The sequence below is a fragment of the Eucalyptus grandis genome, chromosome 6 (assembly GCF_016545825.1).
Source record: "Eucalyptus grandis isolate ANBG69807.140 chromosome 6, ASM1654582v1, whole genome shotgun sequence".
In the NCBI taxonomy this organism is placed as follows: Eukaryota; Viridiplantae; Streptophyta; class Magnoliopsida; order Myrtales; family Myrtaceae; genus Eucalyptus; species Eucalyptus grandis.
In genome coordinates, this window is record NC_052617.1 from 51,370,436 (window position 1) to 51,441,267 (window position 70,832).

The window sequence follows — 70,832 nt, forward strand, 5'->3', positions numbered from 1 at the left end:
CGCATCACGAAAGCGACCTCCATAATCCATTCGATCTCTATCTTGGAATAGTGTCTTCATTTAGATATTAGTCAAATGCTTAATGTGAATTTCATAAAAGCTCTAATCTAAACAATCCTTGGGGCCCATCACTGCGTTAGATGCAACGTTAGGTGCGCCTTTCCATTTCACGAGCATTTTAGCATCTATTTACGATGTTATATGACATTCAAGCACGGATAATTAAAAGAAGATATCTGTTTTTTTTTTCATTTTGAAACATACAAAAGATTTTTCATACTTTACCAAAATTCAATACCATGGTAAATGTACACATGAACTTTAAATATTTTTTTTCCACATGACCTTATCCAAATCACTTTAGGCCGATGCTCACTAATGTTTATGGTGGTTCCATATCAGACATTGTCAGTACAATCCCATAGCCTTTTTCATCTTCGCGACACTCATGAGCATGGAGGCTTGAAGTTCATGTCAATATAAGGAAATATTTATTAAGTCAATCATGAATTTAACGACCCTCGCATTTCGTAATTTTATATCACATAAAATTAACACGTATATCCTTAATTATTACTTATTTTCGTCATCAATTATGTTTTTGAGTACTTTTGTGGTATTCATTTGGGTTTTTTCTTTTCCATTTTTTTTCCGAAACGTGTTTTAAGTTGTAAGGCCAACGTAGGGCACGCATGATAACAATTTTGTTTTTCTATTTTTTTATATATTTTTTTTGTTCTTGAAAACAAGTTTAGAAGAAAATCCGTTTGGTAACATAATTTCATTTTTATTTATTTATAATCTAGAAATATGTTTAAAATAAAAATCGAAAGTTAAAATTTTTATATTTTCTATTTTTGGAACAAAAGTGATAAATGAAAACTATTATCATAATTCAATCTTGTCACAGCCCACTACCCACCCTCCTACCACTGGACGCTGATCGTCGAACGCTGGTTGTTGGCTGATGGACATTGAATGCTTGTCATCGAACGCTAAATGCCCATCGTTGAATGCTGTGCATCGGTCGTCGATTACCAATCGTTCGCCGCCAATCACCCACTGCCAGCCTTCTCGTCTGCTAGCCACCCCCTACCGCCACTTATGAGGAAGAAATTTTATATCGTTATCAATTAAATTTTTATTCTGGAGTAAAATTTTGTATCATCACCAAATATATACTTTTATTAAGAAATTCATCTGAAGAATAGAAATGGAACAATTAATTATCAGCCAGAAATTGATTTCTAAAATAGAATTATTATCATCATCTATTGAATTTTTCTTCGGGGGAAAGTGCTGCTTTTCCATCTTATTTCCCGCGAGAGGGGGGGGGGGGCCACAAGTTATTCACGAGTGGGGCCCGTCTTTTAACTTCTCGGGGCCAAGATCATATCTGGAAGAGAGACGAGAGAAGAGAGAGAGAGGTGGGCCCACGAGTCGTACACAAGTGGGCTCCACGTGTCACGTACGATGAGGAATGAAAGGGGGAGAAATTGGAAACACGTGGATTGACGTCCTCGATGTGAAATAACAAAAATAGCCATGGGGCACTAAGAAAGAGGAAATATATATATAATACATGTAGTAGTCATCTGCATCAGCCACCTCGATGCAGAAAAAATCATTTCACACAGAAGGTACACTTGTCACCCATCTAACAATACATGACGAATGAGTAAAACATTTTCTTCTTCTTCTATTTTTTTTTTTTTTTTTTTTTTTTACATTAGTAGTCAATCCAATAAGAAATTTTATTTATTTTTTAAGGCATGATGAATCTGATGCGCAAATCTGACGTTTGATGGGCGTCGCAAGAGTTCATGCGCCATGGATTTGGATCTTTCCCAGAATTAGACGCTAAATGAAATTTGCTAAGGTCGAGGAAAAAATTATTGACAAATCAATCAATATTGTCGACGATATAAATAATAGTATAAAAATAAAATTATCCAACCAATCTTAAAAATTATTATATGAATTACAAATTTAGTTCTAAACTTTCAAATATTTACCTACTTAGTTATAAACTTTTGTGTGAAATTTCAATTTAATCATTTTAGTTAATTTTTATCGAAAATTAGTGACATGACTATTCAATAATTGCTGACCATTCTATGTGGCACACTATCAAGTTCGAGATTTTTAGCGAATATCGACCGTGATGACTACTTTTAAATTGCGAGTAAATAAATGTTTAAAATCAAATTGACAAAATTCGAAAACTTTAAATTGAATTAATGTCCATATGATAAATTCATGATTGATTGGACAATTTCGGTGGAGTAGATTATTGTTATGATAAACAAAAAACGAAGTCCACGCGTGGATGAGCACTCGCCTCTTTTGTTTAAAATAGTCATGTTCAAAGTCAACCGCAAGCAATTAGTCAACCAGAAATTTTTAATCCTACTTTAGCATACGTCAAGAGGCACGCTTCATTTTAAATCAGTGATTGCTTCCAGGATATCGGAAGGATTCACCACGAATTCTGGGCACTTAAACAGGCTGATTAATAGTTACCTCCAAGTAAACCAATCTTCTTCGATCTCGAAACTTGATCGTTCATCCAAGCGGAGGCGCAAGGCTTTACAAAATGTTTGGGCGAACGATATTGTCGGCGTTCGGCAGGCTCTATAGCGCTACTTGGAGATCTCAAATGGCATGTCTTTCCCTTCTCCACAACACATTACAAGTGTTACTCGAGATTTTTCTATTTCCGCTTACAGGACAGAAAGTAGCGTTACTCCCGTAAGAAACCCCATAAGAAACCGACGCCGAGGCTTGATAACACTACTTGGAGATACCCAGATGGAGGTCTTGCCCTTCTCAATGATTCAGATGAGCTCTCCTTTTTCACTCACCGGGATAGATCGGTTCCATTACTCCCATAAGACACTGAATTAGTCTTCTATTTTTCACAAAAGTGAGGAAACGACCTTCAGGAACAGCTAAAATAACCATGGGATAAATCATAATCTACACATCTAACCGATGATATCATGTAAAGTAGATTGGTGGGAAAATTTGCTTCTGTTCTCTCACTTATTATTATAATGCCTTGCCGGCATTTTGAAGGAGAATGGGCAGCCAGTAACAGTACCAGAGACCATAAAAAAATTTCCTGATAGATAAAGCATGGGTTTGTGATGTCTGCAACATAAAAAGAGCACGACAGCATAAAGCATTCCTAGATTCACAATGGCCATGCAAGCCAAACATTAAAAAAGAGACTTTTTAGGCTATAAAATCATCTCTCTGCATGATCAGAGCCTGAAGGGCCAGCTGAAGAAGCTGAGACTCCACTTGCTGAACCATTCTCAGCCGGTGGCGGCATGCCCCATCTACTGTGAGAGTCCAGGGGCTCAAAGACATGAACACCGCCATCTGACAGTCCCAATGCAAACTGATTTGGCTCATGTGGATGCGCAGCAATCACCAGTGGATGCACGTTCGAGTTGCTGCATAGAGCACACGATAATTGAACTCACAAGGTATATTATTATTTAGTTACGTAACGGCTACTTACAGCAAGCTGAAAGAATGGTGAGCAGATAATTCTATACAGAACGTCTCATTTTAGATTGTTTAATGTTTCAGTCATAATGCTGAGCATTTAAAATTTAACATATCAGAAAATTGTGAAATCAGATTAGAAAGACATGCGAAGAGACGTGTTATTAGGCACGTTGTACTTCATTTGTCTGAGACACACCTGACAGTAGCAGGAAGATAAGCAGACGGATTAATGCGACACTGCATCCTGAGGTTTGCAGCGTTGAAAACACAGATACTGGCGTCAAAGAAACTCGCATAAACAAGCTGGCTATCGCAAGAGAACGTAGCATGAGATATCGGGGCCGAAGATTCATATGGAACCCACTGTAACATAGAAGAATCATCAGAAAAGATAAGATCAACACGTATATAGAAAAGGTTTGCTTGCAGAAAGAGGTACCTGTTTCATGCATTCTAGTTTTGTTGCTTCATATACAGCAAGCTGAGTACCATGAACAGCAAGGAAGTGCATTTGGTCCTGATGAAATTGCACTCGTGTATCTGACTGTGCTCCTGGTGTCCTTCCAGGCGGAATCTGCAAGTATGTGCTCTTTTGCTTTTCCCAGACATCAGAACTCCATACACAAATCTGGAATTAACAGGATCATTGTATAAGAGCGCTATTTCTTTGATAATTACCCTGTGGTACTGTGGTGAAACTCTACGAATCTCCTTTTACTAGTACATGTAATCTTATCTTAGCAAACTGCAGCAGTTCACAACAAAGTCAACCGCTCAGCACATCCGTCAAAAATAAACAGTAATGGTTTTGAACCACATACATTTACTACCAGATACCAGATATGAGGTACTGATCATCAATTTAGAAACCGGAAAGCAGATGAGTACAGTCAAATATACAAAAGCATATCACTATAAATTTCTGTAAGGTGGGCTTCCTCATCATCATGTATATACACAGACAACACTGTGGTGTCCTATCCTCAAAAACGCACATTTAGGTGCAAAGTCATGATGACCGCATGTCTTTACTAACCTGAGCATCTGCACCCGATGAAACTAACACGTTCAGCGTATTAGAGAATGCAAGGCCAGTTATCCTTTTAGAATGGCCCTTGAGCTTACTCTTAACCTGCAACAAATTTGTGCAGAGCATGAAAGGACAGTGACATCCTCATCAACAATGCACAACACTTTCACAATGGGCATACCTCATCCACACGGACATTATATATCTGGACAGTGGAATCGTCCATGCCTATGGCAAGGATATTGTTATCCTGAGGGTGGAAAGCAAGAAAGGTCGCTGCAGGCGGCGGCGGCATGAATGTTGTCATTGTCTGCATTTGACAAAAAAAGGGGATGATAAAACAGCACAACCAACCACACGTTAATGTTAATGAAGGTTGCAGTAGAAAGAGGCTAAGCTATCCATGAGAATGCAAGTACGTTGTATGATTTCATATGTTACCTTGAATGTCATCATATTGAACAAGGAAATTTTTCCTCCTGATGCCGACATGACATAAGAGTCATTCTTGGACAGAGCAAAGCAGGGAACCGCCTCCTCCGGATTATTTTTGTTTACATCATTGGTCATAACAATGCCACTTGATGGTTGCCATTGTTGAGGTGCCACACTGGCAGTGGCCTACACAGGAAGAAGAGTTCAGTGAGGAATGGCATTATGAGAGAAAACAAGTTGGCTCATCTTTCTAAAGGTGAAATATTTTATTGTCGATCCCTGGAATTTGGAACCAAATAGTATAATTGTTTATGCTAAGAGATCACCACATTACCTTGCCAGTTGAATTGCGGTCGTTGCGCTGCCATTTCCAGAGAAGATGAACTGCGTTTGATGCTAAGGCCAAAATAGCACTCCCTGAGTTTGTATATATTAAGCGTGATATCTGCAATGATCCCAAAGAATAAGGATCAGTGCCTCAATGGCAATAAAGCTGGAAAACCACAATGCGAAAAAATGGAGTCTTCATTCAGCAGGAAAGGGTTAGCATATTAATTGCAAGCAAGTTATAAAGGCAACTCGATGCTCATTTCTGTTGCCAAGTGACAGCAACAAACAACAGAAACCTCCGGAAATGAGAAGAATCAAGATTCAGATGGTCCATTTAAACCAGGTACACCAATGAAACATGCTACTAGATGGTATATTCTGCATGTGAGAACATCCACAAAGTATCTTATCAAAAGATATGAAAACCGACTTCTCACAGCAGTAGTAACTCCTCTAAGTCTAGTAATACATGAAAAGGGGCTGACTTCACGGTTAGGGCATCCATACCAGTGGCCTATACACAAAACTAGACAGAAAAAAACTTGAATTTTCATAACATCATGGATACTTCAGCATATCATTATAGAAAATGAGTTATCAACTGTGGGCAAGTACATAAATCATACAAAGGGCAATTCAGCAACAACACGTGCAGAAGCTGATAAGTTGAAAAGTCAAGAAATGCAAAAGAAAATCAAACAGAGAGAAGACAGCATAATTTGCTAAGAAACTAGTGAACAAAGGCCATACCTTGTTCGCTCTTTGGTTTTCAGGCAGCCTCAAGGATCGACACAGAGATGGTTCGCTTATTTCAGTGAGCTTCCAAAGTTTAGATTTTTCATTGCTTTCTTCAGTTATTCTGGGTTTCACATCCCCTAGAATTCGGGCATCCCCATTCTAACAACATTAAACAAACATGATCATCATAACTGAAGGAAAGAAATTAACAACACACATCAAATTGCACCAGCAGTGTAGCAAGTTTGGTTATTTTTTCACATTATGAAAAAGCATAATGATGACCAACCATTCCGGAAGTCACAACTGCAGGGGCACCTCTATCTGCAAGTCCAGCACTGATTGGAGCAGTAGCAGCAGTAGCTGTAATGGGATTTACTTTTGGCTGCAAGGAAATACTGCACAGCTCAAGATTCAATTTATAAGAAGGTACTGCCTAGGAAGAAATCAATGAAAAACAAATACCTTCACCAGAGTTTCTGGTGTTCTTGATACATCATATGAAAAATTTTCGAAAGTGCGCAACAACCTCATGCCATCAGAATTCGCCAATATTTTGATTCCATTTTCATTGATAGAAACAGCCAAGAGAGATCCATCCTTGTTGAAGCGGACACGTGGACTTGCCTAGATACAGGTAGGCTACAGAATTAGCAAAACAATCAATATTAACAAGGAGAAATTAATAATGAATTGATGTTGATACTGACCGTCAAGCCTCCATCAGCATCAAGAGTTGTTAAGAGATTAACATTGTCCATATCCCAAACTTTAATGGAGAAATCATCGCCAGCGGCTAAATAACGATTTCTAGTTGTGTCAAACTGGATAACACCAAAAGAACGTTTCCTGAATCCTTGATATGTCCTCTTCACTGCCCCTTCACTTTCATTCCACTCGACAATAAATGATTCTCCATCTTTACTTGTCCCGCAGGAAAAGAGCCTAAGACCAGAACCACAAAGCAGGCACACTGTCAGGATAAAGCAAAGAAAGAAAACTGAAGCACTATAGCACCGAAGTGAAATGGCAAAGTGCTCACCTTGTACCATCCGCACTATAAGCCATTGTTGTGCACCATCTCCCAGGGGCATCATAATCAACTCTAGACCCCATATTGTCATACAACCATGCTTTTATCTTTCCATCCAGTGCAGTCGAAAATATAAACTGATATAAAAAAGTAACAAAAAATAAGGAAGATGGAAAAGCAGAATTCGATACATGAGATAACTGAACCAATACGCAACACTAGCAATACGGATGCAGTGCAGGAAGCATATAACCTGAATGTTCTCCTTAGAGTGAGGGCACACAGAATAAACAGGAGCCTCATGACCTTCAAACGTGTGCCGCTTTACGCCAGTAACTGCATCCCACACCTGCGTATTCAATTGAAGAAATAAGAAATAAATTAAAAGAACAAGAAGCTTCCCCTGCTTTGAAAACTTCATGTAAGATGATGGAAACCTTGATTGTTTTGTCATCACCGCAGGTTATGACACAAAGTTGCTTATTGGGTTGAGCAAATGCAAGATCATTCACTCCACCAACATGAGCATCAATCTGTACAGAACAATGAAGATTATTTCTAAGGATAGAAAACTAGCGAAAATACAGCAAACTGGCTAAGACAGTAATATCAAGTGTAGACAGATCAAGGACTATGTACCTCTAGATGCTGCCGCACTTCATTGTTTCCATTGAAAGAAAATAACTGCACAACGTGCAAAGAGTACGCAACTCCTGTTGAGGAAAGAGAAAAAGCGCATGATCAGATGCTCCATTTACCAGTAAAAACACTCATCTGTCTTCTTCCATTGGTCTATAGTTCAAACTTACCAAAGAGGGAACCATCTGGGCTCCACATAATGCGATTTACAGATACACCAGGATCTTTAACTAGAGCTGCCTGTACTCAGCATGAATTCGATTTTCACTTCTCAAATTATTCAATTGTTAATAAAGTACTTATGCAAACATCAGTTCAAAGCAACTTGCCTGAAGGGTCGTCGTACAGCAGCTAAGATCCCAAACTTTGAAGTTCTTTGAAAGAAGTCGCTCTCTAGAGACAACATCCCAAAGGCTAATATCACCCACATTGGTGCCAACTGAAATATTAGATCAAGAGAGTATAATGAGCAGTCAGTTGCCATCAATGGCAAAGCAAAGGGGTGCCAACCAAGAGCTAAGCACAATATATTAGGAGTTAAACTCTTCGGATAAATGAGTGAAGTATACCTAGAAGCAAAGTCTGCTGCACAGGATGAAAATCCATGCTCATTGGAGATGAACCTGGATTTAAAATCCGTCCTACTGCCTTTGGCAAGTCGTCAGAAGTAAAAGCCGGTGCATGACCATGGCCAGGAAAAGTTACGGGGAGGACATTAACCGGCAGATTCACCTGCACAAGATACAGAAAATGGTGATTCTCATGTGATTAATCAGGAGGCAGTTAACAACTTAATAGCATTAGTAACTCCACTGCTATAATTAAACTTTCATATGGTCATGTCAAGAAGGAAAGCTTCATAAAGGATTACATGAAAGACAATTAAAAATCTAAAGCATACCTCATCAACAATTCCCAAGGGCCTCGTTCTTTTTGAAACAGGATCAGAAGCATCCCCTGAAGGGTAATCCACAGAAGGGTTAGTTGGGGGAGTCCGAGGATGCTTCAGAGTAGCTATACATGGCAACAGAAGGCCTCCATTGTTAAAGTACATTATTGCACTTGTTTGATGTCTCAAAAATATTCTTACTAAGGGCGAAAATCGCAGTGACTACCCAATGCAATATCTGACCTGGAATTGATGGACCACCAAGACCAATCACTCCTCCTCCGGGCACAACTGGATGTGTCACAGTGGAAGGTGGATTGGACATCCAACCAGCAAGAGGCGTTGGAACAGCGGCAGGAGCGGGTTGAAAAGGCTGCACTCATATGCACCATAATAAGGTTCTAATTATGGATGTGAGAAGTAAGTCTAATGCCACCATAAGATAGTTGGATGACTTACCCCATGTGCTCCCAGAGGAGGAAAACCTCCAACTTTTGGCAAGGGTCCTAGCAACGGGCTGTTCGCTGGAGATGGGGCCCGTGCACCATTTGGCTGCCCGCAAGAATGATCCACAAATAGAGTTTTTATATCTGGATTTGATCTTGGATTTTTACAAAGTTGGTGCTGCCAATTCAGACTGAAATTATAGGAGGAAATCAGTTACCTATTTTCCATGCATAATTATATTCAACCAGAAGGGCAAAAGTGTGGCTCATGAATATATCGCTTATATAGCAAATAGAAATTTATCCTGACAAAGTGGCTGGACGATAATCTACAGCTCTAATGAAGTTTAGTGTAGCAGTATCAGAAATCAATATCAAATTCCACTTGTGCGACTTCACCTTACCACTGGTACAAGTACCACACAAGCATAGATTTAGGTAGTAAATGAGACCGCCTTAAAAATTTCCTGAATCTTGGCAACAATTAAAAAAAAAATAAAGGAGAGAAAACAGCTGTAGGAATGAAAACATTTTCACTAGAATTCTAATCAACGGCCCATAAAAGCTCTAAGGCTGATATGTAGGTCAAGCACAGCGGAACAAAGAATCACCTTTGGTTTATGAGAGTGCGTAGTCTTGAGTTCTTGAGGCTAGGAAATTGCAACTTATCACGGAACAAGGGGTTTGCCTCAATAAGCTTCTTAAGCTCCACCAACATAATTGCTCTCGCAGATTTTGTATCTCCATACTTAGATAATTGCTCATTTTCCCTGCAAGAAGAGGCATTCAGTTTGAGCACATTTTCAGTGACTATGATACAGCGCAAAACTAAATATTCTCATACCTGAAGTTCTCTAGTGTCAGTAGCTGCGTTATTTCCCTAAAAAGTTCCTCATTAAAGGTGGAGAACACTTTAAGATCCTTTATCAAAATATCCACAGCTTTGGACCGATCATGCCTGTCATCCAAACAATAAAAATTTAAGCACTCGACCATAAGAATGGCATAGAAACGAAGATTATGAGTAATCATAGAAGCTGACTTGTCCAATGCCTCGAGATACTTCTGCTTCCTTATCTCGAAGAAGATTTTCATCGAGTACCGGTTGTCATCCACCTTTGTGAACCCAGAGAGGTACCTCTCGACCTCGTCCCAATTCCCATTATGGACCTCATCCTCAAAATGCCTCACATTAAAGTAAAACCCAGATTCCTGCTCAAGCCTATTTGCATGGGCAGGGAGAGAAAAAAAGCATCATTGCATAATCATTGTACTATGATACAACGCTGCTACTGAGATAATTTAAAAAGGGAGCAATTTGATCACAATTAAACCCACTTGTGAACGGTCTCTTTGAACTTTTCCTCATCGAGAAACTGTAAGATCAAGAACACCAGCTCTCTGCTGAGGGAAGACATCTTGACCGCCTCTCTGCTCCACTGATCTAAATGCACGATTTCCACCTAAAAAATTCCAAGATCTTGAGATACTATTCAGCATGATCAGCAAAAGAAAAGGAAAAAAAAAAGCACTCGAACCCAGAAATAATCGGGCTCTAAATTCTTCAAACAAACCCAACCCACGATCCAACACCAACTCAGGACCCACACCAACTCAGGACTCGGTGTCCACACACACCCCCATCTCCATCTTTCATTTATGACGACACGGACAAGGACCGAGCCGGGAGGGGGGGGTCAAATCACGTGAAATGGGGCGAAAACCAGAGTTTCAAAGATTTCAGTTTCCCCAGGATCGGATGGAGAAGACAACCGGGCTTTAAGCTTTAAAGCGTACGGGAATCAAAGATGCAGAAGAGAGAGAGAAGGTGGGTAAAAATTAATTAACCGAATAAAGAAGAACCCAACAAAAAAAAAACCCCCAAAACACGACTTCGAAAAAAGCCGAAGCCTTGATGAAATTCCTCCGAAATCGAGCGAAATTATTCCGAAAGCAACGAACGAGATGGAAAGTTCGGAGGAGACTCGCCTTGCGACTGAAGACCGGAGCAGAGATCGGTTCTTGAGAAGCGCCGGCCCAGTGAATTCCAGAGCGAGGAAGCTCCCTCTCTCTCTCTCTCTCAAGAAACGATGCCTGCAAATTCCCTCACGCCCCTCTCTTCTCCATCTCTCTCTCTCTCTCTCTCTCTCTCTTTCTCTCTCTAGCGACTCATGTATGGCGACATTTTCACTTGCCGATGGAGGACCAATTTGTTTAATAGGGAAGACGACAGATACAGTCGGTGATAAGTGCAATGGAATATCAGATAATTTCTCATCTGACAGCGCTGCTTATCGTGATAAGCACGTGTGCTTATTATCTAGCGTGGTGGGATTCGCATGAGTTGAGGCTTAGCCGGCTTCGTTTTGTCGAGTTCATCGGCGCGGAATCTCAAGCTAACTCTCGTCGGGCGAGGATCCTCTGCTTCCAGGTCTACGGTAAGATGTCACTTCGACTTTCCACTCTTTATACCCCGCTCGAGCGGATCGTTTTTTGAAATAAAATATTTATGCAATTACTCATATCATACAATCACCAATTCGGGACTGAGCAGATCATTAAAAGACCCACGGAGAAAACAGACGGGAAAACCGCCATGGGGTAAGAGATTCCATGCTATCCTCATATTTTCTCTTTATTAGGAAAACAAAAATAGACAAGAAATTAAATTAGGGGTTTCGTGATGAATGTAGACACCACATAAGAATTTCAATTTTGGTTAGTATCGAGTAGACAGATATAGTAGCTTCTCATGCTTAAAATGAGTAAATGTGGGTTAAATGCTCACGGTTGAATTGACACGCTTTACGGCACTATTCTCAATCACAAGTTGATCCAGTTTCCCTAGTTGAGGACAACGCTGTCCTAATTGCTGATGTTGCGTTGGCTTGAGTTAATCCCCATCTCGCAACCTCATCCAGCCCATCCTGCCTCATCGGGGAATTCATTATGACATCTGGAATGTTATTATTAGGGCTTCTAGGATTTACGAGTGCCCGTTCCACTTCATGATGTGAAGCGTTGAGGTTTATTGTTGAATGGATTGTACAATTGAGATAGAAAAGGGGAATATTGAAGTAACTTTCTTTATTATATCAGCAGAATTGCATTAACGAATTGTATTTAGATCGTAAGGTCGGGAAGAACTCTCTAGAGATTCATCATTTTCACCGATTCCTTTTCAGCTTAGCAAATATGTTGAGTTTATACAATAATTTTGTTCAATTACGCTTGAGATACGCCCGAGTAAACTAAGAAAGCAAGGTAAGATCGCCTTTAAATTTTATTGTTTATTAGAATATTGCTATTATAGTCTCCTGGACAGTAAAAGAGCCCAAATGTGAAATAGGTTGGTTATTATCACCAAACCATATTTTCCTTCATTACTACTTTGAGAAAATTTGCCAATCACACTAGGATTGGTGGTTATAAATAGTGGTATCACACAGCTTTAGTTTGAGTCTCTACATGGGTGATGTCCATAATTTATAATTTCTCGATTAAGCAAATGAAAGAATATACACTACGATTATCACGTGAGAATAGAAAAGAAGTGGTGATTTCAACATAAGATTCTCGAATTCAAGTAATTCGTATCGTGCTTCCCTCGATATATTAGAAGTATTATCAAAGCGGAGATGTATTGTTTATGCTTTTCTTTCTCTTCCTTTTTATAGAGGTTGCTTTCATTTGCAAGCAAAAGAAAACCTATCCATTTGGGATTTGGGCAAGTGTTGCTTCGGTCAGTTTATTTTATGACTAGTTTGGAAGCCTCTTGTCTCGATAATGTAAATAAATGATTATCATAAATGACGCTATTCAAGTGCTCATGAAAGAATAGGACTCTCAACACCAATAGAAAAACTATCTCGTATGACTTCGAAATTTCCATCGCACGTCATCTACACTGATAAAAGTTTTCGAGAACTTTCTTTTTAATAGTACAATTTTGATCGTATTATATAGATTGATTTTTCAATAGATTAATTTATTAAATCTTGTCTACCTTTTTCGTCCCAATTTGCACATCGAAAAATTTGCATCTTCACCACGCATCAGCCAACAACAATTCTTTTCCTTCGAGGGTCATTGCATATTTAATGTCACACGCGACTGATGAGTTAGCACTTAAGAAATGTCTATGTATATATTGATTACATCCACGACACCTATTTGTTTAGCCACGCATCAATCTTTCATTTTTGGTGTAACCTAATAAAATGATTAGATCACAATTTTTAGGATTTACGAGTACCTGTTCCGATTCATGATTTGGAGCATTGCGATTTATTGTTGAATGAATCACGTGATTGAGACGGAAATGGGAAATAACCAAGTAGCCATCTTCATTACATCAGCAAGAATTGCATGGACTAATTGTATTTGGATCGTCAGGTCGGGAAGGACTCTTAAAAGATTCATCATTTTTGTTGGTTCCTTTTCAGTTTAGCAAATACGCTGAGTTTATACAATAATTTCATTCAATTAAACTCTTGATGCACCCAAGTAAATTGAGAAAGCAAGATAAGATTGCTTTTCAATTCAATTGTCTATTACAACATTGTCATTGTGGTCTCCTCAACAATAACAAAGCCCCATTATGAAATAGGCTAGTTATTATCACCGAACCATATTTTGCTTTGTTATTGATTTGAAAAAATTTGCTAATTACACCATGATTGGTGGTTACAAACGTTAGTATCACTCGGTTTAAGTTTTAGTTAAGTTTACATATGAGTAATGTTCATGACGTTTAACTTCTCGATTAAGCATATAGAAGAAAATATAATAGACTATCACGTGAGAAGAGGAAAAGAGTCATGATTTCAATATAAGATTCTCAAATTCAAGTGGTTTGTATTGTACTTCTTGTAATGTTATAGGAGAAGTATTGTTAAAGTGGAAATGTATTGCTCATGCTTTTCTTTCTTTTATTTGTTATACAGGTTGCTTTCATTTGCAAGCAAAAGAAAACCTATCCACTTGGGAATTGGGCAAGTGTTGCTTCCCTTAGTTTATTTTATGGCCAGTTTCAAAACCTCTCCTCTCAATAATTTATCTCAATTGTTATGTAAATGAAAGATTATCATAAATGACACATAAGATTATTTGAGTGCTCATAAAATAATAAAACACTCAACACCATAGGAAAACTAGCTTCATGGCATATGACCTTGAAATTTCCATTGCATGTCGTCTATGCAAATAAAAGTTTTTGAGAACTTTCTTTCCAATAGAACAATTTCAATAATATTATATAGATTGATTTTTTGACAAATTAATTTAATAAACCCTTATCAAATGACTCGATTTGCACATCAAAAATTTTTGTGTCTTCACTACGCATCGACTAATAACAATACTTCTCGTCCAACGCAGGATCACTGCATATCAAATATAACGCACAATTGATGAGTTAGCACTTAGGAAACATCTATGTATGTATTGATTACATGCACAACACCTATTTATTTAGCCTAGTATCGATCTTTCATTTTTGGTTTTATCTAATAAAATGATTGGATAGTGAGCTTTTTTTTTTTCCTAAAACGGGGATTACCAATTTAAAATGAGATCCTGTCATTCTCAAAGATAAATCGCCCGCGATGGCACCCGCCCGCGATGGCTTCTACACGAAGGAGTCACCCATTCTGTCTATAATCGCCTTTACAATAAAAACGACAAATTTTTTTCTATCTTCTTTTTAATTGTTTTTTTTTTCCGGCATATTCCGGATTTACAATAAGGTGGAACGTCGCTTTCATGAGCGCACTTACTTCCAGATATTTTTTTCTTTCTCTTTTTTTTGCCCTAAAATCTTGTAGTGGGTGGACCAGCGGGCTACGAGATACTGACATTGAACGAGAATTTGAATTATTTTGGCCACAAAAAGAGAACGAGAAATCGAATTGGGAAAGCTGCCGTCGTCCCGACACCGGAGATGGAAGTTAAAGTTAATCACGATCGAGATATTCGTCTCGAGAGATTTACGTTAAATTCTTCGAGAAATCACGAAATTGTCAATCATCTATTGAGGGCATCTTCTTTTCGTGTCTGTACTTTTCTTCCTCTCTTTCCCTCGGGTTATTCGCCGGAAAATTTTAATTTTTTTGGGTCGAAAAAAAGAAAAGTGCATGCATACACAGTCTCAAGAGGAATCCGACATTTTTTTAAGGGTCTGTACTTTTTTTGTATATCGTGGGTTCACTCATTTTATTTTCTCTTTTATTTAGATCTATCAAAGCATTCAAAAAAAAATTAACGTCTAGATTATCATTGGCATTTTGGTTTTTTAATCTTCTTTTGAAACTTTAAACTAAAGAAAAATTGAACACATCTAACATGTGTCGTTTTTCTAAAGCATATCCTATGTTGAGTTAAACAACATATGTATTGTGATCTTAGGGTTTAAAGCTTTTGCAAACACTCCACAAGCAATATCATAAATGTATCAAGTCAATGTGGGAGAGTGCGTCTTTAAGATCGCTCGACGAGATGGATCAATTGAGATGCATGAAAGTCGATTCGAATGCTACTAGGGCCGTTATTTTTTAATAAAAAAAACAGCATCATACATGGGGAAAATGTTGATGATCGTATTAAATAAGCAACATTGTCATTGGCACGGTCAAAATATTAGATATAGATGCAAGCGCATAAATCATCAATTGAAAAATCATTCACCGAATCAATTGGAATCGTCACAGGTCATCGGCACAACACCTATACCGCCTCAACTTTTTGGGTGAGCAAACATTTAACCCGAACGAGACGAGCTGAAATGCGTGACCAATGGGGTTTTAATATGAGATTAGTTGTTTTTCACAAATGATGTGTTTCGAGATCACTCGTAATCTGGCACTTATTGCAGCGAGAATATGAGATGAGATGGATGGCGACTAAGTACCTAATTTCAACTTTGGAAGATAATGAGGGGCTGGATGCGACCAAACCAAACCAAGCTCAATGTCAAGCAAGCACGCTTCATGAAAGCGACCCCCGTAATTTTTTGCAATCTTTATCTTGAAATAGCATCTTCATTTCGATTTAGTCAAACACTGAATGTGAATTTAATAAAAGCTCTAATTTAATCAACACTCTGGGCCCATTACCGCGTTAGATGGGATGTTAGGTCAACTTTTCCATTTCACGAGCATTTTAGCATCTATTTACAACGTCACATGACATTCATGTACAAATAATTAAAAAAATATATTTGTGCTTTTTTCATTTTTAAATATACAAAATATTTTGTTCTCTTTATAAAAATTCGATACTATAATAAGTATGCAGATTAGAATTTTAAATCTCGGTTGATTTCTGGTATTTTTCAAACAAAATGACAATTTCTTTCCACACACCCGTAACCAAATAACTTTAGGCCGATGCTCGCTGATTTTTTTCGTGGTTTTATATCAGACATTGTCAGCCCACAGCCATAATCATCATCGCCACATTCGTGAACTCCTCTAAGACTTGAAGTTAATGTCAATGTAAGGAAAGATTTATTAAGTCAATTATGAATTTAATGAAAATTGCATTTCCTAATTTCATGTCACATAAATTTAATACGTATCCCCTCGATTATTATTTATTTTTGTCATCGATTATGTTTTCGAGTGCTTTTGTGGTATTCATTTGGGTTTTTTATTTTTTATTTTTTTCCACTTTTATTTCGGAACGTGTTGTAAGTTCCAAGGCCATCTTAGATTTTCATCAATTTTTCTTCAGAGGAAAGTACTGCTTTTCCATCTTATTTTCCGAGAGGTGGGGGGGCCCACAAGTTGCGCACGAGTGTGGGCCCCGTCTTTCAACTTCTCGGGGCTAAGATCATATACTTGCTTGGAAGAGAGGTGGGCCCACGAATCGTACACAAGTGGGCTCCACGTCTCACGTACGACGAGGAATGAAAGGGGAGAGAAAATTGGACACACGTAGATTGAAATTACAGTAATAGCCACGGGGGCGCTAAGTAAGAGGAAATACAAGAGAGTTTTATGTACATGTAACAAAGTTAATAAAGTTTTATGCCCCACGCAGCAGTCATTTGCATCAGCGTCCTCGATGTAAAAAAAAAAAAAAAAAAATCATTTCACACGTAAGATGCACTTGTCGCCCGTCCAATGGTACATGACCAATGAGTAAAACATTTGTCTTTTTCTTCTTCTTCGTCTTCTTCTTTTTCTCTACATCGGTTGTGGATCCAATAAGGAATTTTATTTATCTTCTAAGGCATGATATATATGATGCAAAATCTGACATTTGACGCACGTCACAAGAGTTCATGTGTCGTGGATTTGGATTTTTCCTAAAATTGGATAGTAAATGGACATTGTTAAGGGCGAGGAAAAAGTTATTGATATATTAATTATTATCGTCGTTAATGTAAATAATAATATAAGAATAAAATTGTCCAATCAATTCTAAAGCTTTATTCGAATACAAGCACAGTAGAAAAAATATGTTTCGAGATATCTTATAAGCGATTTCAAATAAAAAGAGATGAAATTTGGTAAAAGGAGTGGCAAAATAATGTCACATGGCAATTAGTGAAAGAAAAATTGTCATGTGCCGAGTACATAAGCAATTAGGGTTATGTAAAAGGATCAAGGACTGCCTATTGCAAACCAACCCGGAGTTGGTAGTTCCCATAAGAATTGGTTTAGTTCTCGATTCAAATTTATTGGAACCATTAAACATTAGCTTGGTTTTTAGTTTATATGTGAAACTACCTGTTCGTCCATTTGAACCAAACCCTTTTTTTTTTTTTTTTTCAAATTTTTAAGCTTTCATATAAAAATCCAAGTTTCCTATTAGTCTCTCCTTGTCTTGCCTCACTCATCTCGTAGCCTTCGTATAAATTTCTCAAAATTATTGAGATAACTCCTACCTCAATATAGACTACGTCCATCATCTCCACCTTATTCTTATTCGTCGAAAATATTAATGAAGGAGCAGGGGCAAACATCGGCTACAACAAATGATATTTTCTATAATTTTTGCGGGTAACATCGGCCCATGTCGAACATGATTTTTTGTAAAAGGTTGATGTTGGAAAGTGACTCATTGCAGGCTGCATTCCGTACTAGATATTGAGAAGGTGACTTTGATGAACGAAAGAACCCAACCTTTCGAATAGACTACTCCCAACGTCGGCCTTGCTAGAAAGCTATAAAAATCAAAACACACACAAATAGGTCGCGGCCGAGAAAGGTGAATAACATAGCTTTGGACAGATGGATGGCGTGAATTTGTTGAGGGACATTTCGACCTATTCCATAGATCCACTCCAGATCTGGTTCGGACGGTTTCCGGTTCTCTATCTTGTCCAAAGCGCACTCCCCTTTTAGTTTCGGCTTTTTAACAAAAGTATAAAATAGATAATAATACGATAATTGATGATTCTCGGCCCGGTTTTGGTGGCGCGCCGAGCTGAGGGATCGGCTTGAAAGGAGGACGATATTTTTTCCATGACAATTTTTCCTTAAGATGTCGCTATCTGGCTGTCCCCCACATGGCGCTACAAAGCAGCACCGCGATTATATCGTGCAACGTCGTACCACAGGCCCCCCGACGCCCCCAAACAGTCAAAATCTCTCATCCATCGTCGTCTCGTCTCGTAGCGTCTCGAAAGACTCCAAGCCACGCGTTCTTTTCCTTTTTTTTTCATTTGCCTTTGTTCTTCTCGATTTTCTTTTACCTTCTCATCGCGATACGAAAAGGAAATTCTTCGAGATTTTATTTGGCCCTCTCTTTCCTTTATCTCTCGGGATTTATCGTCTCGGTACGAGAATATAGGTAAACGTGGGGAAGTGGGCACCGATGAAAGGGCCCGCATTTATTGAGTTGCTTTTTCCATGGATTACCGCAGACGCAAGTTCTTTAAATGTCGAAAGTAATTATGGAAATTTGTTCACTTCATTATAAATGACCCTCGTTCACGTTACTATGGACGTGTTTGGTTCAACATTTTCAAAAAGTCTTTTAACTTTCAAAGCTAGGATTGATTAGTTTTAGATTCATAACTACCGTAGTAGCACTATTCCTTAATTTTTTTGAGCTGAAATTGGTCGGGGCTTTTTGTTTATCGATGAGTTTTAGACCCAAATTCTACCCTATTCGGATTAATTCCAATTTTCTGAACTGGAATCGATAGGAGCTTTTTTGTTTATTTTATTTTATGTCAAATATAAATTTTTTTATTTAAATAAATACTATTCATTTAAAAAGAATTATATAAAGCCTTATATAGAATTAGTTGTGAATTGGTTCAAAATTAGTTCGATTCCGAGTTGTAAGCTTTCAAAGAGAAAGGGACTAGTCAAGGTATAGAATCCACAACCAAACTGATGACACGACTGTTCACCCCTAATTTTCCTGGTTGTCTCAATCGCCCTGTTCCTCATCAACAACAAGCGTCATTCGATTGATTTGACGAAAAAGAAAGTGGCAAAACTCCGAAGGGTCAAAAGAATCGATTGACGAATTTAGGAGCACCGTCCCGGGACGCCCATGGTACGACCGTCCCGTGATGCCCATGGGACGACCATAAAACTTTTTCTTTTTTCCAATGGCGATGAGAGTCAAGTGCGACAACGTCCAATAATGGCATAGAAACGGACGTGGAAATTGGGCTCAAACTTCCGTTCGTGGATCGTGGACGTTTCCAGTACGACGTCCACGACCGAGACGAATAAAATAAACAAATGACATCGCTTTCGGTCGAGAAGAAGAAAATTAGAGGAAAAAAAGAAAAAAGAAAAGCCTCCATCGCCATAGCCCCTCGTGGACCACAACGTGGACATCATTGTCTCGCACGCAGACAGAACGCTCGTACGCTTGTTCGCGGATAGCGATTTTAACGTTATTCCTTTCCCACTGCGAAAAAAGCGAGACCAATAAGAGAAGAATATTTTTGATTTTTTTGGGTCCTCGGCCTTGGTAAAAGCGAGAGCATTGGCGGTTCGATTTGGCGATGCTCGAACGGACTGTGTCGATATGGAAAAATCCGGATCAAAACTCAAATCTACTAATTGAGTTAACAAGCCAAACTGAATAGATGATTCCGATTCTTGTTGATTTGATTTATTTTTTAAAACGGTTAACGCTGAAGCGATAGGCTCGATGCTCAAGAAATATATGATTTGCCATGTAGAAATATGGGAAGAGGAGATCACTGATTAAATCATATTAAGTGTTTATTTTATAAGAAAAAATGCTTTAATTTTGTAACGATAGAGGAATCGGTCTTGATAAATCTTGAGATTGCGAATACCATTCTAATTAGAAATTATGGAAACGAGGCACGAGCTAAAACCCCAAAACACGATATAATTGAATACAAGAGCAGAAAAACAAAGCATCAAGCCCTTAAACTATCCTCCTCCAAAATTTCAAGATCCACCGACAATAATTGACTTGATGCACGAAAACTTGTAATTCCATGGGGTTTCAAAACCAAAATGATAAGTTCACTTGACTTGTCTTGATTGATATGATTGTGCTGACCCTACTATAGAGAGATATGATGTCAATATTTATAGTAGATTCAGCCTACATAATTTTGAATTTATAAAAGTTTCTCTCAAATGCAAGAGACGAAACACTTCATTTTCACGTCTTCCTCGATCCCCGATCAAGAATGAACATATTTCTTGATTAATAATTGGGTGAGATTGGGAAAACTAAATGTAACAATCGAGAGCTTCATAAGCGACTATTGCTAATGAAGCCTTTAAGATCTCCTCATGGCCGAGTTTTAGTTCTTTCATTCTGTTCTCGAAGGACGCTAGAATCAATCCAGGTAGAGGGCATTTTCCATAACAAGAGATACTCAATTTCGTTGCCGAGCTATTTTTGATTTCCCACCATTTCTGATTACGAATAATTTCATAGAGTAATCACCAAAAAAAATCAATGGAAGTTCTGGGAATTGCCCATTTTTTCCTTTCACAAAGCCCAATACATAACCCTTTCGAGCAGAAGCCTTGAGCCCACTGCAGACGAGCAAGCTTTAACATTTCTAATTGGGCAGAAGAAAAAATAATGATCATGTCCAAGCCCGGTAGGAATAATTCAAGAAAAATGATCATAAATGGTCTATAAACTTTGACTCAATATACAACTTAATCTATAAATTTTTAATTTATTTAATATAGTCATGGGATGTCAACCTAATATGCAATATGAATCACAATTTTTTTTGTTCAATATAATCTTTAAACTTTTATTATATATTCAATTTAGTTCTTGAACTATATCTTTCCATTAATTTAGGTTCAAGGATAATATTGAATATTTTTATATAGTTTATGAACTAAATTATATAGTATAAAAAATTTAAGGACCACACCAAACAATTTCAAAATTTGGGAATTATATTTTATATTGAACTAAAATTTAAGGATCATATCAAACAAATTAAAAATTCAGGGATTTAATTGTACGTCGAATCAAAGTTTATAGACGATTTATGCCGTTTCCCTTAGTCAAGGAGAGATGGAAAAAGAGGAAAAGGAAATTGGTCAACAGTATTAGGCATTGAGTAAAATGTTTTTGGCCTCCCGGAATCTTTTCCTTTTATCCGAATAAATCAAATTCCACGTGGGAAAAAGAAATGGGCCAATAGGAAAACCTTTGTCTCCCCGAACGGGCTTCCGAACACCTTCCCCTTCCCCCTCCTCTCTCTCTCTCTCTCTCTCTCTCTACCTGCAGGTCGTAGCTGAAAATCGAGGAAGAAAGACGGATGAAACGTTGACCCCGAGATCCAGCGATCTTCCATGGCGCTGTAATCGCTGCTGCGCGGCGAGGAATCCATCGGCGAAAGCCGCCCCCCCCTTTCTCTCTTCCTTCGACGACGCCCAGGTTCTCGTAATTTCCTCCATTCGCATCCCTCGCTAGATCCGCGGATCAAAGGTCCGAACTTTATTCCGCATCCGGGCGCGAGTTGGAACATGGGTAGTCCTTACAAAGCTGTTTCGAAGAGCGCGTACGTGGAATTGCAATCCCACAATGATGGGGCGGCCCCCAAATCCGACCCCAAGTTCCTCCCCCTCGATATGGACGGCTACTCAGGTTCCAAGAACGTGAATGGCGTCGACGGTGTTTACGATTATGATGATGCCGATGTGGATGTTGATGATTACCCGCTCATCGGAAATGGGCCCAAGACCGGATCCGGTGTGTCGGGTGCGGTGTTTAACCTCACCACGACGATAATTGGCGCCGGGATTATGGCCCTTCCGGCGACCATGAAGGTTCTTGGATTGGTTCTAGGGTTTGTTTTGATCATACTGATGGGTATACTGTCAGAAATTAGCGTGGAGTTGTTGGTGAGGTTTTCGGTTTTCTGCAAGGCCTCTTCATATGGAGAGGTTGTTGAACGTGCATTGGGGAAACCGGCTAGGATTATGTCAGAAATTTGTATCATAGTGAATAATGCCGGTGTTATGGTGGTTTACTTAATTATCATGGGTGATGTTCTGTCTGGCTCGGTTCGTCATGTAGGGGTTTTTGATCAGTGGCTGGGAAATGGGTTTTGGGATCATAGGAAATTGGTGATTTTTATAATCCTAGTTTTGTTTCTTGCTCCTCTTTGTGTTTTGGATAAGATTGATTCGTTGAGCACGACGTCTGCAGCTTCAGTGGCACTGGCAGTGGTGTTCGTGATTGTTTGTTTTACTGTCGCAATGATTAAGCTTGTTGAAGGGAAGATCGAGGCCCCGAGGATGAGCCCTGATTTTGGCTCTAAGAAGGCAATATTGGATTTGCTTGTGGTGATACCAATCATGTCTAATGCTTATGTATGCCATTTCAATGTTCAACCTATATATAATGAGCTTGAAAACCGGTCTCCGGACAAGATGTATCGGGTAGGGAGGATTACCACAGTTATCTGTGTCATGGTCTATGCTTCGACTGCTGTATCCGGGTATCTGCTCTTTGGAAAAGACACTGAAGCTGATGTGCTGACCAATTTCGATAAGGACCTAGGGATCCGGTTCAGCTCCGCTCTGAATTATATTGTTCGGGCTGGTTACATTCTCCATCTGGTCCTTGTTTTCCCGGTGATCCATTTCTCGCTACGCCAAACGGTAGATGCATTGCTTTTTGAGAAATCAGCTCCACTTTCAGAGAGTAGGAAGAGGTGTTTGGCATTAACTGCTGTACTCCTCGTGCTTATATACATAGGTTCAACAATGATTCCTAACATCTGGACCGCATTCAAGTTCACAGGGGCGACTACAGCTGTGTCATTAGGATTTATATTCCCACCATTGATTGCATTAAGATTGTGTAAGAAAGGTGTGGCTTTAAGTCCAGTGGAGAAATCGCTATCGTGGGTCATGTTAGTACTTGCAGTAATGGTCAGCATTGTCGGAGTTATCGGGAATGTGTATGGCCTTGAGAGCAAATCGGAATGACCTTATCACTTCGGTTTTATTGCAAGTTCACATGTGGACAAGTTCTGTGTGACTTGGTCATCTCTTTGCCTGTCCGATTTAAAGACTCAAATGGATTCACACAGTAGATATATTTTTTGACAATAGTGCAATTATTGGTTATCTCTTTTGGTTGTTCCATAACGAGGAATGTCAGTGGAACTCATGGATGACCAGAATCGTGAAGGCTGCTCCAAGGTCCTTTGTAATTGGATCTGCTGCAATAAATTGTATTCTCAGAGCAGGATTTAGAGATTTACACGTTTGTGGATGAATGTTTGGGGATACGGCGTATATTATGTGAAAAAGAGTGCCACATGTTTTGGTTGAAACTCACGTAATTCTTTCAATGATTCTCAGTTGAACATTTCTTTTATAGGATTTTATAGTTTGTATAATAGGGGGAGGCATCCGCCACAGTGATTAAGTGATGCCCCACTTTATGTTTCTTCACTTTTGTTGGAAGCTTTTTCTTAGTTCAGTATACATTTATTCCCTTACTGGGCATGTTATTGATCTGCTTGCTAGGGATGGACATATTCATAATTTCTTGACAGCTCCTCCGTTAATATATTCCAGTTGAAAACTTAAAGAGTAGTTTCTGATTTTTAGTGCTTGAGGATCCTTCAGTCAGAATCAATTGCTTCTTGCCATCAAATAAACTTTTGTCTTCTAGGTAAGTATTGCCAATTGGTGTTTTCATATTTGTAATAATGTAAGTGCGGAATACGTGACTGAGGGAATGATGTTCCTTCTCAAGTAGCAACCAACTAAGTAACGATAAACTCAAACATTTAGCACTGGCTTCATTTCACTGTTTTTGTGCCTGCATCTCCCAGCAAAGGTGGTTTAATTTCGTCTGCTCTCCAGTTTCAGCTATTTTGTGCTCTACAGGTCAATTTTTCCAATAAGTGGCTTGATCAAAATGGAGGCTTTCACTTTTGCCAATTCTATGGAAGTTTACCCCAAATAGCAAATACACTATAGTTAGAGGTCCATGATTTTAAACTTTTTCTGAGCAAAGTGATCTTCTTCAATAAGGAAAATTGAACTTGCGTCCCTTTCTTCTGGCTCTAAAGTCTGTGATTGCAAGAATTACCAGGAAATGGGGCTAGTCCTGTCTGTTTAAAACTGCTAGACTTCAATTTCAGAAGCTATATATAATATTAAGATTGCTTCCCGGGAAATGGATATACTTGTGTTTATGAAGCTTTCAGGATTTTGTTTTGTAAATGTTCATAGGGTGTGGAAATCTTCTGCCAGCAGCTTTCTAAAAAAGATGGGAACAGTATAGGACAACTACGCACAACTAGTGACAAATTTGCCAGTTCTTCTAGGAGTGCATGTTAGGGTTAATGATCATCAGGTCTGTCTCATGAATCTCCAAACATTCACTTGCTCAAATGCGACATGTCTTGAGAGGCAGATGGTGTTACCAAATATTCAGCGAAAGCAAATGTGTAGACATCCTTAAAACCTAATTACCGGCGCATCTCTAGGATCTCTTGTGGCTTATTAAGACTGGCAAGATAAAGATATGGAATTGAAGGGTTAACTCCAACAATCCTCATTCATCCCATAGATCAATTTGTTTACGAAACTGCAAGGACCGAGGATACTAGAACTTGGCTGCTTGAGCGGGTGCACCTATTTTGGCCGATAATCCATGGCATGGCATGCTGATAGTTTAGTTTTCCCGCCCTCATCCGTGAGAACTGCTCCCCAAAATACGCTAACTCCGTGGGAAGAGTCTGGCCGCTATTGACGCTTAACTTGTTTATCAGGAGTTGACAGTTGATCTGTGGGACTCCCATGTGCATGATGAAGGGCATTTATCTGGCTTTCAGACTTTGCACGCGCATGTACATGAAAATCAAAGCGGAGACTTGACTTGTCAACAACTTTGCTAAACGCTTTTTGCGGAGAATAATGAACTGGTAGGCGAGAAGAGACAATCAAACTCCACCAAAAGTGGACAAGGGAGCACAAAACAACATGAATGTCACTACCAGGAAAAACGCGAAGTCAGCCGAAAGAAAAGATTTTTTGAACCCTGATTACTTTAATCACGCCTCATGCAAAGTCACACCTCCAAGAGGACTTGCCCATATTACCCACTTGATACGGTTTTAGGGGAGACAGATTATGAGCTTCTTAAATCAACTCTGCACCTTATGAATGCGGTTGTAGCCTCCCCCATCCACGAAAAAGTAAAGAGAAAAGGAGACGAAACTCCTCGTTCGGCCATTACTGGACTTGCTGGGGTCATCCGGAGGGGAGCCTCGGAGACAGAGAACACAAGGTAATCATAAGGTCGACAAAAAAGCGCGGGTGAATCGTCTGAGTGGTAGTGTCCTGTCCTGCTTCTAGGAGGAAACGCATCATGGAGGGACTTAACTTCACAAGGCTCAAGGAAAAGTTGCTCCCGGCAATGCAAAATCCAATCGTGTGCTTCCAGGAACCTATTAAAGATACCGAAAAACACTGCCCTAAATCAAATTTTGTTCGGATGACAGGCTAATGACCATGGTTAGGCAGTCAAAGATGCAAAAGCCAACCATCATCCCTATACATTTGTACTATCGAACGAAGCAATTTCTTTTTGAGGTACTGAGTTCTCCACAAGAAGATCCGATTAGATAATTATTTTGCAGAAAAGTCCATGTAGAAAAAAAGGCGCGATCCAGCCTTTTTCTTTTTAATGACCGAAACCCCGAAAAAGGGGTTCAAAGATTTGAAATTTTGGGTCGATCTTTAGTGCACTTTCCTCCAAGTACGTGCACGAGGGACGCAAACCCATCTTCGCATTCCACTTTTTTTCCGTGATTGAAGGCAGTGCGTTTTTATGAGCAACTTTTGATAGCACTTGCCCTTGGAGACCCCACACGGTTGTTCTCCTTTTTCTCCAATCACTCTCAAATTCCCGACTAACGTCCAATTTACGAAGCTACTCATGGCTTCAAAAAAGTCACAAGTTAGTCCACTAACCTCTTCTTGATATCTCTCTTCTTCCTCCCCTCTACCATATATATGGCCGACTGTCGATAGCAATACTTGCTCTATCTAATTAAGCCATGGATTGGTTTTCTTGGTTATCGAAAACTGGTCTGGAGCCGTCTCTTGTATATGAATACGGCCTCGCCTTTGCACACAATGAGCTCGAGGAAGACGACATGAGTCACTTCGACCATGAGTTCCTGCAGAGCATAGGCATATCCATAGCCAAGCACCGGCTGGAAATACTCAAACTTGCTAGGAAGGAGAATCTTTTGAAGCCGCATCCATTTTCGAGTCTCGTTGGTGCGATCAACACGACCAAGAAGCGTCTGGCCAGTTACATGAGGAAGTGGACGCATCGTGAGAAATCTGCTCTCACTGTTGTGCCGAGGCTTAGTTATGGCACCAGATGGAGGGATGCAATGGTGAAGAGGAACGGGAAGTTGATGATGGCTAAGAAAGGGAGGTTGTTGCTCACTAAAGGGAGTCCTCTGGCGGTGTCAACGCCTCATCTTAACAGCTTTTCAAGTCCGGTGGTTTATGCGCTTAGTCAAGAAGAAAAGTTTGTAGATGATCAGTATGATGGGTACTGGTCTGCTGATGGGGTTCAAGAGATCAAATGGGACACAATGTTCCAAAATCTTAAACCCACATGAAGATTAAAATTTTCATCCCAGAGTCACCAAGTTCCAGTCTCTGGAGTCGAAGTTTGCAGCTCTTCGATGGTGCGAGATCAATTTTTGGTTCCTCCACCAAAGATTGTTTGTTTCTGTAGGAGTTCTCATCTCTGTTCTTCTAGTCTGGACTCTGGTGTATCGTGCACTAGATAGTCTTTAGCTACAGAATATTATCTCATCTGCAGGGAAGTTTAATGTCACCACATGTGAGGTCGATTTGTCTTAGGCATGAGTGAGTTTATTCTGGAAGTAGCTCATTTTTTGTCCTAGTAACCGTAAAGGCTAATTTGGTTCGTTCGCAATGTTGTTCATGTTATTCATCGGGCAAAATTAATATGCTTTAATTTCACTGGTCATGGCATGCTGTCTTCAGGAACAATCTGCTTTGAACAGTTGAAAACTCTGTTGCTAGTACTCTCGGACATAGTGCATGATGGACATGATTATAAGGTGCGTTCAGATACAAGCATCGAAGATCACAACCATTGAACGCCTGAACATACTGTTATTTAAACTCAACCATAATATGTCTCATCAAACTTACAGAACATCTGCTCCTGACAAAAAGCATCGTCAGCTATGTCTCCATATAGAGCATGCTGGACAGGAACCCGCATAGCATATCTAATATTCTGAGAATGAGAAAGTTCTGCCAAAACTTGACATTTTGCAGTAGTTGTAGTTTGCAACACAACAACAGATTCCCACGATGATCGACACTTGCTATGATCGTGATGTTCCAACTTGTAGAAGATCTTAAAAGCCAAAAATCTGATGCTGCAATGAGTGTGTACCCGCCGCTCTGAGAAGTGGAAACTCACTGGTGTTACTCAGCTGTGGTTGAATGACCTTCAATCTAAAAGATGTCTTCGCTTATCATTGGTCTGAACTTGGGGGATTACGGAAAGAACCCTCAGAGTAAAGACTTTGGTAAACTGGTCGAATTCTAACATACAAAACAATGCTCAGGAGAGTGCCTAACCCACATAAACCAGCTAAAACCAAGAACGTGAGCCTGAAGCAAGTGGGACCCAAGCACGTTGACCCCCCCTGTAGTGCAGCTTCTGCGTCATATACATCACCAGCAAGGAGACCCGAGAAAAGAAATGCACCAATAGGATTGCCCAGCTGCATGAAGTTGAAAATAATGCCAAAATGTTTCAAACCAAAAAGCTCAGATGCAGTCGGGATCATGATGCTAAACTGAACACCGTAGCACATCCCGAGTAGAGCAGTAGCAGCATATAGAGTACCGTTGAGGGCTGACGCATACAGAAGGAATGTCGCAATCATGATTATTTGAGCAAATGTCATCCAAATTGTCCGAGGAAGGGCTTTAGACCTAAAATTGAGATAAAGCAATCTCATATCAACATAGGTGCATGTTGTCTAGAAATTAAGAACTGCATATCTACAGAAAATTAAAAATATTATCTATTTTCAAGATGGAAGAAAGCACCAAAGAGAGCCAAGGAAGTAGCAAGTAAATGGGAAATTTGCAGAGAGTTGAGGAAATTTTGTAAGTCATGAAGGCTAGTGAAACATCTAATATGAAACTCGATATACAAGTGTGTGACTTAATGGGGCAATACATGAAACAAAACTCAGCCAGGTCTTTGAGACAGCATAAGAACCAAGAAATATTACCTGACGAAGTATTCAGAAACTACACCTGATCCCAGACGTCCCAAAAAATTGAAGAAGCTGAAGACACACAGCAGCACTGTTGTATCATCAACGCCTAATGCAGCTCCAATTTGAGCCAAATTATTAAGAACTGTTACTCCAGAACCAACCCCGAAAAAATACACAAACCAAAGAAGCCAGAAATCAGCCTTGATAAAGGCTTCATGAAACTTGAAATCTTCCCCTCTTCTAGGCCTTCTTTTCTTCCTTACAGCCCCTTCACCCACTGCGAGAAGGAATTCCACATCGGAGGCATCCTCACTCTCCATCCCAAGATTAGCGGCTGATGAAGATGGTGTCAGCAACAATGGATCAGATGGGGTTGATTCACCTTCTTCCTGTGCTAAACTATCAGAAGAAGGAACTTGTGGGCCAAACTTCTTTGTAGGAAAAAATGTCATCTTGACAGGAATTGCAAGAGGGGAGGTCATGAGGATGACCATTATGGCAATTAAAATGTATCCAACAACGTTACTGATTGAAGCCAAGTCATATGATACGGTGACAGTTAGAACATAGACAGCAAGCAAAATACTTGCTGCCTGGGTGAATATGAAATGAACATGCACCGAAGAGTCCTCTCCAGATGCCGGAGTACAAGGTCGAATGAAGTACATCATAGCAAGACATAAGATTGGAAGCCCCAGCGTAAGGAACAACAATAATTTTGATGCAGACTCGCCAAGCACCATAGAGTATATCGCAGTATAAACTGCAGCGCTGATCCCAATATAACCCTTGAGAATGCCTGCGACGGTCCCCCTGCTGAGGGGGAAGTTCCTCATATTTGTCACAAGCACTGCTGTGCCATACCAAGCACTGCTGTTAGTGGCCACACAAAGTGCAAGCCATAACTGCCACACGCAGAAGCAGTAAGTAAGCCAAACAACATGTCACGTGCTAAAGAAACGATAAGAGGCAGCTCAAGAAAACAAAAATATTGTCCCAGGTGAAAGCATGTTTACTTGGCAGAGGCAATTAGCAAAAAGCAGCAGGAATTTTTACCAAAAAGAAGAAAAAAATATCTTGCAGATAACACTGGTTATTGATTTGTTTTATGTTAAGAGCTTAGACATTTCAGAGCAATGCCGCTAAGAAGCCATTTCCAGCAGATTTTGCATACCTAAGGCTAGGAAGCAGAGGACTGGATGGGATTCTTGCAAGCGATTCTCCATTTATCCCGCCTAGCTTATGATGAGATATGATTGATGAAGACGTACTCAACCAATGACATTTGGTGCAATTCAAATTGCACCAAATTCTCTAGGTGACAAGCAGAGGCTAGTTTCCTTTGATTCACGGAAAAATTAAGAATCATCACCGTAACATTCATCAAACAAACTCTACACCGATTTCTAAAGCCAAGTTATCAAATCCTCATAAAGGTTACACCTTAGGAGAAAGAACTTTCCAAAAATCACGGGAGAGAATGAACCCCATCAACTCCTCGGTCCTAAAAAACAAGAGAATAATCCCAATTCCATATTCACAGCAAACAATAGAAAAGTCCCAAGCAGCATCAGCTACAGTGAATACAAATGAAAGAGAGGGAGAGAGACTAAACGTACCAGCCAGTAAGGGAGGTTTTGGACGGTTTGACTGACAGCTAGCCAAAGAACGCCATAACCCAGGAAGCAAGAGACGACCCCAACCGATAGCACAGCCCAAGGTGGGAACTTGTTGCAGGCGATCCCAGGAGGAATGCCCAAGTTCTCTCCGATATCATTGGCCACGCCGAGGATCGTGAGCTGCTGCTGCGTATAACCCATCACCGACTTCAGAGTCGGCGAATAGAGAGGGAAGTTGTAGGGGTTGCCTGCCGCCGTCTGGACCCAGACCGCGGCCGCCAATCCCACCCAAGGCGGCCTGCTTCCCGCCTTAAGCACTCGCTTCGGCATTTCTTTGTAACTTCGAGCTGACGACGATTGCTCTGTTTTCTTCTGCGGCAGAGTTGATTGCTGGCCTTCTTTTTCAGATGGGTACGGGGGAAACGAGAGAAAGGTCTTATTCTTAACAACAAAGTTGGGTGAAGGTGTTAATCAAAACAGGGGTTCGTTCCTTCTGGAAGAGAGAGAGAGTGGAAAGTCCGCTGGAAACGGGGACAGAGGGACAGGGGAGAGAGAGAGAGAGAGAGGGTGGAAGGGTGGGAGAGATTTGAGCGAATCAAAACCAGAAAAATGCCAAGGTGCGAGCCCTGCATACGTCGAGACCCCGTTGGTCAGAGGGACACACTCAAGAATTTTTGGACATTAGACATGGACACTCTATAAAATATAGTATAGATGATCTGATTTTTTGGTTTTTTTTTTTTAATTTTTTTTTATTTTATCGACATCGTCCACCTGGCCGAGTTTCGACATATTAATCGACTTAGCTTAGTAGGCTGAACGAACACGATGATTTCATTTAAATATATCGGTTAGGAGTCATTCTCGTCACGTCTATAGCATCAATCGGAAGAACAGGAAAGCTTCTTTCTCTCTCTTCTGTTCCTTGGATTGGAGGCTCTCCTTTCTCTCCTCAGTACAAACGGTTCCGGTCCTGACTTGTCCATTTAATCCAGTGAATCTGCCTTCCTTACCTACCATCTACTAACAAATCATTACCCCAGCACATGCACGTGACTTGCATCTTCTTTGCTCTTTTTTTTTTTTTAAAACCTTTTGCCCTTCAAAAAAGATGAGCAAACCAGCCCGCAGCTGCGTATCCTTCTGCTCTTTGATTTCTTCTTCTTCTTTTGGAATGGTTGGTGCAGCAATGAAACCAGAGCCCTAAGTGAGAGGAGGAAGAGGAAGAGAAACGAAAGAGGAGCTCTTTACTGAGATGACGCGAATGAGGAGAAGTGCAGTTTTCACACGCGGGTTTTTTTCCAACTGATCATTGGGTGGTCCTGGCAAAGCAGCTCCACGATTGCTCAGCTCCAAAACGATTGGCCTCTTTTCTCTGTCGTGGCACCGTCCCTTTTCACGAGAACTTTGTCTATTTCTATAGTATTCAAACAAGCCATAAATCGTCTTCGATCTGCCCGACTTTATCACCTACCGAGTGCTTTTACTAACAAAAGTACAAGCGCATCGACGTGTTTAGCAAGCGAACAAAACCGGTGCGTGTGTTTTCTCATCTCTTTATCTGGATTGATGTTGGCATATTGAATATTCTAATTTCACCTTGATTTATATGAGTATGATGACCTTGCAAGGAGGCACAGGACACCACACGAGATCAAATCTTGAGCATGCACCCTTGGAATTGTTGGGTTGACATGACCAAAAAAGTCATTGCCCAAACAACTTCTCATTTAAATAAGTTCATCCACAAATCCTTCCCTAAATTATGGATATGTGAGTAATGAGGAATATCGAGTACAACTTTTATTCCACCTTTTTCTCGGTCCACCCGAGATTGAATCTCCGGCGTGTTCCCCAGGATTTGTGGGGGTGACATAACCAAATTATCATCATCGCACAATCAACTCCTCATAACTGTGATGCCTTGAGTTAAATAACTTCATCCACAGAACCTTCCCTAAATCATGGGCATGTGAGTGATGAGGAAGGTTCCGCACAATCCATTATTCCCCCTTCTTCTCGGCCCAAACGGCGGTGATAAGTTGAATTAGAGACCAACGTTGCCTTGGAAAGATTGTCAGAAGAGATGGCGACAACACTTGGATCAAAGTCCGAGTAGCTTAAGAGGCTCTGATGGCCCTTGAAGACTGGGAGGCCCCAACACCGACTCCATGCCTCAGAATCGGGTGAAAATGCAAAATAAATGGGACTAGGATCATGAACGTGTTTCTATGTTGATTCAACAGCCCTCAGCGAAGAAAAAGAAGAAGGTCATTTTTCACGCATTTCACAAGGCGATGAGTGAAACTACGTTCGAAGCGATACACTCAGGCGGATGGTTCGATCATGTGTTGCAGAGTTCCTGGAGTAGGCTATTCTTTTCCCCTTCATCTCCTCAATTTTGGTGTCACAGCTCATGTGGGGTCTATCTTTGCCCTGACCAAAAGAGCTAAGCTGGCAAAGTTATAGACGATTCTTTGTCATGGGAGAGAGCAGAATATATGATGGTGTGTGCACAAAATAATGGGTAGAGAGGAGTGGAAACTTCATATTAAGTGGCGGGAATCGTAAAGCCAGCAAAGCCAGATTTTGATGTTCAGCAACAGACTGATGTGGATAAATAATGCCCTGATGACACCTAGGAGGAATGAGCAGTGGTAACGGCGATAAATATTGACTCTAGATTATAAGAAAGTGGGAAAGATGAAGTGACTGAAACTAGTTCATTTAGATTTGTATTTGTAAATAACCATGAGTTATAACGAAATCGTCAAGGAAGTAAATATATATTATGGGTATGAGGAAAAGCTGCAGAAGATCAACGATTAAATTCGGTGGCAGATCTTAAACTACTATTAGTTAAATTAAAGTGATAAAACTTTAGGGCCAAAAGTTCATGCATGTTCTGAAAAATTGAAGTGTGAAGACAACTGCTTAATACTAAAGTCCTTAGTTGTAGTGATTCAAGGGAACAGATCAATTCGATCAAACACTAAAGCTCTGTTTGGCAACTTGCTAAACAATAACAATTTCTATTCTTTTGTTTCCAGAAGTAGATTTGGAATAGAATTGAGAAGTAAAAAAAAAGTTGATTCTTTGTTCCTGGGAACAATTTCAAAATCAAGCCAACCCATTTTTTTTTTTCTTATTCTTCTTCCCTCTCTTCTCTTCTTCAACCGCTGTCGTTGTTGCCGTTGTCGGCGGAGGCTCGCCAAGCTAGGGTGAGATTTGGTGAGCTCGCCGGAGCTCGCCTAGCCATCGGCGAGGCTTGGCCTCGCTAGATTTGGTGCGGCCGAGGCTTGCCGGTGGCTAGCTGGGCCTCCTCCGGCCACCGGCAAGGCTCTCTCAGCCACCGGTGGGGCTTGACCTCACCGGGCTACCGCGAGATTGGTGTTGCTGGCCAATGCGAGGCCGACCTCGCGGTGGTTGGGAGAGCGGCCTCGCCTAGCTGCCGGCAAGACTCGTTGATGAGGCGTGGCGTTGGCAAGGGCCGGTGGCGCTTCGATGAGGTTGCCGATCCTCATCTAGCCGGTCGTCTATCATCCCAAGGCCGGCGATCGGCAACCCTTGAAGAGGAAGAGGAGAAAGGAAAGAAAAAAAGAAAAGAAGGAAAAAAAGAAGAAGAAAAAAAGTAATAACTTATTTAAAAATTAAAATAAAATGATTTGAAGTAAAAATGTTGAGGACGGTACCAAACACAATTTTATTCTGGAAATTGAAATTTTGGATAGTTACTAAGGGCGCGGTTGGTAACATTTCGTTTAAAAATTGTTCTAGGGAACAAATAGAAAAAAATGTTTTTGTTCCGGAAACAATTTTTGAATAAAAAAAACGCGTTTGGTAAATTTGTTACTGGAAATAAAAAATGAACAGAAACACGTTTAGTAAATTTGTGTTCTTTTTTTGTTTCTTTTAATTTTTTAATAATTTTATTTTATTTTTATTTTATTTTTATTTTTCTTTTATTCTTCTTTTGGCTGGTCGCCGGCCTCGGCCATGGCCGGTGACCGGCCGATGAGGGCCGGCGGCCTCATCTTGGCTGGACGAGCTCGGGCTCGCCCAGCCTTGCTCCGCACCGGCGAGGCTCAGCCTCGCTAGGGGCCAGCGACGCTTCGGCGAGGTCGTCGGCCCTCGATGGCGTCGCCAGCCCTCGACGGCTGGTCGCCGGCCATGACCGAGGCCGGCGATCGGCCAAAGAAAAAAAAGAAAAAGAAAAGAAGAAAAAAAGAGAAGAAAAAGAGAGGAGAAAGAAAATTTGTTCTTAAAAATTGTTCCAGAAACAAGAAACACGTTTTTCTTGTTTCTTGTTTCTGTTCCAAATGTGTTCATGAGAATAAAAAAATAAATTTGGAACAAAAACGCAAACAAACGTGTTTTTGTTCTTTTTTTGTTCCCTGAAACAAAAAAATAGAAATTTTTTTCATAAACAGAAACAAAGAACATTAACAAACAGGTCCTAAACCGCTTAAAATGTTTAGAAATTGTTCCCGAAAACAGAATAAAAACAGCATTACCAAACGCGTCCTAAATTGTCCAAGAAAAGCAAAAAAAATGATCAAGCTTAGATGTGCTAGATGTATGATGGGAGTTGTCGGGATGGACCATCGAAGAGAGCTTTCCTAGGATGGAAAGTAAGAGGCAAAAGAAAAAGGCAAGAGCCAAAGCCGGCAACTATGAGGTTGACAGAGCTTTAAGTGCTCGATGTTGACGGAACAAACTAGGACTTTTTCATTTGGTTTGGTGGTGACTCTGCCCTAATAATGCCCCTTCTGTATGCCTTCTCATGGATTAGTGAGAAAATAATCCATTAACTTTATAAATTGTAAGATTAAAACTTAAATGAGTGGCTCAAATATGAGATTGTTTGAATTTAATGTTACAAAGAAATTTGCATATACCACATTGTACTACATACTTTTTATGGATATTAATGATCCCAGCCATGAATGATGCCAAGCTCTTTTTGACGTGTGTAAGTGCTCCAACTGATCTTTGATTTTTCATTTTTATTACCTATGAATTCATTCAGGCTTTGTAATGCTCTCGACCTCACTAGAGTTTTAGCTAAACTCAACTTTAACCCCACACTCTGTCTTATGTCAAAATTGTGAGCAGCTCAAAGTTTCTTCTGTAACACTTTAAGATGATTTATGCAAGCAACAAGGAAAATGTGATTCATTTCATATGGACATGGAGTTACGTGTTGTTGACGTTGCGAGTAATTATCAAAGACTTGGCCTAGGAAAAAAATTGATTACTTTTCATAGGAAATGAATGGTTTGGAAATTAACATATATCCCATTCTACGTATGTATTTTTATGGATTTTTTTTTAGCCAAGTCATAGATGGCGCCAAGCTTTGTTTGGTATGTGTAAGTGTTCCATTTGATCTTTGATTTTTCATTTTTATTATCTATGAATTTATCCAAGCTTTGTAAAGCTCTCCACACCACTAGAGTTTTAGCCAAACTCAACTTTAACCCTATAATCTATCTTATGTCAATTTGGAATATTTTAAGATGATTTTGATGGGAGAACGGTAACAATTCGAACAATATCGAATCAACGTAGCGGAATAAAATAATCTCCCATATTGTGTAAACCTAATAGGAATCAATATAATAGAGTAAAATAAATACCAAGCATGCGAACACAAAACGATTTTTTACGTGGAAAACCTCCTCAATGTGAGGAGATTAAAAACCATGGGACCGGAGTCCACTCGAAATTCTTCACTATCAACAAAATTGTTCTTCTCTAGCAAATACTAGAGGTACATAGCAGCAAAGACCTTAAGGACATAATTCTTGGCAATACACATAAACTTCACAAGAGATCAAAGATAAATCTGACAAAAAACGCAGGTTTTGATCAATCCACGAAAAACCTGATGTAGGGAGCTTCAAACGAAAATCAAACCGTTCAGATTCGATAAAATTGTGCCATGAACATGTTGACAAAATTTTAGCTCAATCGGACCACAAATCGACCTCTGACGTTAGTTTGATGCAAATCAGATATTGCCCCAAACCCTATATTTTCTGCTTTCTCTTTATCTCTTGTTACTGTTTCCTTTTCTGTGGCTACCTCTTTATATAGATAGTGAGAAACTCTATTTTCTCATATAACTTATCATATAGGCTCAAGCCTTTTTTGAGTTTGCAACTCATTGGGCCTCCTCCACATAGGAGTGAACCCAGCTAACAAATCTCCCCCTCACGACAATGTGGAGGGATTCACCATTCCTGCTATCAATTGGCAATGTTCAAGCTTCTCCCTTGGTAGAGTTTTCATCATCATATCGGAGCCATTATGATCCGTATGAATTTTCTCAAGTTCCAACAACTTTTCATCTAAAACATCTCTTATCCAATGATATCTAACATCAATATGTTTCGATTTAGAATGAAAAGATGAATTCTTACCAAGATAAATTGCGCTTTGATTATCACAAAATAGCACATACCTCTTTTGCTTGAACCCAAGTTCTTCTAAGAACTTCTTCATCCATAACATCTCTTTACTAGCTTCAGTCTCTGCAATAAATTCAGCTTCGGTTGTAGAAAGTGCAACACACTTCTGCAATCTTGACTTCCATGACATAGCTCCACCGGCAAAAAAAATCTAATAACCAGAAGTAGATTTACAAGTATCAATATCTCCTGCTAAGTCAGAATCTGTGTATCCAGCTAACTCAAGTTTCCCGGTCCCGAAACTGAGTTTCAACTTTGAAGTTCCCCGAAGATACCTCATAATCCACTTCACTACATTCTAGTGCTTTCTGCCTGGATTTGACAAATAGCGACTAACAACGCCAACTGCGTGCACCAAGTTTGAGCGTGTACATACCATTGCATACATATTAAGCTTCATACAGCTGAGGCATATGGAACACTTTCCATATCTTTCTTTTCTTTATCAGTCATAGGACTTTGCTTCATATTTAACTTAAAGTGGGCAGCAAGAGGAGTACTAACCACTTTAGCCTTGTCCATGTAAAATTTCTGAAGAATATTATCGATAAATTTCTCTTGCGACAAAAACAACGTCTTAGCATCTCTGTCTCGGGTAATTCTAATGCCAAGAATCTGCTTCGCCGAGCCCAAGTCTTTCATGGCAAAAGACTTGCTTAATTGTTTCTTTAATAACTCAATTCTTAAAGCATTCTTGCCAACAATCAGCATATCATCAACATAAAGCAAGAGAATAATAAAGTCATCATCAGAAAATTTTTGGGCAAACACACAGTTATCCGAGGAGGTCTTCTTATAGCCCCGTTCTATCATAATTGACGCAAACTTTTTGTACCACTGCCTCGGTGCTTGTTTTAGGCTATAGAGACTTTTCTTCAATTTGCACACATAATCCTCTTTCTCTTTCACTTTAAAACCCTTAGGTTGTTCCATGTATATCTCTTCCTCCAAGTCACCATGTAGGAAGGTTGTTTTAACATCAATTTGCTCAATTTCCAAATCTAGGCTAGCTGCCAAGCCTAGTACCACACGGATAGAAGACATTTTCACTACCGGAGAAAATATATCATCAAAATCAATACCCTTTCTCTGACCGAATCCCTTAACAACCAATCTAGCTTTGTACCGTGGTTGTAAAGTATGTTCATCTTACTTCAACCTATATACCCACTTGTTCTTCAAAGCTCTTTTACCTTTAGGTAACTTCACCAACTCAAAAGTATGATTATCATAAAGTGACCGCATCTCATCTCGCATAGCATTGAACCAATTGCTTTTGTACTCATCTTCTATTGTTTTTGCATAGCACTCTGGTTCACCTGCATCAGTCAATAATACATACTCATCTTCGGAATACCCGGTGGAAGGTCATTGGTCTCTAATAGATCTCCAGACTAGAACATCCAGTGGAACATTTAATTGAGCCTCTGGTTTAGGAATAGTATTATCTATTTCAATATGTTCAGGAATATGTGTTATTTAGAACATTGATTTCTTACTGCTCTTCATCAACCTGTGAAGGAATATTTGTAAGAGAAACTGGATCCAAATCAATCAAATTATCACTAACCTGTGGTGCTGAAATCATCTTCGATTTCTCAATGTCCTCTATTATTTGATCTTCCATAAACACAACGTCTCTGCTTCTTACAATTTTATTTTCAACTGGATCATAAAATTTGTAGTCAAGCATATCCTGTTCATAATCAATAAATATGCACTGTCATGTTTTCACATCAAGTTTAGACCTCTCATCTTTGGGAATATGCACAAATGCTTTGCATCCAAAGACACGCAAATAATCATAAGAAACATATTTACCTGTCCAAACTCTATTAGGAACATCAAATTCTAAAGGAACGCATGGAGTAAGATTTAATACATGCACAACTGTACTTAAAGCCTCACCCCAAAAGGATCCAGGTAGCTTTGACTGTGAAAGTAAGCATCTTATCCTTTCAACCAATGTTCTGTTCATTCTCTCAGCTAAGCCATTTAACTGATGCGTCTTGGGAGGTGTCTTTTGATGTCGAATACCTTGTTGTCTGCAATATTTATCAAAAGGTCCAATATACTCTCCCTCGTTATCAGTTCTGATGCATTTCAATTTCTTTCCAGTTTGTCTCTCAACTGAAGCCTGAAATTGCTTAAAAGCATATAATACTTGATTTTTAGTTTTCAAAGTATAAATCAAAATTTTCCTTGAAAAATCATCTATGAAGGTAACAAAATAAAGAGAGCCACCAAGTGATTTTGTTTTCATAGAGCTGCAAACATCAGAATGCACTAAATCCAATATACTTGACGTTCTTGAAGGAGGGGAGCTTTTAAATGCAACTCTGTTCTGTTTTCCTGCTAGACAGTGAGCACACTTCTTTAGTGCCGAACTTTTCAATCCTGAAAGGAGCTTTTTCTTGGCCAATAGTGACAAACCCTTCTCACTGATGTGACTGAACCTCTTATGCCATAACTCAGCTGCATCTTCGCTGTCTACTGCATTAATTTTGTCTGTGGACAACTTTGCCTGCATTATGTATAACGAAGAATATTTTTCATCTTTAGCCACAACAAGAGACCCTTTGGTGAGCTTCCATTGACCATTACTGAAGGTGCTACAATACCCCTCATCATCTAACTTGCTTGTAGAAATCAAATTCAAGCGGATATTAGGTATATGTTTAACATTATTCAATACTAACCTTGTGCCATTGCTGGTTTCTAGGCACACATCACCGATGCCTACAGCTTGAGCTAGTCCATTATTTCCCATCTTCACAGATTCGAAGTCACCTAACCTGTATGATGTAAAGAAATCCCTAAGAGACGTAGTATGAATGGATGCACCACTATCAATTACCCAACTGGTCTCATGAGATACAAAATTCACCACATCATCATCAAAAATAGTGAGAAAGTCTTCTTTAAGTGCAGCAACATGATTGTCATCACTGTCGTTATCACTTTTCTTCTCTTTACCTTTCTCCTTTTGTTTCTCCCTTTTTTAACTGGCGACAAAACCTCTGAATATGTCCATTCTGATGACAATAATGGCACTCAATATTAGCAAATTTATTATACTTGCCTCTGCTTTTGTCTTGACTTTTATCTCTATTTCTCGGATCTCGAGACTCACTTCTTCCCCTTTTCTCAACAACCAAGGCATCAGAATGTGAATAGGACGATCCTTATGTCTTCCTTCTCATCTCTTTATTCAAAATACTACTCTTGGCTAAATCCATGGTAATCGTATCATCTGAGCATAATTAGACAAAGATGTTCGGAACGTCTCTCATGAGTCCGGCAAAGTACCAAGCAACCATAGTGCTTGTATCTCATCATCAAACTTGATTCCCATCGCAGCCAACTTATTTATAAGGGCGCGCATGACAAAATTTCTGTTTCAGAAATTAAATTCTAGCCAGAAATTAATTTTTCAATTTCTATTCTCCGGACAAGTTTCTGAGCAAAGAAACCCGTTTGATAATGATTCAAAATTTCTATTTCTGGAACAGAAATCCGTTTGATAACAGAATAAAATTTCTATTTCTAGGAATGGAAATTGATTAAATAACAACATAGGAAATCTTCAAATACAAAATAATAGTCGAAATAATACTAATACATTACAAAAGTTGAAAATACAATTTCATGGAATTTCCTATTACATGTGCTTACGTTTCCTATTACGTAATATTTCCTTTCGAAAAATAAACAACGTGGAAAAAAAATCAATTGAAATTCAATTGTAGTGAATATGTCGTTATGTTTTGCCGAAATTGATTTCACATTAATCAAATAAGTCTAATGATAGCCATGATTATAATAGTCTAATCTCGTAAAAAAAAAAAAATCCTAACTTCAAGTCTAATTACAATTTCTTTCCAAATTTTGTTAAAAAAATCCTCACCGTGTTCAAAAATCGTCACTAGTTTTTTTTTCAAAATTATCAACACTAGGATTATTTAAAAATTTATTATCAAAATCTATATTTTCATCAACACTCTTACAAGAACAACAGATTCCTTATAAGATCTCTTTTACCCATGTCTTGATGAGTGAGGACACTATATAAAAGAAAAATCAGATGAAACCCTAATGATTTGACACCTTTTTACCACCTCAATATGAAGTTTATGATTAAAAAAATAGTTAGCTAGATAGAGCCGTTGTCTAGCGTACTACAGAAGAGTAGGTGAAGAAAGACTCGTTAGATATGAATATGGCAAGTTGACTATTACCATGCGTGAAATCTCTTGCGTGCAACAAATGAAGCCTTGTTTATTCAATTCCCACCATCTGGCCCAATGGTTCAGATTTTCAATCAATATTGATTGAAATGATTATATTAAAAAAATCATTAAAATATTTTGGACTAAATTAACTAAATTGAAAAGTTGAGAATTTTTTTTCTATTTCTATTTCAGAAACTAAAAAGCTAAAAATTTTAACTTCTGATTTCTTCGATTTCTCTATTTCTGAAACAGAGAAATCGAGAAACATAAATTTTATCATGCGCACCATCTTGATATCTTAGAGCCATCATCTGTTTTATAAAAAATAACTTATTATTCCCAGTCTTTCGAGCATATAACTATTCGAGTTTATCCCATAAACTGCGTGCATATGTTTTCTCAATAATATGGTTCAAAACATTATCATCTATCCACTGCTTGATATAACCACGCACTTGATGATGAAATATAGACCATTCAACATCAGTTTTATTCTCCGGTTTCTCCTCGGCAAATACGGGCAAATAAAAATCTTTCACATATAAAAGATCTTCCATCTTCCCTTTCCAAATATGATAATTCGAACCATTCAGTGTAACTATTCTACTCGTATTCGTTTCCATTGTTTAACACAAGGCAGAAAAATCAAGCAATAACATGATGCTCTGGTACCACTCTGATGGGAGAATGGTAATAATTCGAACAATATCGAATCAACGCAGTGGAATAAAATAATCTCTCATTTTGTGTAAACCTAATAGGAATCGATATAATAGAGTAAAATAAATACCAAGCATGCGAACACAATACGATTTTTTACGTGGAAAACCTCATCGATGTAAAGAGATCAAAAATCATGGGACCGGAGTCCACCCGAAATTCTTCACTATCAACAAAATTATTTTTCTCTAGCAAATACTAGAGGTATATAGCAGCAAAGACCTCAAGAACATAATTCTTGGCAATACACATAAACTTCACAAGAGATCAAGGATAAATCTGACAAAAAACGCAGGTTTTGAACAATTCATGAAAAACCTGATGTAGAGATCTTCAAACTAAAATCAAACCGTTCAGATTCGATAAAATTGCGCCACGAACATGCTGACAAAATTTCAGCTCAATCGGACCACGAATCGATCTCTGACGTTAGCTTGATGTAAATTAGATATTGCCCAAAACCCCAGATTTTCTGCTTTCTTTATTGTTACTATTTCCTTTTCTGTGGCTATCTATTTATATAGATAGTAAGAAACCCTATTTTTTCATATAACTTATCATATGAGCTCAAGCCCTTTTTGGGCTTGCAACTCATTGGGCCTCCTCCACATAGGAGTGAACCCAGCTAACAGATTTATGCAAGCAAAGACGAAACTTAATGTGATTTGTGAATTGATTAGGGCATCCTTCCACTAGGGTTAGAACTTAGAAACCTACTTGACTACAGAAGGTTAGGTGCTTTCACATAATTTGGCAATTAATTAGAGATTAAATAATTCAGTACTGAATACCCTCTGAACATGATTAATGTAGATAGTTTGACTGAGAACTGAGGTAAATTAATCGCATGAGTTTGATCCATTCATATAGTTGGCGCAGAGTTGGCGAATCTAGAGAAAGAAAAACCTGAGATTATCCAGGGCAGTGAACCAACACAACATAAAATATATTGTTTTGGTCAGACAACATAAAATATCTAATAATTACAAAAAACAAACAACCAACACAGCATTAAATATATAATAGGTCTAAACATGTGCATCACCATCATTGCTATTAATAATCGTAATTCTGACCGGAAAAATTCATGTAGTAAGATAAGCCCCACTTGCTCTCTTTAATAATAGGACACCGCAATCTCACAAAGACTCATCATGCGGCTTAAAATATCTGAAAAATGTGCAAATTTTCACGTGCACCAGCCTGATCAACATTGCACTGATTCTGAGGATAAGACCATGCTTTTTCCTTAATAAAGTAAAAAAACATGAAACAAATACACAAACAGACACGACAACTTCATGATTGATCATATGCCTGTGGTTTTGATATGAAATATGCGAGAACAGCTATAGACCGAGCAAAAGGCTTGCAATGTCATGAGCAGCAAGAGTGCAATCGCAGCCAGCAATGCCAGGAATTGCCATGAGCCATATACGTACAGCTTCATGAACTTGCCGAGCTTGACCTTCCACCTCCCGTTGTAGTACTTGTTCACGTCCTCGATCGCCTTGTCCAAGAAGGGCACTTTTGTCAACCGGATTGATTTGCTCATGCTGTTCCACAGCTTTGCGACCTCCTCGTCGCTCTTCAGTCGGTTCAAAATGACCCCTTTCTCTCTCAACAGCTTCACGTCCTCGTCCGAGTCTATAATGCCGTTCATGAGTTCAGTGTAGCGTGTGAAAACCAACGGGCCTGATGCGTTTGATGCCTCGTAAGCGACTAGGTTTCTCATGAACACCTCGGAGTTCACGTCCAGACTTATGGCAGGCAAGTAAAGTGTTGCCATCTTGGTGTCGAAACCGATGCTAGAGAGGTTACCATTGGTGGCTACGAAACGGACTCCTACATTGGATAGGTCAGAGACCGAGGGGATTGCGATCTCCTCAACTGAAGGTGGCTTATAAGGGTTGCTACTTTCATTTTCTGGCTTGCCATCTTCTTTTTCTTGAGATGAGAATAAGGCCTCAAGAGGCTGTGCCAAGACCGAGAAAAATGGGAGTTTAGAGAGAATAGTCCATGGCAATTTCAACAGTACCTTCACTGGGTTTGAAAAAAGCAGCCTCTTGAGCATTTTAATTGGGCCATTGTTCAACTTGGAGAGCAAATTCCAAATTGCATCGCAAAATTGCTTGACGTAACTCGTGCCACTGCTAGACGAGGCCAAAGGGGATAGTCCCTTGTCTTTCTTGTCCTCGCCGTTACCTTCCTCCTCGATGATCTCAGGTTGTCCCTCCACTTTGGGTACTATGATGTTATACAAGAAGTCTAGCAAGTGGGCACAGACTGAGACTTGTATATTGGGCAATGCCTCCATCAGTTTGAAAGGTGAGATTTCCTTGTAAAATCCCATTAGCATCGTGAGCAACATGTCATCGGCTTCATCGAGGGACGCACATTGGAATTCTAACATCTTCCTCAATATGAAAAGTGGGATTTGATTCTCTAGCATGACTATGTCCCTAAGGATGGCATTGTGTGCGGACTTCCTCCCTGCAATATCGACCAAATGCGACATCCTCGATGAGACCCTCGAGAGCATCTTACCTTCTTTGATTGCGTAGATTTGGAGGAACTCAAGCAAGAACAGCGCGTCAATGGCCATCATCCACGCCAGCGTCTCACCGTTGAAGTCCAGGTACTTGTGGTAGCAGGCTCGGACCCTCGGCTCGAGCTTGACCAGTTGTTCCACCAAACTCTGGAACTTGATCCTCTCGAGTTGCTTCTGATATCTTTTCACTGCCGCAAGCTTGTACCTCTGCATCTCGTACATCTCTGGGCGCCAATGGTGGTATGGACCAATGGCCACTTGTTGCGGGGTGTACAAATCTGGGTCGCTGGACATTAGTACAGCTGGGACGCTGAAAATGGAGACTGGCACCTCAGTTTCGTCTTCGAGCTCTTCCTCAAGCATCCGGCGGATTTGGATCACCCACCGGATCTCATCGAAGATCTCACGCACTTTCGGGGTCGACGTTTGGGTTTGGACAGAGGAAGCCATGTTGCCTCAACTGCCTAATCTGTTCAAAGAAACTTCTCTGGGGTGAGAGTACTGCAGTGAATGAGCTCTCTTAATAGATGCTTTTATGTAAAGAAATGCGTTTCTCAAGGCTGCAATTGATTTCTCCTTATAGTCACAAACTATGTTTTCTCGATCCAGTCCAAGTCAACCATGTGGACAAGCTCCATTGAAACGGCTCCTTCAACTAAAAGGTAGGTTTCACTTTTCGCATGATTAACTTTGCAAAAAGAAAAAAGATAGATCAATTTCATAGATGATATGACAAACGAAATCAATCACTCTTCAAAATCAATATGTGATAACTTGTGTTTTTTATCGGATGCAGTGATCATAGTGTTTCTCGACATGTAATTGACTTGATCCGGTAGATTGAATCCGTCGTGTATTGAATTTTTCCATAAAATTTTGTTTAACTGGATTATTCTTTTTTTATGGAGCACGTGAAATGTGTTCCTTTACAGTTTAACTCACAAGGGACAATCATGTCGCTAACCTGCAAGGTCCACCCCTTGCTTGCATTTATTACTCATTTGTTGCGTAGCCTTTTGGCATTGGTTTTCTCTTGCTGTTAGGTCTACAAATGTTCAACGTGCTCCATGAGGCGTCTAAAAAAGGTCACAGCTGCTTTGTCTCCGTCACGCACACCTCGCAAGAAACAAAGGTGACGGGGAAGATAAGTGCTCTGGGAAAAGAAAAACATAAAATGATGGACATAGTCGATCTTTGCTATAGAAAATTAATATACGTGAGATGCATTGAGATAGGAGATAGGTGATTGATCTAATTTTGAAAAGATGAGTCGGGCCATTGCTGTCTCTTCGTTTTATATTATGGAGATTCAAAGCTGTACAAACGAGTTAGGCCATTTGCATGATTGCAAGGTGAACTTGCAGGGAAATATGATCCTCAGTTGACCACCGCCAATGTAAAGTTCAGATTTTGAGGACAACTCGTGTCTAAGAGTGCATGAGCAGTTCCATTTGATCTGCATTATTTTATGGTATCATAGCTTGCTGTTAGCTAATGTTCCCTGGTGCAATATTATACTCTCGGTAAAGACCCTTCAGGAAAGTGCGATGTTTTCCTTTTCGTTTTTGGCCGTAGGATTTGTCTGCTTGATATCGCTATAGTTGGTAGGAGAAATTTCTCGGAAAGGCTGCTCTTAGGGTGTCAAGTCTCCGTTCCTTTCTCTAGATGTCACTGAATTGGCACGGCACGAGCTTAGCTAGTGCTTCCTTATTATCTTATATACGGTCCACAAAGTATAGAACCTGCCTTTATATGTTGTTTCCCCAACTACGTCGAAACGGATTTTATTGTGTAAGTAGGGGTAAAGGAAAGTACTGAATGTCGCTAGAGATGGAAATATCATGTGATTATAGAGAGAGACCAAGGGAGGGATCGCCGGTCATTATTTTTCGAATCTAAGGGAAGAAGAAGATGTAACTTGCTTTAACTGCTCAGGACAACTATAGTTGTAAATGATGCTGGTGTGCCATGTTGAAGCATAAGCTCCTGAGGCTAAGTGAATGAAATACGTTCAAGCATTAGTTCCTGCTCTCTGGAGAGAAATTTCAAGTGCAAGGGTCCCTGGTGAAGAGAAGATCGTGTTCAAAATGTCGAAAAAGAATCTATCAAGAAAAATGAAAGCAACTGGAGCGTTATTTTTATGGTCACACCGACACAGTCGGGACCAGGCCTATATTCTTTAAATGTTCATGGAAAATGTTGATTTTTCCAAAACCTTCCACAGTAAACTAAAATTAGAATTAGATGAAAATTTTGCACGATTCATTGGCACAATTGATCTCGACCTTTTTTCTATTCCCGAATGTTCTTGATCTATCAAAGCTATGAACTTTTCGGTGACCAGGCGCATCTGCCAATCTCTTTCGCATAAATGACCCAGAGCACCAGTGAAAGCATTACCAAAGCAGACAACAAAGCCAACCCAGCATAGATCCACTTATTATAGAGCCTCAGGCCTGGACAACGATCCTTATCGACTTGATGGAAGGCCTCTCGAACGAAGAGCAGTCTCCTCGGTCGACAAGGAAGGGGCTGTAGTGATGTACGCTATAGCTTACATTGACAACGGTCGCCATGTGATCATAGAATGTGGGTGTCAAGCGGCCCACTGAAGTACAAATATTACTTGCTGGGACCTCACAGACGTATTTCCACCATTCCTGCACAGATCATAACTATTCAAAGTTTCACATGAAGAAACAGCTTTTATAATTGCTAATGTAAAGATTCTTTAACTTACCTGCGACGCAATGCTAAAATTGACTCACCATTGGCGCAGCTTCTATCAGTTATCACGATGGAAAGGATTACAAAGGAGCGGCACTGACGGGCTAGGCTGCTTGTCGTAAAAAGGGCCACTGCCTGCTGGAAGGTTGTGCGGTTCGAGATATTGCCAATGAATCTGATGACTCCACGGACCAACGGGTAGGTAAGATCTTTGGTCTGTAACAAGGTCTCCTAGGCAGTTGCCCTGTCCACACAGCGAAGGATATCATCCATGGATGTGGGCTGTGGGAGCCTGGATCCATACCTCCACGGCAACACTGGTGTCGGCCACTGCACTGAAATTTTTAATAAAGAGAAGACTTAGAAGCAAATCATAAGGCTTCAAGCCAACCCTAGCAGGTACGTACAGCATTGCAATCGCTACTTGAAAACCATAAATGTTATTGCTTCAGGAGTAACTGAAACTACAACACCACTCTAGTACCGAGTTACACACACACATATATAGGGTCTGGCTTAGCTGACCATCATTTTGAATGGAAACCGGTTTCCTTCTTTTACCCTCTTCTTCTTCTTTTTATTTATTTATTTTTATGTTTTTTTTTATTGCAAGCTTAAATCGAGAGATAAAATCATAAGAGAGCCCACGCAATCAATTTTCATAAATGTGATGAAAGAAAAAATAAATTAGATACTGAAATATAAATAATTACAAGTAAAAAATATTATCACCTACTTAAAAGAAATCGTTAATGTCATTATATAGATCTATTAAATTTAAAAGATGAAAAAACACTTGAAACGTTGGCTTTCATAACTAGTATCTTCGGTTGCATTGTTCATCTTGTCTTTATCACTACCATTATTTTCACTGGTAAAGTTGCTTTCAATATGAACTCCATCCATTTGAACGAGGTGTCAAGAAAAAATTAAGAATTATATGTCTAAAATATATAGATGCAAACTAAAATTCAACAACAATGAATACCTCTTACTTTCTTGCAATAAGGAAAGAAGAGATGGACGAATCTTTCTCCACAATTATGACTTATTCAATTACAAATCGTACAATAATCAAAGTTCAAAAAAGTGCATAATAATCACACATTTTACAAAGAAAAAGAAGAAGAAGAAGAAGAAGAAGATAATCACATTGCTAGTTTTCGAATTATTAAGTTTTTATTTATTTATTGTGGGAACAATATCTAAATAATATTTTTCTTTGGGTAGAGAATAATATCCACTACATTAAAAGTTGCAAATGAATTCTCCATATATTTCTTATTATTTGAATAGCATTATAGGATTTATTTCTAATGTGTCAATATTATTACTTTGATTTGTTTCTCAATTTAAGCTTGCAATAAAGAATTATACAAATCTAAAAAAAGAAAAAAAGAAAAAAAGAGTAAAAATGAAACCGGTTGAGGAAGCTAAGGGCCTGCATGGTTGGCACTTATTTCTGTTCCCAGGAACAGAAATTTCTGTTTTTTTCCTGGGAACAAAAAGGAACAACAAACGCGTTTGTGTGCGTTTCTGTTCTTTTTGTTCTTTTGTTCCCAGGAACAAAAAGAAACAAACAAGAAAAACAAAAACTTGTTTCTTGTTTCAAACACAAATCGAAATACTTTGTTTTTTCTTATTTTTGTTCTTCTTTCTTTTGGCCGGTCGCCGGCCTCGGCCATGGCCGGACGGCCGACGACGGGCCGGCGGCCTCGCCCGGCCACGGCGAGGCTCGCCGGCCCCGAGGCCGACGCCCTCGCCATCAGGCCGAGGCTCGCCGATCCCCGGCGAGGCCGAGGCTCGCCGTAGGCCGGGCGAGGGTCGGCCTCGCCATGGGCTGGGCTCGAGCTGGCCGGATCCCGAGCCGACCTCGCCCGAGCGGCCGAGCCACCGCCGCGAGCCGACTTCGGCGAGGCCGACCTCGCGCCGCCGGGCGAGCTCGATCTCGCCGGATCCGCCTCGAGCTCGCCCGCCCGCCGGCGAGGCCGAGCTCGCCGGCTGGCGAGCTCGATCTCGCCTCCGCCTCGAGCTCGCCCGCCGGCGAGGCCGAGCTCGCCCGGCGCCGCCTCGGCCTCGCCGGCGAGGCCGGCGAGGCGCCCTCGCCCCGGGCGAGCTCGGCCCTCGCCACGGCCGGCAGCCAGGCCAAGGCTGGCGACCGGCCAAAAGAAGAAAAAAATGAAAAAGAAAAAAAAAAAAAAGGAAAAATAAGAAAAAAAAATTAGAAAAAATAAAAGAAATAAAAAAATTATCCAAATTTACCAAACATGTTTCGTTTATTTTTTATTCCCTAAACAAGTTTACTAAACGCGTATTTTTGTTCAAAAATTGTTCCCCTGAATGCAAATACTTTTTTCTATTTCGTTCCTCAACAATTTTTAAACAAAAACACAACCAAACGCGCCCTAAGGCGTGCATGGAAACGCTCCAAAGAAACGTTTCGGAACACTTTTGTACGGATTTTGTTCTCGGAACAAAAAAAACAAAACGCGTTTGGTTGCGTTTCTGTTTTTTTTTTTTTTGTTTTTTTGTTCCCGAACAAAATTTGGAGCAAAAAAAAAAAACACAAAAAGTTGTTTATGGAGAAAAGAAACACTTCTTCGAAGGCAAAAAGAACAAAAACGAAAAGAACAAAAAACAAAACCGGAACAAAATTGGAGTAGAAAGAACACACCGGCTGAAGCTTCTCCTTCGTGCGTGCTCGTGCTCTCGGCTGAAGCTTCGTTCTCGTGCTCTCCCTTTTCGGCGTCTCTCCCATCTCTCCGGCGGCTCCCACTCGGCTGACTCTCCGGCGACTCACCGGCTGAAGCTTCCGAATCCAGGTACGTTTCTGGTGCTCCTCCTTCTCCGGTCGACGATGGGCTTCGGCGCGGCAGATCTGGGACGCTCGCTTGAGGCTGCCGACGGCAGATCTGGGACGGCTCGCTCGAGCCTCAAGCGAGCGTTGCTCGCCCAGATCTGCCGCAGATCTGGGACGGCTGCTCGCTCTCGAGCGAGCTCTCTGCCAGCTCGAGCAGCAGCTCGAGCTCGAGCAGCATCTCGAGCGAGGCTCGAGCGAGCTGCAGCTGCTCGAGCAGCAGCTCCAGCGAGTTGCATTAGATAGTTTTTTAGTCCAAAATGCTATCTTCTGTTTGAAAAATTCATTTCAAATCGTTATATTTGTTTCCGGTATCTGTAATGTCCAGTGAGTATGCGATCTTCAATAGTAACTAGAATATTATAGAATGAGTTGCTGTTCTGGATAATTGGTTCTGAATCACATGAATATGTGTGTGTGTGTGTGTGTGTGTGAGAGGGCCAGTTACAGTGTATTCAAGTTAAGAGGTCGTGGTGGTAATCATCTTTTGGTCCTTTAACGTCGAAGGATTGTTGTTAGAAATGAAATTTTACTGCAATTAACAACTCTCTTGCATTTTGATTTTGATTGATGCTATTTGCTGCCGATACATCCGGCAGGCTTAAGTATTTTAATTTTGATTCTCAGTGACGAGTTTGAGGCCAAAGAGTGCAGTGAAAGTCACCAAAGATTAAGATGATGATTTGTGGGGATCCATAGCGGCACCGGTTCCAAAGAGCGCCTCAAAACCTGACTGTAAAACCTGCCGTAACAACGGATGACGATCCATGGGCTGCCATAGCCACTCCTCCGCCTACCACCACTGCCAAGCCTTTATCGTCCAGTAGAATCTGAGGAGCTAAACCCACCGCTCCAAAATTGGGCGCACAGAATAAACCGGACATCGTCATCCGGAGTGTAAATCAGACAAATCAAGAAACAAGAACACTAGAAGAATCTGGGAGCCTGTACATTTTTGTCTTCGGGGGGTGTGGTCGACCAAATCAATCATAGCAAGAATCGGCACACATTTTGTTCGCGATAAGTTCTTCCTTTCTGGCAAAATTTATCATGTGTATCATTTCATTTGTAACCACTTGTAATGTGATGTCTCTTTTAGGCCGGACAAACATTATTTACTGCTTAACGAAAGCGGGCGCACAAGTTGGTGCGTGTTTGCGACAATCTGAGTCCCTGTCTGTTCCTCCTGCGTACAGCCATTGAATCGCAACTGCGGTTCGGCTGCCTGCGTGAGCAGCTCTTTCGCGCATTTTGTCTTACGGCATGTGGTGTTGTGTGAGGTGAATTTGATGGAGATGTATACTATATCACAAGAGAAAGAGTTGACGCCACGGAAAATGTGATAAATTTATCGCAAAATAAGTTTTTGACCACTAAAACACAAATTGATACATCCAGTTGATGAGGGCTTGGAGACGGGCTTATCAGGGCACTTTTATTTGCAGTGGAGGGTTCACAAGAGAGCTCGGTATGAAAGCCATAGCTGATGGCAATGCAGACCTGGTATTTTCGTTTAAGGGCGCACATATGACCATGTTGAAAATATTTTTCTTCACTCACTATTTTTCAAAATTAAATTGATAAGCATTTAATGAGAATGAGAAATCAATATCAAGTTTATATGCTTTAAAACTAAAAAATAAAAAAGTACTTGAAAAATTTTGATACAAACTTTAATTACAAAATTTTCTACGAAATATGCCATATGATCATGTTAAAAATGTTTGTCTTCACTAACCATGAACAAAATAAAATTAATGAGCATTTCATAAGAATGAGAATTCAATATCAATTTTAAACTTTATTAAAGAAAAGGTTTTTTTTTTTTTTAAATTTAAAACAGAAATTTTTTTGTCGTTTACCAAACGTGTTTGTTCTTTTTTCTATTCTAGAAAAAAATTGACTGTAGTTATCAAACGTGTTTCTTTCTTTTTTATTCCAAGAACAGTTTTTTACACTTACCAAACTCGTTCTTTTGTTCAAAAACGTTCCCCTAACAAACACTTTTTTATTTCTTTCCTTTAAACAAAAAAAGAACAGAAGTGTTTCCATGCGCACCCTAACATTTCAAGTGTTTTTTTTTCCATATTTTAAATTTAATAGGTCTATATAGTGATATTAACAATTTCTTTTGGGTAGGTAATAATATTTTTTACTTGTAATTATTTATATTTCAGTATTTAATTTTTCATCATATTCATGAAAATTGATTGTGTGGGTCTTCTTACTATTTTTATCTCTCAATTTAAGCTTGCAATAAGAAAACATAAAAAAAGGGTAAAAGATGAAACCGGTTGAAAAAGTTAACCAATTTAATCCAAATACGTGTGGGCCTAAATGGAGAGATGGTCAATTACGCTTTTTCCATATATATACTTTCATATATTTTCCATAAATAAGATACAATTAGCAAAAAACCACAACTTACATATCGAAATGTTAGGTCGCAATATAGTGGGCTTGGCTAGAAACTGTATCATAGGTTATAGAAGATGGTATAATAAGTTACAGACTAAAGAAATTAGGCTTAACATCCAAAAATAAAAAAGAAGAGGAGCATTATAACTGCAATAATGAGAAGAGCCAATATTCCACAGAAGGTGGAAATAATCGATTAGTACAAATGCTGAATCATAGAAAGCATGTACAGAACAAATCTTAAATTAGCAACCGACACTGAATTCAACGCATGCCGAATCTTATCTGAATTCCGGTCCATTGATTTTTTTTTTCAACCTATCCATTAACTTTACAAATCGGGTAAGATTAAAACTTCGTTGAGTGGCTCAAATTTTATATTATTTGAACTTATTATGTGGAGAATCAGCATAGCTCATCATAGGTACATATATTATTAATTTTTTTTGAGCCAAGTAGTGGACAACGCGAAGCTTTGTTCAGCGGGCACGTGTGCTTCAATTGAACTTTGATTTTTCGCTTTATTAAATATAATACCGTAAAAAAGTTGATCTCGCTAAACAAATTTTAAGCTCTCGACCCCCCTAGAAATTTAGCTAAACTCAATTTCGACCGTACAATCTGTTCTACATCAAAACTTCGTGATATTACAGGAGGAGCTCAAGTTTCTTTCGGAAAATTTAAGATAGATTTATTCAAGCAAAAAAGGAAACTTCGGCGAGGTCGCTGGCCCTCGTCTGGCCGGTCACTGGTCATCCCAAGGCCGGCAATTGGCAACCCTTGAAGAAGAAGAGGAGAAACGAAAGAAAAAAAAAGAAAAGAAAGAAAAAGTAATAAAATTATTTAAAATTTAAAAGAAAATGATTTGAAGTAAAAATTTTGAGAACAGTGCCAAACACAATTTTATTACGGGAATTGAAATTTTAGACAGGTTATCAAACGGCTTAAAATATTTAGAAATTATTCCAGGGAGGCGGAAACATAATAAAAAGAATTATTTCTTATCAGAAATTGTTTTTGAGAACATAAAGATTACCAAATGCGCCCTAAATTGTCCAAGAAAAACAAAAAAAATGATCAAGCTTTGATGTGCCAGATGAATGATGGGAGTTGTGGGGATGGACCGTTGAAAAGAGCTTTTCTAGGAAGGAAAGTAAAAGGTAAAAGAAAAGGCAAGAGTTAAAGCCGGCAACTATGAGGTTGACAGAGCTTTTAAGTGCTTGATGTTGATGGAACAAACTAGGACATTTTCATTTGGTTTGGTGGTGACTCTGCCCTAATAATGCCCTTTCTTTATGCCTTCTCATGGATTAGTGAGAAAATAATCCATTAACTTTATAAACTGTAAGATTAAAACTTAAATGAGTGGCTCAAATATGAGATTGTGTGAATTTAATGTTACAAAGATATTAGCATATACCACATTATACAATGTATCTTTATGGATTCTAATGATCCAAGCCATGAACGGTGCTAAGCTTTGTTTGACGTGTGTAAGTGCTCCAACTAATCTTTGATTTTTCATTTTTATTATCTATGAGTTCATTCAAGCTTTGTAAAGCTCTCGACCCCACTAGAGTTTTAGCTAAACTCAACTTTTACCCCCACACTCTGTCCTATGTCAAAATTGTGAGGAGCTCAAAGTTTCTTCTACAACACTTTAAGATGATTTATGCAAGCAACAAGGAAAATGTGATTCATTTCATGTGGACATGGGGTTACGTGTTGTCGACGAGGTGAGTAATTATTAAAGACTTGGCCTAGGAAAGAAATTGATTACTTTTCATGGGAAATGAATGGTTTGGAAATCAACATATATCCCATTCTATGTAATGGATTTTTTTTAGCCAAGTCATAGATAGCGCCAAGCTTTGTTTGGTACGTGTAAGTGTTCCAATTGATCTTTGATTTTTCATTTTTATCATCTATGAATTCATCCAAGCCTTGTAAAGCTCTCCACACCAATAGAGTTTTAGCCAAACTCAACTTTAACCCTACAGTCTATCCTACCTCAATTTGGAATATTTTAAGATGATTTATGCAAGCAAAGACGAAACTTAGTGTGATTCATGAATTGATTAGGGCATCCTTTCACTAGGGTTAGAACTTAGAAACCTAACTACAGAAGGTTAGGTGCTTTCACATAATTTGAAAATTAATTAGAGATGAAATAATCCAGTATTGAATACCTTCTGAACACGATTAAGGTAGATAGTTTGACTAAGAACTGAGGTAAATTAATCGCACGAGTTTGATCCATTCATACAGTTGCCACAGAGTTGGCGAATCTAGAGGAAGAAAAACCTAAGATTATCCAGTGAACCAACACAACATAAAATATAATGTTTTGGTCAGACAACATAAAATATATAATAATTACAAAAAACAAACAACCAACACAGCATAAAATATATAATAGGTCTAAACATGTGCATCACCATCAGTGCTATTAACAATCATAATTCTGACCGGAAAAATTAATGTAGTAAGATAAACCCCACTTGCTCTCTTCAACAATAGGACACCGCAATCTCACAAAGACTCATCACGCGACTTAAAATATCTGAAAAATGTGCAAATTTTCACGCGCACCAGCCTGATCCACATTGCACTGGATCTGAGGATAAGACCATACTTTTTCCTTAAAAAGAAAAAAAAACATGGAACAAATACACACACAGACACGACAACTTCATGATTGATCATATGCTTGTGGTTTTGATATGAAATATGCGAGAACAGCTATAGACCGAGCAAAAGGCTTGCGATGTCATGAGCAGCAAGAGTGCAATCGCAGCCAGCAATGCCAGGAATTGCCATGAGCCATATACGTACAGCTTCATGAACTTGCCGAGCTTGACCTTCCACCTCCCGTTGTAGTACTTGTTCACGTCCTCGATCGCCTTGTCCAAGAAGGGCACTTTTGTCAACCGGATTGATTTGCTCATGCTGTTCCACAGCTTTGCGACCTCCTCGTCGCTCTTCAGTCGGTTCAAAATGACCCCTTTCTCTCTCAACAGCTTCACGTCCTCGTCCGAGTCTATAATGCCGTTCATGAGTTCAGTGTAGCGTGTGAAAACCAACGGGCCTGATGCGTTTGATGCCTCGTAAGCGACTAGGTTTCTCATGAAAGCCTCCGAGTTCACGTCCAGACTTATGGCAGGCAAGTAAAGTGTTGCCATCTTGGTGTCGAAACCGATGCTAGAGAGGTTACCATTGGTGGCTACGAAACGGACTCCTACATTGGATAGGTCAGAGACCGAGGGGATTGCCATCTCCTCAACTGAAGGTGGCTTAGAGGGGTTGCTACTTTCATTTTCTGACTTGCCATCTTCTTTTTCTTGAGATAAGAATAAGGACTCAAGAGGCTGTGCCAAGACCGAGAAAAATGGGAGTTTAGAGAGAATAGTCCATGGCAATTTCAACAGTACCTTCACTGGTTTTGAAAAAAGCAGCCTCTTGAGCATTTTAATTGGGCCATTGTTCAACTTGGAGAGCAAATTCCAAATTGCATCGCAAAGTTGCTTGATGTAACTCGTGCCACTGCTAGACGAGGCCAAAGGTGATAGTCCCCTGTCTTTCTTGTCCTCGCCGTTACCCTCCTCCTCGATGATCTCGGGTTGTCCCTCCACTTTGGGTACTAGGATATCATACAAGAAATCTAGCAAGTGGGCACAGACGGAGACTTGTATATTGGGCAATGCCTCCATCGGTTTGAAAGGTGAGACTTCCTTGTAAAACCCCATTAGCATCGTGAGCAACATGTCATCGGCTTCATCGAGGGACGCACATTGGAATTCTAACATCTTCCTCAATATGAAAAGTGGGATTTGATTCTCTAGCATGACTATGTCCCTAAGGATGGCATTGTGTGCGGACTTCCTCCCTGCAAAATCGACCAAATGCGACATCCTCGATGAGACCCTCGAGAGCATCTTACCTTCTTTGATTGCGTAGATTTGGAGGAACTCAAGCAAGAACAGCGCGTCAATGACCATCATCCATGCCAGCGTCTCACCGTTGAAGTCCAGGTACTTGTGGTAGCAGGCTCGGACCCTCGGCTCGAGCTTTACCAGTTGCTCCACCAAACTCTGGAACTTGATCCTCTCGAGTTGCTTCTGATATCTTTTCACTGCCGCAAGCTTGTACCTCTCCATCTCGTACATCTCTGGGCGCCAATGGTGGTATGGACCAATGGCCACTTGCTGCGGGGTGTACAAATCTGGGTCGCTGGACATTAGTACAGTTGGGACGCTGAAAATGGAGACTGGCACCTCAGTTTCATCTTCGAGCTCTTCCTCAAGCATCCGGCGGATTTGGATCACCCACTGGATCTCATCGAAGATCTCACGCACTTTCGGGGTCGACGTTTGGGTTTGGACAGAGGAAGCCATGTTGCCTCAACTGCCTAATCTGTTCAAAGAAACTTCTCCGGGGTGAGAGTACTGCAGTGAATGAGCTCTCTTAATAGATGCTTTTATGTAAAGAAATGCGTTTCTCAAGGCTGCAATTTATTTCTCCTTATAGTCACAAACTATGTTTTCTCGATCCAGTCCAAGTCAACCATGTGGACAAGCTCCATTGAAACGGCTCCTTCAACTAAAAGGTAGGTTTCTTTTTTCGCATGGTTAACTTTGCAAAAAGAAAAAAGATAGATAGATCAATTTCATAGATGATATGACAAACGAAATCATTCACTCTTCAAAATCATGTCGCTAACCTGCAAGGTCCACCCCTTGCTTGCATTTATTACTCACTTGTTGCGTAGCCTTTTGGCATTTGTTTTCTTTTGCTGTTAGGTCTACATAAGTTCAACGTGCTCCATGAGGCGTCTAAAACAGGCCACAGCTGCTTTGTCTCCGTCACGCACACCTCGCAAAAAACGAAGGTGACGGGGAAGACGTGCTCTTGGAAAAGAAAAAGTAACATAAAATGATGGACATAGTCGATCTTATAGTCGATCTTTGCTATAGAAAATTAAAAAACGTGAGATGCATTAATATAGGAGATAGGTGATTGATCTAATTTTGAAAGATGAGTCGGGCCATTGCTGTCTCTTCTTTTTATCTTATGGAGATTAAAAGCTGTACAAACGAGTAAGGCCATTTGCATAATTGCAAGGTGAAGTTGCAGGGAAATATGATCCTCAGTTGACCACCGCCAATGTAAAGTTCAGATTTTGAGGACAACTCGTGTCTAAGAGCACATGAGCAGTTCCATTTGATCTGCACTATTTTATGGTATCACAGCTTGCTGTTTGCTAATGTTCCCTGGTGCAATATTATACTCTCGGTAAAGACCCTTCAGGAAAGTGCAATGTTTTCTTTTTCCTTTTTGGCCGTAGGATTTTGTCTGCTCGATATCGCTATAGTTGGTAGGAGAAATTTCTCGGAAAGGCTGTTCTTCGGGTGTCAAGTCTCCGTTGCTTTCTCTAAATGTCACTGAATTGGCACGGCACGAACTTAGCTAGTGCTCTCTTATTATCTTATATACGGTCCACAAAGTATAGAACCTGCCTTTATATGTTGTTTCCCCAACTACGTCAAAACGAACTTTATTGTGTAAGTAGGAGTAAAGGAAAGCACTGAATGCCACTAGAGATGGAAATATCATGTGATTATAGAGAGAGACCGAGGAAGGGGATCGCCAATCATTATTTTTCGAATCAAAGGGAAGAAGAAAATGTAACTTGCTTTAACTGCTCAGGACAACTATAGTTGTAAATGATGCCGGTGTGCCGTGTTGAAGCATAAGCTCCCAAGGCTAAGTGAATGAAATACGTTCAAGCATTAGTTCCTGCTCTCTGCAGAGAAATTTCAAGGGCAAGGGTCCCTGATGAAGAGGAGATTGTGTTCAAAATGTCGGAAAAGAATCTATCAAGAAAAATGAAAGCAACTGGAGCGTCATTTTCATGGTCACGCCGACACAGTAAAAGCGCATCGATGGCAACATTGGTGTCGGCCACTGCACTGAAATTTCTAGAAAAAAGAAGACTTAGAAGCAAACCATAAGGCTTCAACCCAACCCTAGCAGGTACGTACAGCATTGCAATCGCTACTTGAAAACCATAAATGTATTTGCTTCAGGAGTAACTGAAACTACAACATCACTGTAGTACCGAGTTACACACACACAGGGTCCGGCTTAGCTTGTTGCAATGGGGCGAGCAATCGAACAATAATATATACAGAAAAAGAAAATAAATCGGACACTAGATTTACGTGATTCAGTCGTAAAAACCTACGTCCACGGGAAGAGCAGCAGTGAATTTCACTATAAATCAAGCGATACAAGGAAATAATACACTCAAGTCACTCAAATATTTTCTCGGTGTTTCCCAAGCTCCAATTATACCCAATACACCAATCTTACTTGGATGTAAATCACGAATAAATTTTGCCACACGAGAAACATGAAGACCCGCTATCAAGCACCTAGCCCCTACGGATGTCTCTCACAAACAGAGAACACCCCGGCACTCAGAGTAAACGATGCTTCAATATGTGGCTTCGCTCAAGGATCGTGTGCTGATTCATAGGACGTGTGGCAGCAACTCACCGAAAAGAAGAAATCCTCGAAGCCGAAGACCTGCAAAAATTGCCTTTTATACGTGTGCCCATCGAGGGCCCACCTGCTCCTTGCTTCACGTACAGAAGCCCACGGGTGAAATACGTGTGTGTTTGGGCCCCACCTATTTTGTTTCCGTGGCCGTAAAAGGTAAAAACCGCGTGAAAGTGTGCCCAAGGTCAAACCTTTGACCTTGGGCCCCACCAATTGTGATTCCTCAGGCTTCTTCGTGCAGGGGAAGTCTTCATCCTTCGGCGTTGAATGTGCCCACGAAGATATCCACTTTCCTTCGGCGTTGAATGTGCCCACGAAGATATCCACTTTCGGATTCCGCAGATGAGGTAATTTTCTTCCCTTTTTATTTTACTTTATATTTCCTCTTTTGTGCAGTTCGAAGGAGTCTAGCAAATCTCAAACTCGAGACATATTTTAACAATCTCCACCTTGGCTCGACGTTTGAGCCAAGTCGCAATCGCTTCGCAAAAATTCAACTCGCAAAAATTCAACTCTGCCGCTACTTTCCTATAGCCCCCGATGGGCTCAATCGCCACAGATTTTATCCAAGTCTAAGCTTTGCTTGAACTTTGCCATAACTGAGGACCTCATCAGAATATCAACTCCACATGCACTTTTAACTACTTCGCAAGGATTTTCCGACGCAACCTCCTTAACCGCAGATAAGCAAAACCATTGTTGCATCCATATCTGTCAGGAGATCGAATACATACCTTGTCAATATCAGCAGTTACAGCAACCATTGGCTCTATAGGCTTCACCTCGCTACAAGCATTATCCGTGTCGATTACTTTGCTAGTACCCGTGTACTCTACCTCAGGAGTTTTTGGTCGTAACTCCACCTCAAGCTGAACACCGTCTAGATCCGTATTAACACTGCCACAAACACTCCTAGCTAGAAGTATCGGAGACTTGTCAAGGGTAATTTCTCTGCTGTCAACAGGTGAATTTATATTCAGGCACCACAACTGATTGCCCTACTCACCTTATGCATAGCCATGGAATATACATATTGCCCTCCAATCAAGCTTACCATCACTCACTCGAAAATAACACGACAACCAAACATTCTAATAATAGAATAACCAGCAACGTTATCTGACTACACTTCTTCAGGAACACGGCAACAACCAGCAACGTTACTTGACCACACATCTTCAGGAGTCTGCCATTCAATAGCAGTTGATGGGGATCTATTCATCAGGCAGCTTATCGTATTAAGCACATCAGCTAAGATTCTCCTAGCAACACCAGCTCTAGAGATAATTTTTTTGGGCCGTCTCTAGTAATGTTTTTCTCGTTTAGCTAACCGTCATTTTGAATGGAAACCGGTTTCCATCTTTTACCCTCTTTTTTTTTTTTTTTTTTTTTTTAATGTTTTCTTATTGCAAGCTTAAATCAAGAGATAAAATCATAATAGCACCCACACAATCAGTTTTCATAAATATGATGAAAGTAAAAATAAATTAGATACTAAAATATAAATAATTACAAATAAAAAATATTATCATCTACTTAAAAGAAATCGTTAATGTCATTATATAGATCTATTAAATTTAAAAGATGAAAAAACACTTGACACATTGGCTTTCATAACTAGTATCTTCGGTTGCATTGTTCATCTCATCTTTATTACTACCATTATTTTCACTAGTGAAGTTGCTTTCAATACAAATTCCATCCATTTGAACAAGGTGTCAAGAAAAAACGAAGAATTATATGTCTAAAATATATAGATGCAAACTAAAATTCAACAACAATGAATACCTCTTACTTTCTTGCAATAAGAAAAGTAGAGATGGACGAATCTTTCTCCACATTTATGACTTATTCAATTACAAATTGTACAATAATCAAAGTTCAAAAAGCACAAGATAATTACACATTTTGCCAAAAAAAGAAGAAGATAATTACATTCCTATTTTTTGGGTTATTAAGTTTTTATTTATTTATTGTGGAAACAATATCTAAATAATCTTTTTCTTTGGCTAGAGAATAATATCTACTATTTTAAAAGTTGCAACTGAATTCTCCATATATTTCTTTTTATTTGAATAGTATTGTAGGATTTGTTTCTAATGTGTGAATATTATTACTTTGATTTGTTTCTCAATTTGAGCTTGCAATAAATAATTATACAAATCTAAAAAGAAGAAAAAAAGAAAAAAATAGAGTAAAAATGAAACTAGTTGAGGAAGCTGACGTTGCAAGTGTTTTTTTTCTATATTTTGAATTTAATAGATCTATATAATGACATTAACAATTTCTTTTTAGTAGGTAATACTATTTTTTTACTTGTAATTATTTATATTTCGGTATTTAATTTTTTCATCATATTCATGAAAATTGATTGTGTGGGTCTTCTTACTATTTTTATCTCTCAATTTAAGCTTGCAAAAAGAAAACATAAAAAAGGGTAAAAGATGAAACCGGTTGAAAAAGTTAACCGATTTAATCCAAATACGTGTGGGCCTAAATGGAGAGATGGTCAATTACGCTTTTTCCATATATACATACATATATATATATATATATATATATATATATATATGTGTGTGTGTGTGTGTGTGTGTGTGCGCGCGTGTGTACATACTTTCGTATTTTTTTCCATAAATATGATACATTTAGCAAAAAAACCACAACTTACATATCGAAATGTTAGGTCGCAATATAGTGGGCTTGGCTAGAAATTGTATCATAGGTTATAGAAGATGGTATAATAAGTTACAGACTAAAGAAATTAGGCTTAACATGCAAAAACAAAAATGAAGAGGAGCATTGTAGCTGCAATAATGAGAAGAGCCAATCTTCTACGGAAGGTGGAAATAATCGATTAGTACAAATGTTGAATCATAGAAAACATGTACAGAACAAATCTTAAATTAGCACCAACACCGAATTCAACGCATGCCGAATCTTATCTGAATTCCGGTCCATTGATTTTTTTAAAAACTATCCATTAACTTTATAAATCGGGTAAGAATAAAAATTCGTTGAGTGGCTCAAATATTATATTATTTGAACTTATTATGTGGAGAATCAGCATAGCTCATCATAGCCTCATAGGTACATAGCTTCATTAATGGACAACGCAAAGCTTCGTTCAGCGGGCACGTGTGCTTCAATTGAACTTTAAATTTTTCGCTTGATTAAATATAATACCGTAAGAAAGTTTATCTCGCTAAACAAATTTTAAGCTATCGACCCCCCGAGAATTTTAGCTAAACTCAATTTCGACCGTACAATCTGTTCTACGTCAAAACTTCGTGATATTACAGAAGAGGGGCTCAAGTTTCTTTCGGAAAATTTAAGATAGATTTATCCAAGCAAAAAAGGAAACTTCACCTGACAACATGAATTCTAGGACCTGCTTAAAATAATCCATTAACCCATTGTCAAACTTCCAATGTTTTCTATAGTTCTGCTCAGGACTCCAGGAATACCAACTACAGATATTTCCATTCATGTCCTAGATGTGACGACACAAAGAAGGCACGTTACTCAGAATTTACCAAACGTTGTCATGTAATTGAACGAACCCACTGGACAAATGGCCCGAGTCTCTCCCAAAATATGACTAATCCAGCACTACATGCCCTCTGACCATAAGGGAGAGATAGTTCGACTGAAAACTGACTCACCTGCACCCTTGAATTGGATGCCTGGGGATCTTTGGGCACCCAGCAGTCTCTGAATCTTAAGAGGCTAGGGCAAAAACAACGGATATGTCATTCAGATATATAATAACAACAAAACATGCCCATGATAAAATTAAGGAGAAGACGTCGTTAGATTTAGCTGGAATCGACAAACTCATCCGCATCATTGCTATTAATGATCACAATTCCGACCTGAAAAATTTTAAAAATAAGATAACGCGCTTGCTCCTTTCAATAACAGCACACCACAATCTTACAAAAACTCATCGTGTGGCTAAAAAACTATGAAATTACTGCAAATTTTCACGTGCACCAACTTGATCCATTTTGCATTGGATCTGAGCATGAGACCATGCTTTTTCCTCAAACTTAAAAGAAAAAAACAGGGAACACGTATGCACACAGACACGAAATCTTCGTGCTTGATCATATGCTTGGGGCTTTGATATGAAATACGCGAGAACAGCTATAGGCCGAGCAGAAGGCATGCAATGTCAAGAACATCAGGACTACAATCCCAGCCAGCACTGCCAGGAATTTCCATGGGCTGAGCACGTACTGCTTCGTGAACTTGCTGAGCTTGACCTTCCACCTCCCGTTGTAGTGCTTGTTCACGTCCTCGATCGCCTTGTCCAAGAAGGGCACTTTTGTCAACCGGATCGACCTGCTCATCCCGTTCCACAGCTTCGCGACCTCCTCGTCACTCTTCAGTTGGTTCAAAATGACCCCTCTCTCTCTCAACAGCTTCACGTCCTCGGAAGTGTCTATAATGCCATTCATGAGTTCGGTGTAGCGAGTGAAAACCAATGGGCCTGATGCGTTGGACGCCTCGTAAGCGACTAGGTTCCTCATGAACACCTCCGAGCTCACGTCCAGAGTTATGGCTGGCAAAAAAAGCGTCGCCATCTTGGCATCGAAACTGATGCTAGAGAGGTTACCCTTGGTGGCTACAAAACGGACTCCTACATTGGATAGGTCAGAGACCGAGGGGATTGTGATCTCCTCAACTGAAGGTGGCTCGTGAGGATTGCTGTTTTCATTTTCTGACATGCCCTCTTCTTTTACTTGGGATGAGATTAAGGACTCAAGAGGCTGTGCCAAGACTGACAACAATGGGATTTTAGACAGAATAGTCAATGGCAATTTCAATACCTTCGCTCGGTTTGAAAGAAGCAGCCTCTTGACAGTTTCAATCGGGCCTTTGATCAACTTGGAGAGCAAATTCCAAATTTGAACGCAAAGTGGCCTAATATAATTTGTGCCGCTGGAAGACAACAATGACCATGGTGATTTTGCCTTTCCTTCCTTGTCCTCGTTGTCACCTTCCTCCTCACCTTCCTCCTCACCTTCCTCCTCAACAATCTCGGGTTGTTCCTGCACTTTGGGTACTATGGTTTCATACAGGAAGTCTAGCAAGTGGGCACAGACTGAGACTTGTATCTTGGGCAGCGCCTCCATCAGTTTGAAAGGTGAGACTTCCTTGTAAAACCCCATTAGCATCCCATGCAACATGTTGTCAGCTTCGTCGAGGGATGTGAATCGGAATTCCAGCATCTTCCTCAATATGAAAAGTGGGATTTGATTCTCTAGCATGACTATGTCTTTAAGGATGGAATTGTGTGCAGACTTCCTTCCTGTGTAATCGACCAAATGTGACATCCTCGATGAGACCCTGGAGAGCATCTTACCTTCTTTGATTGCGTAGACTCGGAGGAACTCAAGCAAGAACGACGCGTCGATGGCCATCATCCATGCCAGCGTCTCCCCTTTGAAGTCCAGGTACTTGTGATAGCAGGCTCGGGTCCTCAACTCCAGCTTTTCCAGTTGCTCCACCAAATTATGGATCTTGATCTTTTGGAGTTGCTTCTGAGATCTTTTCGCCGCTGCAAGCTTGTATCTCTCCATCTCGTACATCTCCGGGCGCCAATGGTGGTATGGACCGATTGCCACTTGTTGCGGGGTGTACAGGTCTGGGTCGCTAGACATTAATACTCTCGGGACGCTGAAAATGGAGACTGGCACCTCGGTTTCATCTTCGAGCTCTTCCTCGAGTGCCCAGCGGATTTGGATCACCCACTGGTTCTCGTCGAAGATCTCACCCACTTTCGGCATCGATGATGCGGTTTGGACAAAGGAAGCCATGTTGGCTTAGCTGTTTAGTCCGTTCAAAGAAACTCTTTTGGGGCGAGTGTAGTGCAGCGAATAAGTTCTCTTAATAGATGCTTTTATGTAAACAGGTGCGTTTCTCAGCGTTGCAAGTCAGTCCTACTTATAGGTGCAAGCTATGTTCTTTCTATTTTGTCTAAGTCATCCAGGAGGAATTTTTTGGTCAGTCATACTCTATGCCTACTCTACACTCACCCTTAGACTTTTGCCCTGCCTCTTGCAGGGCGTGGGAGTCGAAACCCACTCCCAAACTTACTGCCCCACCCCATCCCCCGAGAAGGTGGAGATTTGAACCCTCACTTCCCCCTTCCATGTTGGAAGGGTGGTCACCGAGCGCGAATCCCAAATGGTTATCCAGGAGGAATTGAAATGGCTCATTTTCAATAAGTAGGTTTCATTTTCGACAACCATTATCTTCACAAAAAAAAATGAAAAAAAAACATTTATTTATTTCACGCGACAAACATAATTAATTATATTTTAAAATAAACATATTGAAACTCGTATTTTTTTCATTGGATGTAATCATTGCGGTATTTCTCAAGATGTAATTGAACTGATCTAATAGAATGAATCCATTTTTCTTCGATTTTTCTCATTAGCTTTGGAATATATGGAATTTTTATGGCACATAAGAAATACGTTCCTTCGTAGTGGAGCTTGCAAGGGACGATAATGTTGCAAACTTACGAGGTCCAACCCTTGCGCGCATTCAATGGTCTTTCCCGTGTTGGCTTCATGGCATTAGTTTTCATAAGTTCAACGTGATCCATGAGACCGTAAAGAATGGTTAGCGGCCCTTCACGCAAAGCTCACAGGAAAACAAAGGTGATAGGGAGAATATGTGATCTTGTTCAAGAAAAGCGACGTAAAATGGGGGGTATTGTCAACTTTACTCTTGAACAAAGAGCCGGGCCGATACCGTCTCTTCCCTTATCTTACGGAATTTCAAAGCCGTACAAACCAAGGCGGCCAATTTGCATTTTGCTATTGCAAGGTGAAATTGCTGGTACATGTAATCCTCTGTTGACCACCGCCCACGTATGTACAGTTCAAATTTTAAAAACTGCTCGTGTTTAATTGCACACGAACAGTTTCCATTTCATCTGCGCTATTTTCTGGTATCACAGCTTGCTATTTGCTGATGTTCTCTGATGCAATTTATAATCTCGGCAAAGACACTTCAGGAAAATGCAATATTTTTTTCTTTTGGCCATAGGACTTTTTCATTTGGTTTGGTGGTGACTCTGCCCTAATAATGCCCTTTCTGTACGCCTTCTCATGGATTAGTGAGAAAATAATCCATTAACTTTATAAATTGTAAGATTAAAACTTAAATGAGTGGCTCAAATATGAAATTGTTTGAATTTAATGTTACAACGAAATTAGCATATATCAGATTGTACTACATACTTTTTATGGATATTAATGATCCCAGCCATGAACGATGCCAAGCTCTGTTTGATGTGTGTAAGTGCTCCAACTGATCTTTGATTTTTCATTTTTATTATCTGTGAATTTATTCAGGCTTTGTAAAGCTCTCGACCTCACTAGAGTTTTAGCTAAACTCAACTTTAACCCCACACTCTGTCCTATGTCAAAATTGTGAGGAGCTCAAAGTTTCTTCTATAACACTTTACGATGATTTATGCAAGCAACAAGGAAAATGTGATTCATTTCATGTGGACATGGAGTTACGTGTTGTTGACGTTGTGAGTAATTATCAAAAGACTTGGCCTAGGAAAAAAATTGATAACTTTTCCATAGGAAATGAATGGTTTGGAAATTAACATATATCCAATTCTACGTATGTATCTTTATGGATTCTTTTTAGGCCAAGTCATAGATGGCGCCAAGCTTTGTTTGGTACGTGTAAGTGTTCCATTTGATCTTTGATTTTTCATTTTTATTATCTATGAATTCATCCAAGCTTTGTAAAGCTCTCCACACCACTAGAGTTTTAGCCAAACTCAACTTTAACTCTACAATCTATCCTATGTCAATTTGAAATATTTTAAGATGATTTATGCAAGCAAAGACGAAACTTAATGTGATTTATGAATTGATTAGGGCATCCTTCCACTAGGGTAAGCACTTAGAAACCTACTTGACTATAAAAGGTTAGGTGCTTTCACATAATTTGACAATTAATTAGAGATGAAATAATCCAATACTGAATACCCTCTGTCGCGACCAATTTTTTCGGGATGTGAACCACCTAGGGTTTGGCTAATAGATTGTTAAGCCTAGACTTAACTCGGGCTCTCCCAAGCCCATACCAATTCGCGACTTTCGGTTCAAGTTCTTAACACGCAAATGATTTTCAATCGGAGTCGCCACTAATCTATTTTTTGGTGGGTCGATTAGAAACCCAAATAAAGTAACAGAGATTTACTTTATTCCTACGAACCGAGATTTGTGAGTTCGGGGGACTTGGTTACGTTAGATTTCTCTAATGCCCTTTCGGTACCTTTCTTTTTATTTTGAAAAATGTTTGGCAAGCAACTTGAATTGATTTTAATATTATTTCCCTAACACGTGTGTGAGGCGATCGTGCGGGTGCAAGAAACCACCAATTTAACATCCAAGAAAGCAATGAATAAATTGCGGACTTACCTCGTAGCAACGAAAGCATCTGCGTTGTTAGTTTAGAATTCACATTAGCAGTCTTAAATATGATTTCTAATTAACACGCAATTTTTGTTTTGTTTTCACTTAATTAATGAAAATTATGTAATATGCAATGCATGCCACTAATTTAACATGAAATGATATGACATGGCAACATGACTTAGCTATATGACCTAAGCAATATGACATAACTAAGCATGTAGTCTATCATAAGCATGAGATGATATGGGATTCGAAATTAAAGAAATGCAACATTTAAATATGCAATCTAAATTAATCTAATGACTAATAATTTCTAATTAAATGGACCTAACAAAAATCACTAAATGACGTGCATTGTATGAAACTAATTCTATATGACGTGCAGATGGTTTTTATTCTAAATAAGCATGCAATTTATTCTAATATGCAATGACGTGCAAAAGATGCATTAATTTTACATGACATATGCATAATGACTTTTTCTTGTGTTTTTCTTTTTTTCCTTTTTTTTATTTCGAAATTAATAATTACCAAATAATTAAACATGCAATCCAAGTTAAAAAATGAACTAGCAACCTAAATTAATTGATTTGATCTTCTTCTTTTTTTTGAAAATTCAAAGTAAAATACCTATTATGAGCATGCAAACCCTAAAACTACATTTTTTTGATTTTTTTTAAAAGAAAACTAATTTAAGTAACACCACAGCAAATTAAGCCATATTGATACCCAAATCGACGAACCATATCTCGCGCATGAGATCGTGTTGGCCAATTTCACATAAATCACGAATCGGATCTCGAGCGGGAGATCGGATTGGCAATTTTTTTAAGTAATTGCGAGTCGGATTTCGAACAAAATCGAACTGACAATCACTAGTTTCAAGGTAATTTCATATCATGGAATTTCAATTTCACATTAAAGGAATAATTACACTAAAAGATAAAATAAAATAGCAAAAATAAAACAAAATAAGATAAAGAAAATACCTAAATTTTCTTTTGCTTTTCCCTTTTTTCTTTCCTTTTTTTTGAAAAAGAAAAAAGAAAAAGAAAAATAAATCTGGTGGCCGGTCCGGCGAGGGGAAATCGCCGGCTAGGGTTCCGGCGAGGGCACCGGGAGCGGCGCGACGGCGGCGTGGCAACAGGAGCTTCGGGAATTGGCGCGGCGGCGTCGCGGGTCTGGCTGGGTGCGGGCGTCGCGGGCGAGGGACCCCGAGCGCGGGCTGGAGCAGGGTGAAGACGGCGTCGGGGCGGCGAGGCGGCTTCGGGATGGCGACACGGCGGCACGGGGAAGGTTGGCTCGGCGGCGGCGCGATTCTGGATCTGGAGGAGGAAGGGCGTCGGATCTGGATCGGCTGCTGTGGGGATCTTAGATCTGCAGGCGGCGAGCGGACGCAGTGTCGGGGCGGCGAGAGCTTCGGGTTGTAGCTCCGGCGACAGATTGACAGGGCGGCGGCGCCGCTTGCGGGGGCTGGGCGTCGCTCGGCGTCAGGCGGGGCAGCAACGGCGTCGGGTGGTAGAAGCGGCTGTGGCGAGGCGGAGCAGAAGCGGGTCGCGGCTGGGCGTCAGATCGCAGCAGCGGTGGCGGCGAGCTGCTGCAAGAGCCGCTCGGAGGTGCTGCAGCGGCGGATTGCGGACGCGATCGACAGGCGGGTCGCGTACCGGCGTGGGGGTTCGGCAGACGAAGCAGCGAGAGGTTGCAGGCGGAGCGGCGTGCGGCTGACGGACGTCGGGGCTCGGATGCCGGCACGGGCGAGCGGGGACGGCACGGTCGGACGCCGAAGGGAGCGGACGGCAATGGCGCCGGCGGAGACCCCCCCCCCCTCGCGAGGAAGATGAACAGTAGCGTGGGGGGCTTTTCTTTTCCTTTTTTTTTTCTTTCTCTCACGTCAACTCTCTGCTCTCTCTCTTTCACTTTTTCTCTGCTTTTTCACTGTTGCCGTCCCTTCGCACTTTTTTCAGCAAAAGCAAGACCCTTTGACTCTCACAAAACCCTAAAAAAACAAGATGGAGAATTTTTCTCTTTTCGGCTTCTATTTCTTTTTGCCGAGCAAGATGAAGAAAACCCCCAATATGGCCGAATGTGTAAATCCGTGTGGCCTCCTCCAACCCTAGGTATTTTTTACGTATTTATAGGGCACGGATTAGGGTTTTAAAAATTTCCAAATTCATCTCCACGAAGATTTTTTTTCAAACGCAATATTTGTTTTTTCCAAATGTAATATTTGCTTTTTCAATTGAAATCTTACAAAGATAAATCCATAAAATCTCTCGTGAGGATATGGGCTTGCCGATTTGCTTTCTTCGTGAAATTTAAACTCATCAAGTTAAAGTTCTTAACCATCAATTTGAACCCATTTGTCACCGGCCCAATGTAAATGCAAATTAAAACATAAATGCACCTAAAACTATATGTTATGCAATTGACTATTTTTTCAAGGATAAAATTAACCCTTAATTTTTTAATGCAATAAATGACTAAACGGGTCGCCAAAATTTAGGTGTCAACACCCTCTGAACACGATTAAGGTAGATAGTTTGACTGAGAACTGAGATAAATTAATCGCACCAGTTTGATCCATTCATACGGTTGCCACAGAGTTAGCGAATCTAGAGGAAGAAAAATCTAAGATTATCTAGGGCAGTGAACCAACACAACGTAAAATATATTTTTTTGGTCAAACAACATAAAATATATAATAATTACAAAAATAAACAACCAACACAGCGTAAAATATATAATAGGTCTAAACATGTCCATCACCATTATTGCTATTAACAATCATAATTCTGACCGGAAAAATTAATGCAGTAAGATAAACCCCACTTGCTCTCTTCAATAATAGGACACCGCAATCTCACAAAGACTCATCATGCGGCTTAAAATATCTGAAAAATGTGCAAATTTTCACGTGCAGCAGCCTGATCCACAATGCACTGGATCTGAGGATAAGACCATGCTTTTTTCTTAAAAAAAAAAAAAAACATGGAACAAATGCACACACAGACACGACCACTTCATGATTGATCATATGCCTGTGGTTTTGATATGAAATATGCGAAAACAGTTATAGACCGAGCAAAAGGCTTCCAATGTCATGAGCAGCAAGAGTGCAATCGCAGCCAGCAATGCCAGGAATTGCCATGTGCCAAATACGTACAGCTTCATGAACTTGCCGAGCTTGACCTTCCACCTCCCGTTGTAGTACTTGTTCACGTCCTCGATCGCCTTGTCCAAGAAGGGCACTTTTGTCAACCGGATTGACTTGCTCATGCTGTTCCACAGCTTTGCGACCTCCTCGTCGCTCTTCAGTCGGTTCAAAATGACCCCTTTCTCTCTCAACAGCTTCACGTCCTCGTCCGAGTCTATAATGCCGTTCATGAGTTCAGTGTAGCGTGTGAAG

The 70,832-nt window shown here is 39.8% G+C and overlaps 7 protein-coding genes and 1 long non-coding RNA gene across 11 annotated transcripts in view; 3 read left to right on the forward strand and 5 right to left on the reverse strand.

The window, feature by feature from the left end:
- Positions 1-3,107: 3,107 nt before the first annotated feature.
- Positions 3,108-11,225, reverse strand: LOC104450602 (protein TOPLESS). Of its 3 annotated transcripts, none has more exons than XM_010065228.3 (26): positions 11,049-11,225; positions 10,398-10,522; positions 10,102-10,281; positions 9,904-10,017; positions 9,671-9,829; positions 9,073-9,250; positions 8,857-8,986; positions 8,626-8,738; positions 8,294-8,456; positions 8,054-8,163; positions 7,895-7,964; positions 7,725-7,798; positions 7,523-7,618; positions 7,339-7,434; positions 7,095-7,222; positions 6,763-6,997; positions 6,518-6,679; positions 6,342-6,437; positions 6,065-6,211; positions 5,319-5,429; positions 4,991-5,170; positions 4,731-4,859; positions 4,556-4,651; positions 3,959-4,147; positions 3,716-3,882; positions 3,108-3,461 (listed from the first exon to the last, which is right to left on the reverse strand). In XM_010065228.3, the coding sequence occupies exons 2-26, from the start codon at positions 10,475-10,477 to the stop codon at positions 3,251-3,253; spliced, it is 3,414 nt and encodes a 1,137-aa protein (XP_010063530.2). In that variant the 5' UTR covers positions 10,478-10,522; positions 11,049-11,225; the 3' UTR covers positions 3,108-3,250. The 3 variants fall into 3 exon arrangements, with proteins under 3 accessions (XP_010063530.2, XP_010063532.2, XP_010063531.2); XM_010065230.3 differs by having other exon boundaries at positions 3,251-3,461; positions 8,626-8,681; XM_010065229.3 differs by lacking the exon at positions 11,049-11,225 and adding an exon at positions 10,598-10,725 and having other exon boundaries at positions 3,251-3,461.
- A 10,497-nt stretch (positions 11,226-21,722) lies between these two features.
- On the forward strand, positions 21,723-24,000 carry LOC104450604 (amino acid transporter AVT6E). Its single transcript, XM_010065231.3, has one exon. The coding sequence runs from the start codon at positions 22,013-22,015 to the stop codon at positions 23,480-23,482; it is 1,470 nt and encodes a 489-aa protein (XP_010063533.2). The 5' UTR covers positions 21,723-22,012; the 3' UTR covers positions 23,483-24,000.
- A 2,347-nt stretch (positions 24,001-26,347) lies between these two features.
- Positions 26,348-27,530, forward strand: LOC104450605. The gene has a single exon (XM_010065233.3). It carries the CDS (start codon positions 26,575-26,577, stop codon positions 27,151-27,153), a length of 579 nt encoding a protein of 192 aa, XP_010063535.2. The 5' UTR covers positions 26,348-26,574; the 3' UTR covers positions 27,154-27,530.
- An 85-nt stretch (positions 27,531-27,615) lies between these two features.
- Positions 27,616-31,086, reverse strand: LOC104450606 (protein NUCLEAR FUSION DEFECTIVE 4). 2 transcript variants are annotated; one of them, XM_039315491.1, is made up of 4 exons: positions 30,429-31,086; positions 28,822-29,714; positions 28,428-28,516; positions 28,117-28,302 (listed from the first exon to the last, which is right to left on the reverse strand). In XM_039315491.1, the coding sequence occupies exons 1-4, from the start codon at positions 30,756-30,758 to the stop codon at positions 28,253-28,255; spliced, it is 1,362 nt and encodes a 453-aa protein (XP_039171425.1). In that variant the 5' UTR covers positions 30,759-31,086; the 3' UTR covers positions 28,117-28,252. The 2 variants fall into 2 exon arrangements, with proteins under 2 accessions (XP_010063536.1, XP_039171425.1); XM_010065234.3 differs by having other exon boundaries at positions 27,616-28,516; positions 30,429-31,083.
- Positions 31,087-43,146: 12,060 nt separating this feature from the next.
- Positions 43,147-44,919, reverse strand: LOC104430898 (putative UPF0481 protein At3g02645). The gene has a single exon (XM_039314667.1). It carries the CDS (start codon positions 44,852-44,854, stop codon positions 43,163-43,165), a length of 1,692 nt encoding a protein of 563 aa, XP_039170601.1. The 5' UTR covers positions 44,855-44,919; the 3' UTR covers positions 43,147-43,162.
- A 4,961-nt stretch (positions 44,920-49,880) lies between these two features.
- On the forward strand, positions 49,881-51,152 carry LOC104450607. Its single transcript, XR_726713.3, has 2 exons — positions 49,881-49,953; positions 50,616-51,152. It is a non-coding gene; the product is annotated as an uncharacterized LOC104450607 (long non-coding RNA).
- Positions 51,153-55,108: 3,956 nt separating this feature from the next.
- Positions 55,109-56,800, reverse strand: LOC108960381 (putative UPF0481 protein At3g02645). Its single transcript, XM_018875653.2, has one exon. It carries the CDS (start codon positions 56,798-56,800, stop codon positions 55,109-55,111), a length of 1,692 nt encoding a protein of 563 aa, XP_018731198.2.
- Positions 56,801-70,456: 13,656 nt separating this feature from the next.
- Positions 70,457-70,832, reverse strand: part of LOC104452243 (putative UPF0481 protein At3g02645) — a 1,296-nt gene continuing 920 nt past the window's right edge. Inside the window, exon 1 of the mRNA XM_039314668.1 lies at positions 70,457-70,832. This exon is cut by the window's right edge and continues 920 nt beyond it. Within this exon, the coding sequence (XP_039170602.1) occupies positions 70,457-70,832 (376 nt within the window).

What these genes read in the sequence shown, in the direction of transcription:
- LOC108960381 (XM_018875653.2), bottom strand. Translation starts at nt 56,800, where the DNA reads ATGGCTTCCTCTGTCCAAACCCAAACGTCGACCCCGAAAGTGCGTGAG.
- LOC104450604 (XM_010065231.3), top strand. Translation starts at nt 22,013, where the DNA reads ATGGGTAGTCCTTACAAAGCTGTTTCGAAGAGCGCGTACGTGGAATTG.
- LOC104430898 (XM_039314667.1), bottom strand. Translation starts at nt 44,854, where the DNA reads ATGGCTTCCTCTGTCCAAACCCAAACGTCGACCCCGAAAGTGCGTGAG.
- LOC104450602 (XM_010065228.3), bottom strand. Translation starts at nt 10,477, where the DNA reads ATGTCTTCCCTCAGCAGAGAGCTGGTGTTCTTGATCTTACAGTTTCTC. An exon ending in GTGATGACAAAACAATCAAG is followed by an intron (nt 7,435 to 7,522) that starts GTTTCCATCATC and finishes TTGAATACGCAG; the next exon opens with GTGTGGGATGCAGTTACTGG. An exon ending in ACCGCAATTCAACTGGCAAG is followed by an intron (nt 5,171 to 5,318) that starts GTAATGTGGTGA and finishes CTTCCTGTGTAG; the next exon opens with GCCACTGCCAGTGTGGCACC.
- LOC104450606 (XM_010065234.3), bottom strand. Translation starts at nt 30,758, where the DNA reads ATGCCGAAGCGAGTGCTTAAGGCGGGAAGCAGGCCGCCTTGGGTGGGA. An exon ending in AAAACCTCCCTTACTGGCTG is followed by an intron (nt 29,715 to 30,428) that starts GTACGTTTAGTC and finishes TGCGTGTGGCAG; the next exon opens with TTATGGCTTGCACTTTGTGT. An exon ending in GTTTCTGAATACTTCGTCAG is followed by an intron (nt 28,517 to 28,821) that starts GTAATATTTCTT and finishes TCTCAATTTTAG; the next exon opens with GTCTAAAGCCCTTCCTCGGA.
- LOC104450605 (XM_010065233.3), top strand. Translation starts at nt 26,575, where the DNA reads ATGGATTGGTTTTCTTGGTTATCGAAAACTGGTCTGGAGCCGTCTCTT.